Source organism: Cydia fagiglandana, chromosome 17 (assembly GCF_963556715.1).
Source record: "Cydia fagiglandana chromosome 17, ilCydFagi1.1, whole genome shotgun sequence".
NCBI classification, from domain to species: Eukaryota; Metazoa; Arthropoda; class Insecta; order Lepidoptera; family Tortricidae; genus Cydia; species Cydia fagiglandana.
In genome coordinates, this window is record NC_085948.1 from 7,628,614 (window position 1) to 7,682,305 (window position 53,692).

Sequence of the window (53,692 nt, forward strand, 5' to 3'; positions counted from 1 at the left end):
TCGACCAGAATATCGCGTTAATTGGTTAACCTGAAGTTGTGGCTCTGATATCTAAAAGTAATAATATCATTTGACATCTTAGAAAACAAAGTCACATTGTAATACTTACCAAATAAATCAAAATAACTAACACCAAAAACCTTTCATCAAAGTAGGTACTACAAGTTTCACGTGTAGCACAAAAACGAAAATGCAACCGGCTGCCAACAAATCGGCGGCCAGTTAGTTCTAACAGTTTCCAATAGGGACAAGCAGTACAAGTTCATGAATGTCCTGAGATTCCCGAAGTTTGGGCATACTACGCGTAAATGTGTCAGCCGGCGACACGCAGGCGGACAACGGCGGACGGTCTCAGTCTTGCCCAACGTTCGCGAGAGTTCAAACGTACACAGTAACCCGTGCTCACAGTCTCGAAAATGGCAAGAAGTGGTGTCACCGCGTTGAGTCTGGTCTGCATGCTGGCCCTTCTGGAATTCGGTATGTTGTATTGTGTTCTTTTTTCGAATTTATATTTTTCGTTTTGAATCGTAGCCCGAGTTTTAAAGCTAACGGACTTTAACTATGTTGGTATCAAAGGTAGGTACGAGAACAACTCTCAGATAGGTATTTTGTAAATAATCTCTATTCTAAATACCTAAATAATTTAAATATGTTATTAAATTTCATTGTAATATAATTTTTGACCGTAGGTAAATATTACATCTTTTGGAATAGAAAACAGAAAAGTACCTAGATTAAATGAAAACTACTTAATTTTTTGTAACTTTAAATAAACATTATAAAGTAAAAGATAACAATAGGTACATAAGACTATGAAACTGCAATATTTATCTATAATTTAAATACTAAAATTAAAATAAATAAAAACACTTATTCAAGCGTAAGATGTTTTCGGCCGTAGCTGTGCCATATTCAAGTTAACATTTTTCTTGTCTGTATTCGCCGCGCGTACATTTATTTCCTTACTTAACCCTTTATAAGGCATAAGGGTGTCAGGAATTATGCAAAATTGAATCCTATCACTACGAAATAAACTTCAAAACCAGGCGGGAAATATATTCCCTCTGCCTTATAAAGGCTTAAAGCAGGCCACTGACGAGCCTTTTAAATGAATGCCGTTGCAATGGATTCATCCAAATGGACCTCCTAATATTAAACATTGTACGTTTTTGACATTCGCGGACCTTGGATTTTGGATTGCAGCCACGCTATGGACTGTTGGAAGGCTCTTCAGTGGCCACCTTTATACCGTGGCTAGACTGGCTGGTCGCGAAAGTGACAAAGTTAGCAGCACTAGAGATAATCCAGGTTGTGAGCGGCAAAATTATTTAAGCTCCAATTTTCTCGAATAAGTTCGAGATCCTTATAGATTAGTTTTGAAATAAATATTGCATAACTATAAGTACATACAATGATTCAAGTGCCTACACTCGTTTTTATTTACAAAAATAGAGAAAGTTATATACCTACAATTAAAAAGCTATCAGTTTTTGATATGTATATCTGTGCCAATGGTCGGTCAATTTAGGTCCGACAACAAAATACCCTTAGTCAGAATAAGTGGCACGTACCGATGCTATACAATAAAAGCCATTTAATTTTAATTCGATCACGTTTAATACGATTTCCTACATAAGTACTATGCTATTTTACACCGCTCCCTACAACTTGTTTTCAAACAACAAACATTATATACGCTTGTTGTGCTTTACCGTTTAAAACGCGTTTTAAGCGCGGTTCTTTCTCGCTCAAGAAAATTCTGGAATTTTCTTGAGCGAGTTTTACTATAATTTATTTTTATTTCCATCTTTTGTACTTGTATAAACTACACGACGTATCCTGACTTTCATGGTTTCTATGGTATGAGACCATGCTTTTAAAAATCGTGCTATACAAATATGAGAATATATAAAAAAAGGCTACACCGCTTCCAAACTACATATTTGCGTCGTTATACAATGGAATATAATGTATAAGAAGCGCTGGTGGCCTAGCGGAGAAGCGCTGGTGGCCTAGCGGTGAGAGCGTGCGACTTGCAATCTGGAGGTCGCGGGTTCAAACCCCGGCTCGTACCAATGAGTTTTTCGGAACTTACGTACGAAATATCATTTGATATTTGCCAGTCGCTTTGCGGTGAAGGAAAACATCGTGAGGAAACCGGACTAATCCCAATAAGGCCTAGTTTACCCTCTGGGTTGGAAGGTCAGATGGCAGTCGCTTTCGTAAAAACTAGTGCCTACGTCAAATCATGGGATTAGTTGTCAAGCGGACCCCAGGCTGTCATGAGCCGTGGCGAAATGCCGGGATAACGCGAGGAAGAAGAAGATACAATGGAATATAAATAACACTATCACCTTTCTATTATTATCTGGGAACTACTTTTTATCTGGGCCAATCCCATCTGCATCAGAATGGACGGAATAATGGAGGAAACTTTACCGCGTCTGAGATGGGATGCCATCTTATTTGTAGAAGTGCTTTGAGAAAATATGAATATTTCACCATCATAGCGTGTAGTTTTATTATTATTTTAAATGCAGTTTAAAATTTTTATTCGTTTACACCTACAAACATGCTCGAGAAAAATTCACCTACTTTTTCAGTGGTAGGGTAAAAACGATTCAGCTTTTTCAATGCAAAAACGGCGCGAAGCACAGATATGTATTGAAAAAACTACGAACTGGCTCGCGAAAATATGTAGCATGGAATACTCTGAGAGACGCGTCCATATTTCTAAATCTCCACTCCCCGGACCCGGGTATGTCCTTAAACCACGTCCAAGACCACCGGTGGACGGGCAGCAGCGTCCCTCAAATTCGGTGTACTTGACTGCGATCGCCAACCCGCCTGCCAAGCGTGGCGATTATGGCATTCACCCCCCAAGGGGGAGGCCTATGTTCAGCAGTGGACGTCTTATGACTGAGATGATGATGATGATGATGATTAATCTCCACTCATAAATATACTGCGGGAGGAGAAGACTGACATTAAAACAAATACATAATATCAAAACAATATTATATTTTGAAAACCTGAATATGCCTCCAAGGCGTTAAGTCATGCGTTTTGGCATAAAATAATCATGTTTACTACCTACTTGTACCGTCTACCCTATAAACCCATATATCACCCATATAGCGTATAGAAATACGACTTTCATCTGACATGACCCAGGACACTTAAGAGCGATATATAATATAATTATTATTTTTTCTACAATATTGAATTTCTTAAGTTGTTTCATAAGATGTCCGGAGTTTTAAAATTAGCAGTGACTAAACCGAATAAAAACAAACAAGGCCAAATAGTTCACGCGTATTCAATTCTACATAGTTAATTAATGGAAATGACATAAAGATGCCAACTTGTTAAACAGGACTCTTCGAATCAAATTGACATCAAAATGATGTCATTCAGTTATCGTGCATTTCCTTCGTACTTTGCCGTACATGTATTGGTGCAAGCGAGACATTCGGATATCATGCTGATGTCAGTGCAGTGTACGTTCGAATCGGCCTGTAAGGTAATATTATTGTTTTCAATAGTTACTATGACTCATGAAATAAAATTAACTATGTAAACGAACGCTAGCTGTAAAGAGTTCGAAACGTTGGTATGTACTTTAAATTTAATAATTCGAAATATAATCCGATTATACCGGGTGTGGCCTGTAACGCGAGCAAATAATTAAAACATAGTTTGTACTCCCCAAACGGTGACACTTTTGTTCAACGACTTTTTAAAATTATGAAGTATTTAGACTTCGCATTTTTCATACAAAATAAATATTATCTTCAATGGACGCCATCGCCATGCCATATCATTGTGATTGACGTTGCTTGTCACGCATTTAAACATAACATAATTCGCAATACATTGCCTCTTAGAATAAACTTTAAAGTGTATTTAAAATGAAACCACAAGTTATTTTTGAATGTCGCTGAACAAATGTTGGTCAGTATGAGGAGTACAGCCTACAGTTCAATTTTTTGCTCATATTACAGGCCACACCCGGTTTAGTTTTTTTTGTTAAATGTAAAGTTAAACTTAATACGTTAACGGTGAGTTACAACCTATAATTTTCATAATTATTAAATATTCCATTTTCTAAGACTTTGTCAGATCGTCTTTAAGCACTGACGCCTAAACATTACTTGCAGATCAGACTTGGTCTGATTCAATAACAATATAAAGTTAGCGTAGCCTGGAGGGTATATAAAAAATGTGTTTATCTACACACATATCATAAACTGTCTATGATGCCTTCAAAATTCGTAAATAATGGCCCACATTACGATAAACTGTTTTGTTACAGCAAATTTCTTATCTGTGAAAATGTGGTAATAGCTTCATTACTATATCAAAATCGATTTGGTAATGCATTTCAAATTTCGAACATCTCTGAAAAAAAAGCAATTTGATTTGACTCCTATTCTAATATCAGTTGAGATGACGTTTTATTCGAAATCAAATGACAATTGCATACAATATAGACAAATCTCGCATGTAAGTTGGTATCGGACGATATGGTAATCGACCCCGACTCTAGTTTGTCTCTGAATTAAAAAAAAAACTACGGATTCGTGACGTGCGTGAAAAAAAATTTCATTTGCCGCCATTTGACGTACAGTTTATCTTTTAATTAGTTTATAAGTAAAATATAATTTGTTTTGTTGTTTTTAAAGGAACTATAACAAAAGTTTCGTGTAAAATGTGCGGTAAAGATATTTCGGAAACGCCATCTCATATCCGCGAGTTCCGCCAGAGAGCAAAGTCGGCTGTAATATGAAGTTAGTGAATATATCATAGAAAGTTTATAATATGTGTGTAGATAAAGCAGTGTATGTAACTGTACATAATTAGGCATTAAAACACTCGTGTGATACTATTATGAAACTCATTTCATTCGTTTCATAAACCCACACTCGTATTTTAATGCCTTTCATTATGTAGCAGTCACATAAACTACTATTCCCGGTATTACTTAGAACCATGTTCGTACAAATTGCCAGAATCTGGAAGACATCCAGACTTTTTACGACTTGGCGCAATAGAGCGCGATGTGGACGCTCTAATATCCAAACAAGGTTATTACCGTCTTCGAGTAGCACATCGCCTCACAAAAACCATACCAAATTAAGGCTTCTACTAATTACAAAACTTGGCTTCCGATTTGCTTTCGATTATCGTTGGCCACGCACTTACAACATGACATAAATTGAAAGTTAACGGTTCACGACGTTTCCAACCGGTAACCATGTTTTTATTAGTACCTGATTAAGTGGAAAATGATTTTTAAAGGATGCCTTAATTTCTAGAATAAGATTTGCAAATAAAAATAATATTTTATATCTAAACATCCGTCAAAAATATTGTAATCGGTTGAAAACCGCGTGAATCGAAAAGTCCAAATCATGTTAAAGATAAAGATAAAGATAAAAAATAGTTTATTCAAGTAGGCATATTACAATGCGCTTATGAACGTCAAATAAACCTTTACCGGCTCCAACCGTACACCTCTGCCCCGAGAAGATTTAAATCCCCCCTCAATTGGAGGAGGGTATCCCAATATGGGACCGGCAACAAACTCGGCCTGCAAACTGCAAACTGCAAACTGCGGCAAACTGGTCACGTTTGCTCAACAACAACTCTTCCAATTCTTCCATATGTCGGCTCGAGACGCTGTCGATCCGTTGTCTCGTTCTAACTATCACTCTATCTCACTCTGTTGGACCGATACAACCCAAACATTTGTAGATGTAAATAGAGGCCTTTCAATCTCGATAGTGACCTATGCGTAAACTGATATCAGAATTATTATTGGTACGCTTAAGCTGAGAATCTTACTGGATAGGCGATGGGAGTAACATAGTACCTTCTCGAAGTAAAATAGTACTAAGTATGACGAGTTTTAAACATTATTGTTGTCTTTTGTTATGCTTGTACATGCAACTGTGTTTTGCTAGTATTATTGGGCGTGAATAAATTAACTGACTGTCTGAGAAATATAGTGTAAAGGTCTTTGCAAAAGGATAAACACTTAAACTTAATGTACTTATTACTTTATAAATACCTAAATACGTAATAAGTTAGCTGACTATTTAGTCAACTAACTTAACTAACCGGGTCGATAGTAGATCGCGGGTTTTATTCAACCAGGTCGTCAAGGTCTGCAAAAAACCTATGGTTGCTATTGTCAAGGTCAGTTTCTATCTCATTCACATTCAATCAGAGTAAACAACAGTGCACAGGGCTATAACCGCGAAATTCGAAGTTCGCAAATTGCGGGGATTTTTCTCTGTCACTCTAATTACGCCTTCATTGGAGTAAAAGAGAAAGATCCCCGCAATTTGCGAATTTCGGTTTTCGCGGTAGTCGCTCTGTTGTCGGCATCAATAGTAGCGGATGATACAACGCGATAAAAGTATCTGCCACCTTGGAAAACTTTTCTAAATAAAATTGATATATCTATCTACAGTTGGTGTCCGACTTTCGATCCGGTTGTCGCGGGTTCAAATCCTGGCCGCGTAGCCAAGATGCCGATCGCTTACGCTCCGTAGCGATCGAAACGCAACTGTCACTGTCGCACTAATATGGAAGTGTGATAGAGAGACATAATGGTTTTCGTTGTCGAAGCGATAGCGATTGTAACCTTGGCTAGGCCGGCAGACTCGTAATATACCAATGAGTTTTTCGGAACGAATATACGATATTTGATATTTACCACAACCTTTTCGGTTGACGTTCAAAATTATTATTAACCTAATCTACTTAATTGTGCTACATACAGTATTTTTTTGATATTACTGAACGGTACCTAGATATTTTTGACGCATAGTCTGATCCGCTACTTTTGATTCTGACTGTACATAATATTTGTTTACTTTTTATATTCACGCTATGATGTAAATATGATCGCAAATACGAAGTCGTCGATGACATCACTGACTGACTAGGAATGGACCGGTATTGTAATAAAGTGAAGGTTAGAACTAAAGTCACCTCAGTAAGGGGTCATCCATTAATTACGTCACACGTTTAGGGGGAGGGAGGGGGTCAAGAAAATGTGACATATTGTGACATGGGGGAGGGGGGAGACACAAACTTTGTGACGTCACTTTAACTTCATCAGTAACCGAAAATTTATTTAAATGATTTAGTTCGCTGTACATTTAAATAACAAGTTTTTAAAACGAAAATAGTTTTTAATCGTTTAATTTTCTTTCCTAAGCAGTTTTGGGTTATAAAATTACTAATATTTATATCGTCAAAAATATTTTGATAAAATATTAATAATACTTAGGTACTTACTTAATTCGATTTGGCGATTTCGTAGAAAAAATGTGACGTCACACTAGGGGGGGAGGGGTTTGCCAAATGTGACCAAGTGTGACAAGGGGGGGGCAGGGGTCAAAAAACCTAGAAATTGGTGTGACGTAATTAATGGATGACCCCTAAGTGAACTTCCACCTACGTGCCATGCACGTTGGTGCAAACTAACTTTAAATGGATGTTTATTAATTCATTATAGATAATTTGATTAAGCAGGAGTCTTAATTTGTAAACTGTATAACGGAAATCTAGCTACCTTATGTAGCATTATATACTGTATCTTTAGGTATTTAAATAAAAGTTTTCGGGTAGTACCAACCAAACTTACTTACTTAGGGCCCCCCCACATCTGGCGTCTTTCGAGCGTCGGCGTCTATCGGCGTCGGTCCAGCGCTATGGAAAATGACGTCGCTGCGCAGTTGCGTCTACGCTGCGTCGACGTTGCGTCGACGTCGGCCATAGAATTGTAGACGCCGACGCTCGAAAGACGCCAGATGTGGGGGGGCCCTTAGTTAACCAATCAAATACAAAACCGCCTAAATCTGTCACTAAACGACCTGACTCTAACCTACAATATTTGATCATGTAATGTTTTCATTTAGGTATAGATTCTAAAGTGTCATTCTATGGAACTTGCTAACTATGTAAACAAACCACCATATTAAAATTGTCTCTGAATGATGAATTTATTAGTAACGTTTGTTTACAGAGCTAGCAAGTTCCATAGAATGACCCTTTACCCTCCATTTGAGGCATTTGAGGGTAGGGAGGAGATTTTGTTTACTTTTATTTAAATACCTAAGAATACAGAATATACAGACTATAGATGTAAACTCACGTTAAATGTCATGTATCATCGATTCAACGAAATATCTTTAGTACCTAAACAGATATTCATAGTTTTAGATACCAATAGGAGCAGCAGACGCATTAAAAGGTTATTTTCTGATTTTATTGTTCGACTCATTAATAGTTATTTTACTGCCATGGAAATAACCGACGGAAGTTATTTTACGACGTTTGAGTTTTCCACGTACACTTAACAGTTGATTTATTTTTTGATTAGATTGACAAAGATATTAAAATTTATGATAACTGAGTACATCACAAATTATCCTAGGTATCAATCAAAGCACCTAATATATACTATATCCACGATGTTTAATAAAGGAACTATGCAACCTATCAGTTATTTTTTGTGACGTACGACTTTTAATATGTTTGTAAATGTATAGTAATTGTTTTTAATGAAATAAAAGTTTGTACCTATCAGTTTAATGTTTTAATGAACTATAAAAAACCCAGAATATTGAGCTAGTTATGAATGACTCACGTTAGACCGGGCCGGGGCCGGGCCGGAGCTTCCGGAGCTTCGTTTTCTATAGAAAGCAGCACGTGATCACCGATCAGTCGTCATAGAAAATGACATGTCGGAGGCCTCGGCCCGGTCTAGCGTGAGTCATCCTTTATTCTACGGTAGGGGAACCTACCTAAATAGTAAGAATGATGACGACATATTGATTCATATTCTCAGATATGATACATACACTAACATAGTTAATTGATTTAGGTACAGACATGTGTACACATATTTTACTATCGAAATTCAGTTGACTATTTGCGATGTAGCAAAAACTGGATTTTATGTTTACGTCTGAATAGCAATGAACTATTTTTAGTGTGTGTGTCATGTATGAGATTTGCACGGTTTCTTACTATTTTTACATACATTTTATTCATATAATATAGGTTTAGGTTAGGTACTATACAGTAAGTCACTAAATGTCGTAAGTAAAACGTTTTCTGGCTTTAGCCTAGCCTAGCCTTAAGTGCATCGCCCTAGTAACTGTTGATGTGATGCTAAAGTATATAAGTATTTAAATCATATACCCTTGTCTAAGTACTGTAGGTACTTAAGTAGGTACCTACAGTACCTACATCAACATACATAGCCTACTGTTCATCAAACGTCATCAAACGCCATACACATGATGCATATGATCATATGACCTTGTTTTATTGTTATCATTGGAAACATATTTTTATTGTTTAGCATTATTTCACTGAACCTAAGGTTATTTAGACAAGGTCATAGATGTATGATTTAAATACTTATACACCTAGCGCAGCGTAACTGCACGTAGTGACGAATGCATATACCTATTATGCATATCCTCCTAAGGCCCAGCCATACAAATGAATAATCCAAAATTTGCCATTAAAATTTGAACCTATAGTGTAGGAAATAGAGTTGATTTTGCGTTGTTGGAAAATTGAACGAAACAGAGCAAAAGCGACTCTCTTCCAATTGAATAGAATTTAAATTTCATCGAACTGAAGAAGTCCTATATGTAGGACCTTGGGCTTTAGGAGGATATAATATTATGATGCTTTAATTAATAGTTTTCCAGTGATCCGTTGAAGGAAATTTCCTATATTTCCTTCAACTATTATTACCCTTTGTTAGTTTGTTACCTATTACTAGTAGTCATTCATGGTGTATGATGATTTGATGTCAGTCAAGGTTCTCATAAGGAATGATATCATCATAGAGAAAAAAATCTTATAAGTAGAGGATACATTAGTAAGTAGTAATGTTGTCATTACGTCACGAAACCATAATACATTGTATATTGCCCATTATGTACGAGTACGTATGCAATGTAATTCAATGAGAATCAATGAGAATAGCGCTATAACTCCAAATTCTAGCAGTAAATCAATGGATTATACTAAAAATATCCAGAAAAACGTTGAATTGACCCCCAATATTTTAAAGCTATATGTACATGAATGCAATGATTAAATTATTAAATTTACAGACCACTTCTGTTCATCAGCTGAAAAAAATTGTGATTACCATCGAATGGAAACAGAACTGATCAGTGATCACACTCGTACCTACTTATTTTTAATTCAATCAAAGTAGGTACATCATCAAGTAGGCGATCTAAAAGGACTTGTAAATGGTCACCATGTATAGGCATTTAGTATTCAAGTCAAGATCAGGTCAAGACTAGACATTTGAATTGTCAGTAAAGTTGGTTCATGAATGCACAGTGCGTTAAGTAGGTACAACAAAATATATGATATCTGTTATGAGGTTCGTTGCCCTTAAGTATATTTCTAACCAAAGTTATGATGAATTCATTTTGATGGTCCATTTGTCCTTTTATTATATCTGCTAAGAGGAAAAGTTGAGATCGCTCAAGAAGAGAATAAACATTAATATTCGCTGCAGACTTGAGTTCTTTATAAGACGCGGGGTGCGATCAATCGACTAATCCCCTTACAGTGGCGTGCAGTGGAGATAAGACTTAAATCGGGCTCTAGAAGAGTCATTCTTGAAGGAATGTAACGCAAACTATAAAAATCGGCAACTTTTTTTTTGGTCATTTTGTATGGACTGCCTACCCTAGTGCCTACCTTTTTTTGTATGCACTGCACGCCACTGTCCCCTTATTCATAAACGTTTACTAAAATTGACAAGCCGATTACTTATAATCGTTTGTCCCTTTCCATCATACCGATACGTCGGAAAGGGATAAACGATTATTATCGGCTTGTCAACTTTAGTAAACGTACCATGGTTTGTATATTTTACTAAACAGTATTGGCGACAATTAAGGCCCCGTAGGTTCGTGTTCTTTTCTCACTCTCACTGAGCGTAAACGTGAGCGAGATGGATGTGCATGCTCGGGACCGCGGTTATCATCATGTTTTTGAATTTTAATTTGTTGTAGGGTTAAAAAAAAAGTAATCGATGAGTTCCCTCAAACTAAAACTGCGCATTTTAAGAAGCAATTTTCATATTTTTAGCATAAATTCAATACATGGTTACAAATTTTTAAAGGAGGTTTTAGACATAATTGTTCGTTATTTTATGCTATCGAGCGAAGGTCTTATCAGGATTCGAATCGATTATGTCACTAGAGAAAGTCCCCAAGAAAGCTAATTAAATTTTTGCCAACTGTGATCTATAAAAGTGGTACGATTTTTTTTAAACTCCGCTCTGAACCTACTGCATCTTAAGAACATTTTGACGCATGCGTCAGACGTGTTTAGCCGGTTGCGAAGTTTCTTTAAATAAATACCTGAGCCATGAATGTGATGATGTCATATGCGGTTTGTGATAATAGTTTGTATAATAGTAATAAATAGTTATATTAAGATTTATACTACAATGATATCATTATAGTAGAGACTGAAGGCGTAGGTAGATTACGTTATGATAATCCTGGAGTTAGAGAACCTTCTGTTTTATCCACAGAAGCACAGTTGAGGCAATCACATAATTGCAGCAAAACAAAAGACTTATTGTTTGATACAATATTTACGCAACGCTTTTGGAAGAAGGCCAAAAAGTTTTGTAAAAAAACAAAACATCGTAATGGCTGTCATTATGAGTTAAGCCAAATGCAGCGGGAGGGTATTAAGCAGGACATTACCAAGAGATTTCACTCAAAAACAAAACATTAACGTTAGGAAAACAAATTGCTTGGAACCATATTTTTTTCTATTCCACGAAAATCATCATTGAGAGATTTACTAGACTACAATAAAATTTGCATGCAATATAAAATAAACATTTAAATGTTCGTTTTATTTACGCAGCCACTGTATCTAAGGTATAGTTAAATATATTAGTCGCTAAAATACTTTATAAGTTCGTAATGGTGGATGACAGATTTTTCTTATTGCCAATATTTTTGTAATGAAAACCAGTGATTGACCACTAAGAACATCGTACACTTCTGTGTTTTAAAATATAGTGGTATGATAATAATTTATTTCAAGTGTCAAAAGGCGTCAAGTGACTTTACCTAAAGTATCATTGTATGGAACTTGCTAACTAAGTATGTAAACTAACCGCCATATTGAAATTGTCTCTGAATGATGAATTTACCAGTGACTTTTGTTTACATAGTTAGCAAGTTCCATACCCTCGTGCCGCCCACCATACAAAATTATAGCCAAGGAAGTTAGAATCTTATTGTATTTTCCATTAGGTCGGATTTCATTTGTACGAAAAATCGTCGAGACAAATGAAATGCTACCTACTTTGTTTTTAATTAAGGTTGACATTCCATCGAAACTAAGTGTACATCCTAATGTACATTGGGCGGCACGAGGATAGAATGACACTTTAAATGTTGCATGTCTTTTTTGCATATTATGGAATCAAATTTAAACAGCACAAGGATTCGTTTTCAATAAAGCAAGTGCATGAATGAGATTGGAGGTTAAAGGAGTAAAACCGTGAGAATCTATTAAAAAACTTTTTTATGGGCAGACTTGCGCAGTTTCTTATCGAGGTAACGACCTCCGAAGTTGATCCAAAGTTGGTTCCATTTGATTTAATGTTGTTTTTATGTTTGAAGTGGAAATCGGTACCGAGATGAATGTAATAAACACGTATAAGTATTATACGTATGTATAAGTAGATAGTTTAAATTATTAGTAACTGGAAAGGAAACGCTACGTTATATGGTAAAACGACAAACCTTTTATAATAGTATAAAAAATAATATGTACTAAGCTGATTGTTTATAGCCTATAAATTATAGGCAGGTAATACAATAAAGTTGTATTAATGTTCCAACATACGTATATTTCCCAAACCATATCTAACTACATGATTAAAATATGAGTAACGCGAAACAATAAATAACTACGCTTTGGTATTTTAATTTTTTTTTTATTCAATGAAATATAATATTATTATGGTTAGAAATTGAAAACAATGTCCGTAGCTTGTGTTGCAATGCCAAGTTGAGCAATATCAAGGCAAGGTCTACATTGCGTTTATCAGGACCGCGGTACCTTTAAGGTAAACTAAGGCTTATGTCATCCACAGTCGCGGCCGAGATCTGCGAGAGGCCGTCAAAGGGAACCAAGTTAAAGTACTAAATGTACAAACGCGAGGCGTGGGTACAGTTAGCTATTGTTCGTGTCCGTAACTGATGTATACAAGAGTAAGCCTTGTGTGATGTTGTGTACAAGTTTGCTCTGTGATAACGGTTAAAGCTGCATACAATTGGTGGAACTGTAGCTTTTCATTTCAAGCCAAGTTTTGTGAGGTTATTCATTCAGACTGCTTACCTATACATGCAGACATTGGAGACGAAGACATGAAACTTATTTTAAATATTAAAGTGTCATTCTATGGAACTTGCGAATTATGTAAACAAACCGCCATATTGAAATTGTCTCTGAATGATGAATTTACTAGTGACTCTTGTTTACATCAGTTAGCAAGTTCTATAGAATGGCACTTTACTTAGAAATACTGAGTAATATTTATTCAACTTGCACCATTCCACATGCACCATTCACTAACCCGGGGTTAACCGCTTAAATCTGGAGTTACCATGGTTACCAGTACAATTGGACACTAGGTTAACGGTTTAACCGGTTAACCCCGGGTTAGTGGGATGGTGCAACTGGCCCTTGTAGGTTAGCCAGATTCTTTTAGTAAAGGCTCCTCTACACGATGGGCCAGCGCCGGCCACTCCATTAGATTAGACATTATACGTCGCTCTTAAAATACAAACCTTCAAAGTGCCTTGGTATAAAGCAGCTATTCGTTCGCCATTGAACATAGATACCGATACATTAACAAATCATTTAGAATTCATCACGTATCGAGCATCTCTGTAGTCCGCAAACGAAAGAGTTATGACGCAAACAACTGTGGCCGGGTACCATAACCAGTAGGTACCTTGTAACTAAACTATAACTCGACCGCCGAACGATACTACTATTAGGCAAGTATAGTATCGCTAAGGTCACATACGTATTATGATGGTTACTAATGTACTCGTAAACCATTAGTAGGCAAGTATGACATCATTATACCATGAGGCCAAGCTCTAAGGCGGACTTCACATTGGATGCGAATTCGCACGTCGGGACGGACAGGACATATATCGCTGTATACTTACATATCGTCACGCTCATACACTAGGCCGACGTGGGAATACGCTTCTGATCAGTGTGATGTCATATCATAGAGTTTTATTGGTTAGTATACCTACATAAAGTTAAAATTGTTTAATCAATAATCACTTGAGACCGATCGTTCAATCAATTGTTTTAAATTAATTTCTAGAAGCAAGCGTTACATTGCATTGCACGGCTAAGGTTTGAGTAGTGTTTGCAATTGCATGTTAAACCCACGCAGACGCGTCCAATATAGTTATCGAGGTAAATTTTACCACGTTCCCTAGAAATTGAATTTAATGTACCTACTTAATTAATTTACAGTGAATGTAACATTGTAAAGATTTTCTATGAGTCTATTGTCTTATCTTAAGTAGATATGATTTTTGAGTATTAGGTATTCATAATGTGACATACATAGGTTAAGTAGTGGAAAAGTTTAATAATTGTACATACATATACAAATATTAGCATTATATTTTTTATTTTACATGAACATTTGATTTTAATAGCTTCATGCCTGCCATTCTTTGACAGTTGGTAGGTATGTTTTTAAATTAACCGGTTACTTACTTCGACGCTAGAATAAATATCAGATCACGTTTGAGGAGGAGGCTATAAATATATGTGAACACTATTATTAGCCGTTTGTGTCAATGAGACTTAGTAACTCAATAGGTACGCCTTCATGTGAATTAAAAGATACCTGCCTTGTGAGTAATATCCAGCAGTTGATTACTCACTGCACCAACGCACACTTGATATTGGCAGTTAGTTCACAAAATAGTCAAAGATAACAATCACAAAGGAATGAACGAATAAGACAATACAGGGTAGCCAAAAAATAAGTGCATTCCCGTTGCCAAGGAGGTTTTGGGATTACACAGAGCAACTTTTACTATGGGATCAACCCCGAAATTGCGAAAAAACAATTAACTCTCCTTTTTTTGGACCAGCCAAAATGTATGAAACAGCCAAATTTCTTTTTTCGTAATATTTGCGGTTGGTCCCTTAGTAAAAGTTGCTCAGTATAATCCCAAAACCTCCCTGGCAACGGGAATGCACTTATTTTTGGCCACCCTGTATACGATAAAATGCTCATGTAATTAATGGTCTTAGTTATTGGCGCTCTATTGATCTGAAACCCTTTAATTAGCCTTCGATGTTTTCCAAACTTCTCGGATAAGCCGCCATCTTTCTTATCTACTTAGATAGCTTTAACTCAAGTTTGGCTGCCGTATTCGAACTTCAAGATATTCATAAGTGACGACACGTACTAGATCCCTTCTAGATACGTTGTAGTTTAGATATCAACTAGTTCTCTTTTGCAGCGCAATTCGGGCAACCAATGTCACTTTTACGTTAGATAGAGTAAGATATCTATTAGATGTGAATTGGATCTCTATCCTGTGGAAATCGTTCAAGAGTATCTCCAGAATCGCGCAAATGTCAAATTTGACAGGTTAGGTCTTAAACATATCGTTATCCTATCTTGGTGATGTCTAAAAGATGTCTATTTCAAAATCCGAATCGGGCCCTGGGTCGATGTTTGCCCAGGAGCTCGGAACCACAAAAACATTGCAATAAATTGTGACTAGCAATGACATTGTTTACTTGACTCTGCTTTTCTGAGGGCCGTGTGAGAAATAAGTGGAGATTTTATTGTCGGCCTTCACCAAAATCACGGGTAGTAAGTAAATAAAAGAAAAACAAGAGTTTTTCGGTTTATAGCCTTATGATCTCAATGATTTGAATGGTATGTTACCTCGGCGTAAAAGAACAGTGTTTCTGGTATTTTAATGGATTTAGTAATAAACTACGTCCAATTTAAATGCCTATCCATAAATCAGATTATAATTCGATTTCATTAACTACTATTCTAAGATTAAAATCTAAGAGTTCAATTCGTTCAATAATATTGTTACGTACGTACCTACCTACTTAAAATTGTCTCAAACTCATAAAATGTTTACTCCTTACAATCTATAGGTACCTAATTTAAATTAAACTTGAATTACTAAAGAACTCATTCTCTTAAGTCGTAATAATACGCATTGGTCATAGTTTACTAACCTCCCAATCAGTTAAAAGGCACATTCATTTCATGTTTTTTTTTAAATCAATGTTAATACCCGGCAACCTTCAAATCAAGAGTGAACAGGCACCTTCTGGGCGAGCTCGCTCCATCGTAGGCCACGTCTACGCCTCGGCTAGTCTGTGGCCATGAGTAAACCCATGCATAATAAAAAAAAAAAAAATAATAATTTATTTGTGTGTCGTTGGCGTAATACGTGTCGCCATTCAATTTTAGATTTAGTCAGGTCCCCACAGAAAACCAGCGCCACGGTCTGCCGCGGCATCATGCTGAGTGGGGATCCTATTTTAGCGTCCTAATCTGTTTTATGTCTGCATACTTTTCTTTTTTTTTCATGTACTATGTTGTGACGTTAAAATAAATGTAAATAAATGTATGTATTTCTTCTACATTGTTATTTTCATCCCCGCAATTAGTTTCACTTAAGAAGATCAATTGGCATTGTTTGGTTTCAGATAAATATTGAACTTATCACGTTCAATTTCTACATTCTTGTTTTTTTGGCCCTGGTAGGCAAAAAAACTATTAGAGAAAGTTGTTATCTCTTCGTAAAGATCTACTTTGTGATGAAAATAGAAGGTACAATTACAGTTTGTAGAGGTTATCACTGACCCACATTTTGCGGAATTTATGTTTCTTTATTAGCTGCGTTTGCGCAGGCACTAGGTAGCATTGGGGCTTATCGCCATTTTCTTGATACCGTAATGGGGTAATGGATTCAACTGTAACATAAGGTTGCAAGGTAATAAATTTTCATTTTACATATGTATAATATACCTACGTAAGGTGTATTCGGGTAATACCAAATGTCGGATAATTCCGAAATTCAGATGAAAATCACCCTTAATTCCATCATAATAAAAGTCTCATTTCGGAATTATCCGACAGTTTTCGACATTCGGAATTACCCGAGTAAACCTTATACGGTGTTGTTGAAACGAACCTATAGCAAAACATATACCGCTAATATGTTATTACAGGTGTAAAACCTACTTTCAACGACATAACAAAAACTTATCAAACCACACTATTTTTCATGACATCAGTTATTTTAACATCCTAAAATACACTCCAGGGTCAAGTTCAAAAAACATCATTCGACTTTAATTCTTATTCACCAGGCATAAGCGTCATGATGAATACAGTCATTATATGACAGTACATTCAATTAGAATATGGGATCTGCTTAAATAGGAAATTGCGTAATTCGACCTGACTGTACCGAGCAATGACCACTAATCAGGCAATCAGTGGGATAAGTTTGACCCCCCGAACTAGTGACTCATTGCGAGGTAGCGAGTGTAGCGACTATAATATCCCTACTCTTTGTCAACTATTATTTAGCGAAAGATGACTAACGTCTCTTAATGCTGCTAGAGGAAGAAAAGGGACGAAAACTAAAATAACATAGTTATAATTGTGTAACAATAATCAAAATTTCAAAACGATGAGATAATGGGCCAGAATAGCCTCATCTATCCATCCTACAGACAATTATGTCACTAATTATGGTTTATAGTTTTAATTAATTGTGAACCTACGACATCCTCATAACTCATACATCTGAAAAGGCAACACAAAAACGTATTCGAACACATTTACGCAACCGCAATTCGTGATAAAGCAAAAAAAAACATAGCTTGTTTACAATTAGTACGAACCTTTAATCCCTTTGATATCGAAAAAAGCGCTCTAGCGCTTATGGAATAGTGAGCACAAGAGACAGAGCTAAAATAGCGAGGAGTCATCCAGTTAAATGGAGCAGTTATTTATACACTGAAATGCAGTTGACGTGTGGAACAGGCTGGGTTGCGGATGCATGAATCGATTATTGAATTCGCTGTTTCCTAAAATTATCTGGGGTTGGATTCCCTGGAAGGAATGCTATTATAATTGATGTACGTGATTGATCGTATCTAATTTAGGTTATGTAGACGTGAGGATTTAGAACAGTGGTTCTTAACCGGTGTTCCGCGTACATTGGTGGTCCATGGAAGCATCTGAAGTGTTCCCAAATTTATAAACAAAACAACTCTTTATTAGTCAACAACAACTGTTTGGAAGTTATCTATACGTCATAGATAACTTTCAAACAGTCGGTGGTTCTTGGCAATAGATACATTTTGTAGAGTGGTCCCTTTTTACTGAAAGGTCAAGAATCACACTGATTTAAATTCTAAAACACCCTTATCACTGTTGTGGATGCCACTTTTAACTTGAACCTGATGACTTATGTTTATAATTTGAGTGTTACTCGTAGTTATTTCGTCACGGTAACAATGTTAACGTGACGATAACCTATGCAATGGACTAGGATATAAATACTTGTATGATTTTGGCAAGACTGGAGAAGATATATTATAGACATATAGAAGACCCGGTTATCTACTTTAATTGGCGAAGCCCGAAGTTCCATTTCACAGAGGTCGAGGGTTCACATTTAGTTGACTTACGTTGGATGACAATACAATTATTATTATGTCATGATCTCACTGGTCTGTTAAACGGGATTAATTTCGGCTGCCGACCAACCAACCAATAAAAAACATTAACTGCGTTTATTTATACTCCTAATTTAATGACTGAGTGTGCAAGGAAAAGTAATTACGTTTTCCAATTAATTCTAGGCACGAAAATACATTGTTTTTACGCTAAACATGTTATGGCCTGACATCTAACAGGATATTTTGTTTAATCCAGGGTCATGCTTGAGGTGCTACCAGTGTGTCTCGGAGAACACAAGGGACTGCGCGGCAGCTACGCCCCCGAAAAATTTAATAGTGGTAAGCTATTTTGCTAAATTGCTTTAAATATTGCCTATTTTTGAAGTGAAAACTTCTTTAGCGGCGCTGTGCACTTTTTGTGATAGGGAAAAAATGTTAAACTCGACAGCGTAAGACGTAATACGGACACGTGACCTGATCGAAAAACTGTTACAATGTCATTGAGTTATTATCTATCATCAAGACAATTGTTGAATTTTCATTTTCAACCACGGCACAGTATCTATACTGCGTGTATAAATGGAGTGTTGCTGCTCCATTCTTTGGCACGCTTTTAGATGGCCTACATATATCCGCTTAATTAATTATTTTTACATTCTCGCATATATATATATATATATATATATATATATATATATATATATATATATGTCGGAGAATGGCTGAAATGTGCCATACTGAAACATAATTACAAAACTTTTTATTTGAGTACCTATCTGGGATCGCTTCGGTCATGCAAATTGATTAAATACGATTTTTCGCCGAGCACATCTATTTCAAAATCTTATGTTTACTTAATTTTTATTTAAATCGGAATAGAAGCATATTTTGGTATCTGTGTGCACAATCGAATGCTAATTTCAAATCAGTTTACTCTAAATGAATTGGGATACCCAACTGGGATAGGTATAACGATTGTTCTAGATACATATGATGGTGAAATTAGTGATCGAAAGGTCTTATGTTATCTACATAGTTATATTTCATAGTTGTAAGAGGCTGTCATGTGTCTTGACCAAAAATAATAGATAGTATAGAGGGGTCCTGTCATAGTAAATTTTGTAGTCACAGTAAATTTACTGCCATCTCTCGACACACGACCAAAACTCAAAACGAAAACGTATAAAATTATCAAAAAAATTTATGTATAAATGATTTTATTATTTTTATATCATTTTGATCCATGTTCATTCACTGATATCCATGTGTTAAAATTGTTAAATATGAAACGGTGTCGTCACGCCATCTAGCCGAGCATAGGCTAAAGGTGTGTGCGGCATTTATCCGAGAATGACATTTTCTTGATTTCCGAGGCACGTTTTTTCCTTAGACTTTATTCATCTTATACGAAGTTACATGTCTTTGGTCTTGACTCAACTATTACTTTTCATTGCAGGACTGCGCCACGCAAGACTCCGTGAACTTCAACAGACTGTACTTAGGCGGTATTCTGCCACGTGACATCGACGATGGCGTGCTCGGAGCATCCCGATTCTGCCACAAGATTGTCATGAGTAAGTATTTGCATATGTGTGTGTATAGAGGTAGTGCATAATTGTTTTCCATCGTATTTTCTGGGAAACGTTCGTATTTGTCGTGCTACTTCAGTCTGAGTCAACCTCATTACTTTTTGTAGGTACCGAGATTGACTGAGATAGCAAGACACGTTCTTACGTTTTCGTGAAAATACGATGGAAAAGAATTATGCACTACATAATATGCATGTTGTTGAAGTTGTTTAAGATAGGTTGTTTATTTACTGTCCTAATACTCAATACTGACATCCACTTAATAGACATGTAGATCATTTTAAAATGGCTACAAATATAATGACCACCAAAAAATACTTTGGTACCCTAAATAAAAAAATCATGCTTACCAAAAAAAATTACTGAACACCAAAAAAATAAGGCCTAAAATTACAAATGTACCACCATTTTAATTACGACTGCACTTCAAATTGTATTCGAATACCAAATATATTGAATGATTACCAAAAATCATTAATGATCACCAAATCTTGAAGACCAAATAAATGCGATATTTTCACCTAAATAAACCACTATGATACCAAAAAATTTATACATATTACCAAATAAAGTAAAATGATGCCAAAATTACTAGCCCCTCCCGCTCAACCCCCGTACCCCGCACCACATAACTTAGGTAGGCATACTGAAATGCTACTAGAAAAGTATGTTAGGTTAGGTTTGTACTGCTATCAGTTAAGTGGGCTAGGTTAACACTGCGACCCTTACAGAAACGAATTGCTACTAGAAAAGTGGGTTACTTAGGTTAGGTTTGAACTGCGACCCTTACAGAAAAGAAATGCTACTAGAAAAGTGGGTTAGATTAGGTTTGAACTGCGACCCTTACAGAAACGAAATGCTACTAGAAAAGTGGGTTAGGTTAGGTTTGAACTGTGACCCTTACAGAAACGAAATGCTACTAGAAAAGTGGGATAGGTTAGGTTTGAACTCCGACCCACACAGAAACGAAATTCTACTAGAAAAGTGGGTTAGGTTAGGTTTGAACTGCGACCCTTCCAGATAAGAAATGCTACTAGAAAAGTGGGTTAGGTTAGGTTTGAACTGCGAACCTTACAGAAACGAAATGTTACTAGAAAAGTGGGTTAGGTTAGGTTTGAACTGCGAACCTTACCGAAACGAAATGTTACTAGAAAAGTAGGTTAGGTTAGGTTTGAACTGCAACCCATACAGAAACGAAATGCTACTAGAAAATTTTGCTTTGCTTTAATAGGATAAGTAGCAAGATTTAAAAATTTGGTTATAATATTACATTAAAATGGAGTTCTAATTTTGGTGGTCATTTACTATTTTTGGGTTTACAATGATTATTTTGGTGTCATTTTATTTAATAGGATAGCACGATGTAAAAATTTGGTTATCAATTGACATTAAATTGGGGTTTGAAATTTGGTAATTATTTACAATTTTTGGGTTAATAATGATTAATTTGGTGTCATTTCCTTTAATAGGATAGTAAAATGTATTAAAATTGGTAATAATTTCACATTAAAATGGTGTTATAATTTTGGTGATCATTCATTATTTTAGGGTGGTAAAGTAGATTTTTTTGGTATTAAATTTTATTAAATCTGGTGATCAGTTAAATAGCAGCCTTTTAAAATATTGACCTTTTTAAACGCCGTAGGTACATTCAAAGGCATGTTATCTGAATGGATTATGCGATGTTTATGCCATTATTGTTTCCACCTAGTCGCGATTCTACACAATATGAATTCCACGCAGCTGAAGTTTATCACGAGCGTTATTCTTCACAGTCATTATTTCAGCACAATCTTGACTCTACCTGGTAGCGATTCTACACAATATTTATTCCACACATCTGAAGTTTATCACATGCGTTATTCTTCACACAAATATATTAAGTACTATACAATCGTCGCAACTCTTATTAATGTGGTTCTACACAACTCCATTTATTTTTTGCATTTGCTGGGTGAGAAGTATTAGATGGAGGCAATACGGACAATATTACCTATCCACGGATATCAGTAAAAAGCAGATCAGCTCTACTAAGTTGAACGTTTTTATACTTTCGATCTATTCTCACTAACGTACTTATAAGTAAGTAAGAAAGAGATAGACACTATGCTGTCGCACAGGTCTTCACTTGTAATCGTCCCAGTTATTCACGAAAACGTAGCGAATTTTTTTTTGGAAAGGTTACCCTGGGGATCGTGGCGAAAGTTATACACGGTGTATCAGGAGGAAACCGAAAAATATAAACAGCGTGTTCCTGACCATATTTAAAAAATAAAATCGGACAAAGTTACGGACGGATAAAGGTCGGATAAAGTTGGCTGGATTCATCTTAGTTTTTGAGATATTAATATTTTAAATTTAAATAATTATGGGTGATTACTCCATGCCTAATGTACTTTTGCTAACGACGTTGCCGCATTGTTATACAGTCTAGGAGTTACTATTACAGAATCTCGAAAAGACAGATATCACTCATGAAACTCATCTGCTTTAGAAAATAAAATCTTTGATTTCGCGTTTTAAGTCTTTGTTTCTTACGATACGCCACTGTATTGGTTTTACAAAGAAATATGCAAAAATGACAGTTTTGTTTTTATTTTTTACAAAAATGTATATAACAGTTTTTGCTTCTAATAACCTCAGGAATGTGCTGTTAAAATTATTCGGTCTCCTCCTGATACACCGTGTATAACCTTCGCCACGATCCCCCAGGGTAACCTTTCTTAAAAAAAATTCGCTACGTTTTCGTGAATAACTGGGACGATTACAGGTGAAGACCTGTGCGACAGCATAGTGTCTATCTCTTTCTTACTTACTTATAAGTACGTTAGTGAGAATAGATCGAAAGTATAAAAACGTTCAACTTAGTAGAGCTGATCTGCTTTTTACTGATATCCGTGGATAGGTAATGTTGTCCGTATTGCCTCCATCTAATACTTCTCACCCAGCAAATGCAAAAAATAAATGGAGTTGTGTAGAACCACATTAATAAGAGTTGCGACGATTGTATAGTAATATATTTGTGTGAAGAATAACGCATGTGATAAACTTCAGATGTGTGGAATAAATATTGTGTAGAATCGCTACTAGGTAGAGTCAAGATTGTGCTGAAATAATGACTGTGAAGAATAACGCTCGTGATAAACTTCAGCTGCGTGGAATTCATATTGTGTAGAATCGCGACTAGGTGGAAACAATAATGGCATAAACATCGCATAATCCATCTGAATGGATTGGTTTGTTTTTTGCAAATTTGCCTCTCTACTCTACTATCGAAGAAATGGTATATTTTTAGTTAAATTTATTTAAGGATTACTAACGAATAATGCATCTAAGTACACAATTACATAAGTAGGAACAAGGATATTTTAAAACACATTGATAGGTGACATAAATATAAAATAGAAAACATGTAGACATGCAGACATAGACACAGACATATGGATGGCATACAGACAAGTTTATAGTCACCACTATCTTTTCTTTTCCCCATTGCAGAGAACGGCGCCGTCGCTAGGACGTGCCTCGTAGGAGACGCTCACAACCTGAACCTCAGCTGCACCCTCATAGAGGGCGCTGCCCGCATCTTCACCGACCCCGCCAAGCAGATCCAGCACTGCAGCGCGTGCGACAAGGACGAGTGCAACTCCGCCGGCGCCGTCGCCGTCTCCCTCCCACTCGCTTTCCTCGGCCTAGTGCTGTCGTACTTTGTGTCCCAGCAATAATAAACAAAATAGCAAACAATGATGGCTTCAGGTCCTAGCACCCTACGCTCACGCGCTCCTGCTGCATTTGAGGGTGCCAAAATTTCTGTGTGTCAGACTTAAAGACATATTAAAAGATTACTATTTGATCTTAGAGTTACACCAAGAAAAGTCTCCAGCGATTTTGATAGCCCACGCAGTGTAAGTGTTATTTATACGTCATAATTTCATAGAAGTTTGAGGTTTAAAATGACACTTGCACTGCGAGGGCTATTAAAATCGCTGCAGAATTTTCTCGGGCTGACTCTAGTACCTATAGATAGAAATTTAAAAATGAGATGACCCTCTTAAAGAACGAATGACAATTTATACGTATTGTAGTTATTACGTTTATGTTCATCTCATCGTTGATTCCTAAACAAGTGTCTTATAAAAGTTATAAAGTAGTAAGAAATGCTCTAGTTGGCTTCACATTTATTTTTTTATTTAATTACACAACACAACACAAGTAAGAGCTTAAGATATAAAGTCTGATACTACAGTAAATAAAACAACATTTACATACAAGACTTAAAGTGAAAACATAAGGCCTTTAGTAAAGGACTGTTCAATATCATTGTTGTTTATTTTGCAATGTTATACGTAGTTTTAAAATCATTTGTAGTTATAGGATATAAGCATTCATAAGAATTACTTATGTAAAGCTTTAGATATAGGGAAAATATATAAATATATTACTTACGTGACATCGTTACTGAAAGATATCGATTGTTTGCTTAGTGTCTATGTACCTGGTATCTGTAACAATAACAACCAATTGAATCTCATACGTATCACCACACCCACAATAACTACGTGTATCATACCGGGTGTGGCCTGTAATATGAGCAAAAAATTAAACCGTAAGCTGTACTCCTCATACCGGCCAACATTTGTTCAGCGGTTTTTAAAAATAACTTGTGCTTTGATTTTTAATACACTTTAAAGTTTATTCTAAGACGTAATGTATTGCAAATTTTGTTATGTTTAAGACATGACAAGTAACGTCAGTCACAATGATAATGGCGTGGCGATGGCGTCCATTGAAGATAATATTTATTTTGTATGAAAAATACGGAGTCTAAATACTTAATAGTTTTTAAAAGTTGTTGAACAAATGTGTCACCGTTTGAGGAGTGCAATCTATGTTTTAATTATTTGCTCGTGTTACAGGCCACACCCGGTATAAGTACCTATTTTAAAATTAAATATTACCTGTTAAAAGAGGTTTTATTAATTCAATTTTAAATAATATTGAGTAGAATCCAAAACCATTTTTGTATCAGTATTTATTTCAAGTTTTAACATGTAATTACACATTTTTGAAGCATTTCTTATGTTTTAGGCATGGCCGTCCTTGTAAGTTTATTTTAATAAAAGTTAAAAATTAATTGCGCTTTTTATTTACTTATAAGGCACACAGTCATCTTCTTAGTAGTTTGTGAGGCACACAAAGTACAGCTCGACAACTCTTATGATCAATTAAGCTATATCACAGTCATTTTCTTGTATGACGAGTTATCGGAACTAACTTATCCTACAAATCCTGCAATAAAAGTGGACATAATGCGATTAAGCGATTAAGATATCAGTAAAAGTGTTCCGGTTAATACAATTGATGATGATATATCATCAGATCAGATATATCAGTTACAAGTGATAACATTTCCCGAAATGCCTGGGAAATCACGATAGTTAATCCCCCGGGTGTAATGAGTAACCAAGAGTGAAAATACGCGATTGCCTCATAGTTTAGCGGGGAAAGTGGAAGCACTTGACATCGGTTCTCGATAATCTTTCAAGAGGTTTCATACAATAAAGAGATAATTCACTTATGTGTTTTAAATGAATATACATGGTGAATAAATTAAATATAGTTTTTTTTTAATTAAAGAAAAAACAAAAAATTACAGTGTTCATAGTCCCTACAACAATCTGACTCGTGAACTTTTTGGAGCACCGGGTGGCATCGGTCCAGTCGCGCTATTAACCAAATAACTTACCGAAGCTGACGCGATCCCGGTAATTTCATCTATGTTTACATGTCTTAGCGACACATGCGACATCTTTATTAATATCGAATAATCAGAAATAAGATACTTATTAAAAAAATAATGTTGTACATCTGTAAATCCTTAGCGCCTGCAAAAGAAAAATACTGCAACAATGAACTGTCATTTTGCTAATACACTGTACATGAGTGTGCTTATACGTGTTTATATCTAATACATTCTACTAGGAATAGATACCTATTTTACAGCAGGAGTGGAAGAAGCATTTAAATATTTATAAAAAAAAGTTAAATTATGCCATTTAGTTTCCTTAAATTTAAGCACCCTCCGCGTATGGCTAGGTAAATTGAAATAAAAAGTTAAATGATTTAAAAAAAAGTGTAGGTATTTTATTTCATCAACAACGACCTCGAACCGTAACATAATAATAAGAATAGGAAGGTGAGAAACGCCACGCAATCTTAGACATCAAAATGCCAAGATGATTTTCCTCATTTTCCTGAAAACCTTCAGTAATTAATGAAACGGGTGGATATTTCTCGCAACTTTGCAACATTGAAGAATAAGTTAGTAAAGCTGACTCTGTCTCGATTCCGGTGATTTCATCTTTGTTTGACGACTGCCCAAACAAAAAGAGTGTATTGTTTTTTGCCGTATCCATAATATATCTCAATTCATATTGAGAAATCAATAACAAGATGCCACACAATAAAAAAATGTTGCACTATGTACTTACAGTCGTCGGTTAAGTACATATAAACATTATAAACCCTTGGCACTTAAATAATGAAATTAATGGATGTTTTTCAAGTTTCTTCTTATGTCCTGCAACGTGCAAAAATATTAATAGATAATTAAAATAAAATCATTCTGTATCTATACTTTCCGTATATAATTATAAAGCTGTGCAGTTTAACAAACATTCTGATATCGATCTTGATAAAGGAAACAAGCACACCACAAGCCACCATGTTTAAAACAGGAGTTTTTCTTTCGGTAATATTCGCCGTTATATTTAGAGGTAAATTGAATTTAAGTTTATAATTTTACAAAAATGAGTATTTATTATGAATTAATATTATATGTGCAATAATAAAACTCGTTACATTAGTCTTTTAAATTTTCTTTGTATCGTCGATATTAGAGCGGGAAATGATAATTTTTTACTTAAAAAATAATAAGTTAATTAAATATTGGTTTGTTTTTCATATTTTAACCTAGACTTAATTAAATATCCGTTGTTTAATAGTATTAGTGTCATAGTATTTCTTATTTTTACAAAATAAGTTTGCAGCAGTAATACTTTGCAAGTTTGCAAGGGGTAATAAAAATCTTAATTGGTATTATTAATACCTTGTACTTTATCTCTTTATCTTCGTTTTATATTAGTTATTAACTTATTATGGTGTCATTATGGTGTGGTTATTGATTACTTTTTCAGCCAATAGTTTACAATGTTACGTTTGTTACGACTGTGAACAGTTGAGTGATGATTACCTAACATCCTGCGATTCGTTGCTGTCTACAACTACTACTAGTACTAGTACTACTAGTACCACGCAACCTACATCTACTAGTACCTCAACGAGTACCTCAACAAGTACAACGTCTTCGTCTACCGCCAATAGGTAATATACAACTGCATTAAATTTATGGACAAATTTAGAGCAACGCAAAGAAACAAGTTTAATTACTACATAATTTTGAAATTACCTACTTTAGGTGCTGTCATCCAGTAGGTAATCAAACCTTTTTTTCCTTCCTCTAAATTTGTCCATGAATATATATAACATACATATATCTAAGTGTAGTGCTCGAATTCAAAAGTATTGTGTATACTTATAAAAGTTATGAAAAAAATGTAATGTAATTTTAAATATAAAACAATATTGTCATAGCCTTTGTTTGTACTTTAACCGCATAAAATCTTCACAATATCCGTAAATTAAAATTAAAAAAGCATTTCTCTGTTACGTTCTTGTGTGTTGTTGGCATCTAATGTCATGCGTTATTATAAATATTCTACTATCAACTAAGATCTTAACTTACATTGATGCTAACTTAAATTGTATCTATTATTGAAATATTACAAACGATTTTAAATATATTTTCGTAGTACCGAATCAACTACTTCAAATTCTACTACTACTACCGAAGCAACTAATTCAAGTTCCGAATCTACTACAACACCTACTACGAATACAACGACGACAACTGGAGCTCCTCAACTGGAAGTCTCAAATTTTGCAGAAACAGCAAATACAACGTGGGAGTGTGTCAAGGGAACTATTTCAGGTGGGCCATTTTGCCATCTAATTAACGAAACATTCATAGCGAAAGATATTGTTTAGTTGACTTTCAACCTTTAATATGAACAGATGTAGGAAATAGTTAAAATACCGAGCGCAAATGTTACAATGTCTATATAGTCTGTCAAAAAGAGTAGAAATCAAAAGTGGCAATACTGTAGTCTCGTCCAGTTTTCTTAGATTGATTTGAAAGGGACGACACTACAGTATTGCCATTTTTTAATGCCTACTCATTTTTGTCAGACTTTTCACTTTACTCTCCAAGTGGTAACTAGCGACCATACTTCAACAGCTTGACTACCACAGAAGCACCCTCTAATTAAGTATTTAAGATCTCTTAGTACCTAAAACGAGATAATTTTTAAGAAAAAAAAACCGACTTCTATGGGGCCCGGTGAAAAATGATGGTAGATGGTGCACTATGTAGAAAAGGAGGTAAAACCAGTACTTTCTAGTAGCATTTCGTTTCCGTAAGGGTCGTAGTTCTAGCCTAACCTAACCCACTTCTCTGATTGCAGTTCGGTTCTGTGAGGATCGTAGTTCGAACCTAATCAAACCCACTTTTCTAGTAGCATTTCGTTTCTGTAAAGCCCGCAGTGCTAACCAAACCTAACCCACTTTTGTTTGGTCTGTGAGGATCGCAGTTCAAACCTAACCTAACCTACTTAACGGCGCATGCCGTGCGGTGTACGGGGGTATGAGCGGGAGGGGTTTGGCATCATCATACTATATACCTACATTTTATGGTAGGTAATCATAGCGGTTTATTTAGTTTAGGTATCATAGTGATTTTCCGGGTCAAGGTCCAGGTCTCTGAGTCCGAGTCCGGGTCTGAGTCTGGGTCCGAGTCCGGGTCCGAGTCCGGGTCCGAGTCCGGGTCCGAGTCCGGGTCCGAGTCCGGGTCAGAGTCCGGGTCCGAGTCCGGGTCCGAGTCCGGGTCCAAGTCCGAGTCCGAGTCCAGGTCCGGTTCCGATCCGGGTACGAGTCCGGGTCCCAGTCCAAGTCAAAATCGAAATTCGAAATCACCAAACGTGTACTATGCGTCGTTGAAGAGTTCTGTTCTGATCATCATCAGCAGTTCCACTTCATCAAATGCGACAGTTTTTAATGTAAATGCTTGATTTTATGATGAAAATACAGAAAATTCTATACGTATGCCTTTAAGATTTGAGGAGTTCCCTCGATTCCTTATGGATCCCATCATCAGAACTCGAGCTTGACAGAAATGTGGCTTAAAAACTAAACTTGCTTAGCAAACATAACGAAGAGGACAAATCGCCAAACGTGAACTATGCGTCGTTGAAGAGTTCCGTTCTGATAATCATCAGCAGTTCCACTCCATCAAATGCGACAGTTTTGAATGAAAATGCTTGATTTTCTGATGAAAATACAAAAACCTCTATACGCATGCCTTTAAAATTTGAGGAGTTCCCTCGATTTCTCATGGATCCCATCATCAGAACTCAAGCTTGACAAAAATGTTGTTTAAAAACTTAACTTGCTTAACAAACATAAGGAAGAGGACAAATCGCCAAAGGTGAACTATGCGTCGTTGAAGAGTTCCGTTCTGATCATCATCAGCAGTTCCACTTCATCAAATGTCACGTTTTTGAATGTATATGCTTGATTTGTTGATAAAAACACAAAAATCACTATATGTATGCCTTTAAGATTTGAGGAGTTCCGTCGATTCCTTATGGATCCCATCATCAGAACTGGATTTTGACAAAAACGGGACCAATCTGTATGCATATACATGCAATCAAAAAAAGAATTTTTAAAATCGGTCCAGTAATGACGGAGATATGGAGTAACAAACATAAAAAAAAATAAAAAAAAAAACATACAACCGAATTGATAACCTCCTCCTTTGGGATTTGGAAGTCGGTTAAAAATAAGCACATACATTATACAAAGGACGTGATTTAAGGAATCCGTGTATCATCATTATCATATTATTTTATTCAAGAAATTCTCATCTTGGGGTTTATCCTGGTTGCATTGTAAGGTATCCCGAGGATTCAAAATCTGATCTGATACTCGAACTATGGGCGAAATTCGGCCACTACTGGTAAACCCTGAGGTATAACTAGGCTTCTGTCGTATGTTGAATCTAGACGGCCGAATATGGACTTTACCAAAACTCGGTCATATTAGCCGTAGAACCGATAACTGTCGGGGTAGACGAGTTCTCGAGTGGAGACCGCGCATCGGCAAACGTAGCTTAGGACGCCCTCAGACTAGATGGGCCGATGACCTTCGCAAGGCGGCTGGCAAGAGCTAGATCAGATGATGATGATGATGATGCATTCCTGTTATCCCTCATTAGGGACATAGGGCTCGCAGAAGAATTCTCCATTTGTCATGATCTTGAGCGGCTTCTTCCAGCTCTTTCCAGCCGAGTCCAGTTGAGCCAGCCTCTTTCTCAACTGATCGCCTCCATGTAGTACAAGGCCTCCCCGACCGCCTACTGCCGGCCGCATGCCAGCGGAGACCCTGCTTGGCCAGATGGCTGTCCGGCCTACGGAGTACGTGTCCGATCCAGCGCCATTTCCTTTCGAGGATTTCCCTTCCTATGGGCTTCTGTTCCGTCATCTGCCATAGTCTGACGTTTGAGATGGTTCGTGGCCAGTAGATCCCTAGAATGCGTCGCAGGCATTTGTTTACGAACACCTAGAGCTAGATCAGAGTTGCCGCAAATCGTGCTCAATGGCGTGCAATAGGAGAGGCCTATGTCCAGCAGTGGACGAGAGTAGGCTGATGATGATGAAAACTCGGCTGAATTGTTCTCTTCATTTATAACAAATTATCAATCAATCATGTTTTTCCGCAGTCAACGGCTCCGACGTGATCGTCCGCGGCTGCGCAGCGGGCCGTACCAACGAAACATGCGACTTGTTCGGGCTGACCTCCTGCTCCTTCTGTTCTTCGGACAAATGCAACGCGGCTGGCTCTATACATGCGTCGGCTGCTGTTTTAGCTGTAGCAATTTCCGCGTATATAGTTAAGGGCTTTTAAAGTCGCCACGTAACGTGCTGATGAGACTCGAACAAGTCTTTTTTATGAGCCGCATGACGGCTCGGCCACGACAATGAGCGACTTGCGAAGGCGGCAACGACAACCATAAGTGGGAACGAAAGGTCCGATCGCTGTGTCTCACTACGACCTATGGTTATCGCTGCCGCCGTCGCAAGTCACTCAATGTGTGGCCCAGCCATGAGGCATACTTGAGGCTTCACGTAAAATTCGGATGGCGACTGCAGCAACGATACGGCTGCTTGAAATGGGCGAGTGTACTGTCCATATCCTTGATAAATTGAGTGACAGATTGAACATATACATATACACGTACACCGATCGAGTTGCAAAATTGCATGGAAACATTATTAATGGAATTCATTCATGAAATGGCAATGCACTTTTGCTAAATGGCAAGGACATATTATGAATGTAACTCATTCATAAAGAACATTTACGGTGATGTCTCATTGCAAGGGAAACTGGAATAGTAACGTTGCTGCGGTCGCAATCCTAATATGCCTTGATGTGAACTTACAAATTTAAATAATGTCTACTTCGTGTCTTTTTGACACTGTTCGGTACAACTCGCTCGCTTTTGTATATCGATGAGAGCAAGTTCCGTTGCGAGTTATTAACATAACATCAGCAGATTTTAAATTCTTTCGTATGCTACTCCTATTACCATACATGCAATAGGGGCCCACTGATTAACTGTAAGCCGGACGGTATCAGCCTGTCAGTTGTTCGTAACTGTAAAAATTTTGTCCTAGCTGAGAGGCCGATCCGTCCGGCGAATTGTTAATCAGTGGGCCAATGCATAACTGCCATAAGTGATATTAAAACTTATTAAATTGTTTAAAGTACTTATGAAAATGTAATATTACGAGTAACTATCTAAAGGATGACTCACGTTAGACCGGGCCGTGTCCGGGACGGAGCTTCCGGAGCATTGTTTTCTATGGAACACATCACGTGATCACCTGTCATGTCATAGAAAAGTAAGCGCCGGAAGCTCCGGCCCGGACACGGCCCGGTCTAACGTGAGTCACCCTTAATGCCACTTACGGTTGTTATGTGCGGTAGGGCAGAATATCTAATAATTGTGTACTAAAGCACAAAATAACTAATAGTACTACCGAGTTTGATTTGAGCCACCTGCCATTGCCATAGCTCTTAATATCATTAACATATAAGAAGTCCTGTGACATAATTAAATACTTAGATAGATAAAATACTCTTTAAATTTGCACACCTTAGTCAAATACATAAATATAACTTAAGTAACAACAATATAGTAAAGATAGAGGCAGACAAGACGCGGTCTTACCGGTAAAGAGAGATCTCTTCCAGACAACCTAAATAAATAAATAGTAGAATAGATTTTAAGTGAAGTTTTCAGGCAACGCGATAGCTTATCGCTAAGAAATAAAATTTTACCAACATTGAGTTGCGTTTTTTCCACCATTTTCCCTGTAGCCCATATCAACAAAATAATAAATAAACTGTAATAGGTTATTGTTAATAGTGATGTATTATTATGATTCACCCGTTCAAAAACCCTTTGACGCTGGTCATCTCATAATTGTCAATTATATACAATACAATCTGACCAGTTAACATATATATCAACTGGACGATAATTACTCTCCATTAGTCGAGCCAAATAGTCCAACGTATAACGTCAACATGGAGAAATCCTTGTGTTTGTTTCTTTTTTTGTGTAGTGCTTTATTGGAAGGTCAGTAAGTATTATAAATATTACAGAAAAATAATGTAACAGTATTTTTAATCCATGTTCAAGTACGACATAAGGATAAAGAATGTCCCAAACCACTCGACCTAGGTACTTGAATGTGTTAGGAGTAAATAATGTTAAAATACCAAATAGCAAAATCAAATTTGTAAGTACCTTGTATGTAAATGGCGCCTCAGCATGGAGTAGATTTTTGTGACTATGAAAGTATAATCATTTAATAAAATAATTGGTCGCCTACATGATATACCTACACGGTGGCTAAAAAATAACTGCTTGTCCGTATTGCTCGTTGTCAGGGAGGTTTTAGGATTTCGGGGTTGGTCCCATAGTAAAAGTTGCTCAGTATAATACCAAAACTTCCCTGGCAACGGCATTTTTAAGCTCCTAGTTGGAGCTTCGGGAACAATCGGGATGTTGTACCTATTATACTTAATGGTAATCACACTAGTGAAAAGTTGAAAACGCGTTTGCTTACAATGCTTACACTAATAATACATACATAACCGTGAGTAAGAAAAGCGCGACGCACTGACAAAAAACCGGGCAAGTGCGATCGTACTCGCGCACGAAGGGTTCCGTACTATAAAGCAAAAAAAAAAACGGAAAAAAATGCAAAAAGAAAACGGTCACCCATCCAAGTACTGACCACGCCCGACGTTGCTTAACTTTGGTCAAAAATCACGTTTGCTGTATGGGAGCCCCACTTAAATCTTTATTTTATTCTGTTTTTAGTATTTGTTGTTAAGTATAGCGGCAACAGAAATACATCATCTGTGAAAATTTCAACTGTCTAGCTATCACGGTTCGTGAGATAGGTACAGCCTGGTGACAGACAGACGGACGGACGGACAGCGAAGTCTTAGTAATAGGGTCCCGTTTTACCCTTTGGGTACGGAACCCTAAAAATAGGGTTTCGCCAGGCTTGGCTCACTCCGCGATTTCGTCGCTTTGCTACAGGTAGCTAAAAGTCCATCCGTTCGACCCCAATTTTGTGGTTTGCCATAAGCCACGCGTGGCGCTGTCACCACCTAGCGGCCATATCTGTGCTGATCGTGACAGACGCGTTTTGTTAGAGAGTGAGTCTTCTGTAACTAGTACTATTATTTATTCTGTGGTTTCGCTCAATGCAGTCCTTGTTAATCGGAAATACCTTTCACGTATATTGTATCAAAAACTTATTTTTTCAGTGCAATGTTTAGAATGCTACATCTGCGATAACTGCCCGAAAGCCAAACTAGATGAAATACAGACTTGTGGGCCTACTACAATTACTAAGCCATCGACTACGACAACGGAATCTCCAGCCACCACAACAGTTACGACAAAACTTTCAACCACTTCTGCATCAACCACACTTAAATTTACAACAGAAGCTATATCGGAATTTACAACTATTTCCTCAAAAATTCCTACAGAAGCTATAACTACGTCCACGACGACGACAGAAGCTGCTACTACGACAGAAATAAGACCTACTTCCACAGAATCCACTACTTCAACAGTAGAATTATCAACAGCTGCGTTGATACCTACGAATACTCCAATGATAATCCCCGCAGATGATATAACCTCTTCTACAGTCACAACAATAACCATTTCTGATTTTCCAAGCACCGCCACAGAATTTCAACAAATCACAACACCCACAGAGGCTTCAATCTCGTCAGCGTTACTGACTAAACCAAACATAACAGACGCTACGACACGTTCTACAACGACTATGGAACCTACAATACTTAAAGAATCAATATCGGAGCCCGTAATCAGTACCATAACAACGAAAGAAGATTCTGATCCAACAGACAGCACAGTTTCATTTATTTCTACGTTACCTACCACAACGGCAGTGCCTTTTGCAACTTTTCCTGTGACAAAACCTACAATACAGACGTTTTCAAAATTACCTATGTTAACCGAACAGAACATGGAATCTACAATACAAAATATTCCAGCACTGTCATTGGCACAACCTATAAGCACATTCACCAAATCTGCACCAAATATATCTACTATAGATGCTGCAATTTCTCAGGAGTCTACAGTAAATAATATAAAACCTGACAAAGAAGCAAACGTGCCATACAGTTCTAGGAGAATGAGGTCCTCATCCGAAGCTTGTGCTTGCAAAAGCGTAAGTAAATATTATGGTTATTCTTTGTTGCTACACACATACAAAAATTATTGAATTTTATTTTATTTTATTTATTACGTATGTTTCTGACTTTTTTTTATTGTTTTTGTTGAATGCTGAATTCACGTCAAAAAGTAAAACAGCTTAAATGGAAAAGGTAATGAATTACCGACTACTTAACTAAATATAAGGCCATCACTTTAAAGCCTTCATTAGCAGTCACAAAAGGCCCTATCCTATAGGATCCTATCTTCACCTAAAGATTTTTAAGTCTGTCAAGCAGTTTTAGAAATCATAACATAATTTTTGGAAAATTTAAAAAAAAAATTAATTCCTTTATGAAGTTGGTTAGGTAATCAAATTAGTATAATGAGAGTTCAATATTATATTAATTGCAACGATTTTTAAACGATACTGCAATAACTTGTCTAGCCAACCGTCTAGATCAAGCACAACTTGTGTAATTTACATACAAATGTTGTCTGCGTGAATCAGATAATCGATATTAGAATTTGTGACGATAGAGTTCGCCGCGCTTGATATCTTACGAACGTCATCGCTATACTCATCAATAACGACGAAACTCATTTATTTTGTATTAAAACCAACTCCATAAACGAACAAAAACTTACCTAACTTAACCTCAAACATTTCCATTTAGTGGAGAGATGATAAGAAAAACCTAACATATATGTAGTTTAAACATTTTACCTACTATGGATTTCAAGGGACCGAGCCTTACTTCCGTTTTATAGTCGCACCAATAAAAGTCTGCAGCGGATTTGATAGCCCACGCAGTGTAAGTGTTATTTATACGTCATAATTTCATAGAAGTTTGACGTTTAAAATGACACTTGCACTGCGTGGGCTATCAAAATCGCTGCAGACTTTTTACGGTCTAACTATAGCGTATTTGTTATATCAAGGAGCAAACTAGAAAAAGAATTACGCGTCATGTTATAAATCTTACACATTCTATTATGTTACAGTTGCCTTTATTATAATGTCCATGCCTGCTCAATAGTAGGTATTTTCACATAAGTAATTATGCTTGAACCAAACCTTACTTTTCTATCAATTCTAATCACCATCGTCAATATAATGACAAATGCAGCGAACCGATATATGCGTTCACTGGACAAATGTAATTATTGCAGGGAGAAAAATGTGACTGTTTGACCCATCAAAGAACGAAAAGATACACTTTGAGAGGACTGGGCCTGTCGAAGGAAGCTGTCAAGTACGTTTGCTTCGTGGATAAATATAAAGGTAAGTACGAACTTCTGTATTTATGTTAAAGCCGTACCCTCAGATCATATAAATTAACTTTTTCTATGATCTGAAGCCCTACCTTACGCCCTAAGTAAACGTGTGTGAATGACGTAAGAATCGCTTTTTGTTTTTTTTTGTATGTCCTACTTGTATCGTGATTAGCGCTGAATGTAACCCATTCAGCGATAATCACGATACTTTGTCGTTTTGCCTCTACGAAGCATTTTCGCTACATACCGGGAAATCCATGTTATCGGCTACGACCGTAGCTCAGCGGTGAATGTGTTAATAGCGGAAGCAGTTATAAAGTTGACCCAAAAATTTTTTATTAAGCTATGAGCTTCATCACATATGTTCCTTGAGTAATTCTAAGCATTTCAAGCCTGGGAGCCAATAAGAAATGTGTGTCTACTCGGATTTGTAATGGATTCAAACTTTCAACCCCTTTTTAACCCTGTTAGGGGATGAATTTTACAAAACGCTGAAATTACTTTTCCTGTCTTTTAATAATATCCCCAAATACAAAGATTCAAGTCCCGCGTTCGAAAATTTTTTTGATATCCATACAAACTTTCAACTCCTTTTTCACCACCTTAGGGGATGAATTTTCAAAAACGCTGAAATTAGTTTTCTTGTATTTTAATAATATATCGTTTTACGAAGTTTCAAATTCCTAGCTTAAAATAAAACTTGAACCCCATACAAACTTTCATCCCCTTTTTAACCCCCTTAGGGGTTGAATTTCTCAAAATCGCTTCTTATCTCTTGTACACTTTATAAATGTAATCTAGTGTGCAAATTTCAACTTTCTATCTTTTGTAGTTTCAGCTCCGCGTAGCAAAAATCTCCAACCAAATTTTTCACCTTTTTACGTTTTTCTTGTAAAATTACTATGAAATTGAAAAAACAAATATCAGCAATGAATTCTACGTCTTTGGTTTATACGAAAATGATACCAAACTTGCCCTAGTACCCACCAGGATCAGAGTAGATTTTTTTTAAAGATGACGGATGGCGGCCGTCTTTGTACCCCACCCTCCCCCCCACTTCACGCTAGAAATGCTTAGAATTACTCAAATATCAGATGTGATGAAGCTCATAGCTTAATAAAATTTTTTTGGGTCATGTATGGCAGCGTTACATAACTGACTCCAGTATAATGTATTGCCTGCTGTTTGTGTTAATCGCCGAAGTTTTGAAAATTAAACACACGAGAGGAATGAACTTTGTTTGGAAATTTCTAATGAATTTTTGGCTACTCAACACTTTAGCGTACCTATTCCAAACAATATCACTGAGACCGTTATTTGGCTTTCAAAATTTTATCACTTCAGTAATCATTCAGTTCTAAATTCAAAAAAATTCTTCAGTAAAAATAATTGCCATTTCAGTAAATGAGACGGAGATCGTGAAAAGAGGATGTGCCATCAAGGAAGCAGACGAAAAAACTTTGTGCACGAAGTTGGGCTTCGGAGGTGACTGTAAGATCTGCGACACCCATCAGTGCAACGGTGCTACCGTCATACAAGCTTCTATATTGTTAATGTTTAGTCTAATCTTCATTTGATAAGATTTTTTTTTATGTTCTGCTGCTACAATAAATGCTATTTATTTATTTTATCCGCATAAAATGATAACATCCGTTCGTTCTTCAAAATGCAACGATCTCATATTAGTTAAAATTTCCTAAAAGGACATTTTTCAAAGGTCTTCTTCTTGTTCGGGACACTCTTGAGTCAAGAGTCTTGACAGAGCGGTCGTGGTCATCATTGGAAGTCTCCCTTTGTGACACGTTTCACGGCTCGCCTCCACTCCTCCCTAGGGAATGCAAATCGGTTATTTTTTGTATGGTAATAACCGCGGTTTCGGTTAATAACCGATTATTTCCATACAAAAAGTAACCGAAAATAACCGATTTGCATTCCCTACTCCTCCCTGACGGCTGCGCGTTTAGCGCATTTGTGCAAGGGACCGCCCATTGCTGCCTTTACTTGGTCCGTCCACCTCATGGGCGACCTTCCTCGCGCTCGGGTACCTTCTACTCTGCCCTGCACCACCAGTCGCTCTATGGATACATCTCTTTTTCAAAGGTAGCCTCGTATTATATTGGAATACAATAATTTTTTTAAGGGCTTTCAAACTTCGTATAGACAAATGTCATGCGTTGTAAAATTACTCACAAATTATGAAATTCTTGATGATCATGTAGAATATATGACAACCAACATACAAATCAACGCGTACGAAGTCGCGGGCAACAGCTAGTTAGTCCTAACTAATTGCATTATACTCCAATCCGTTGCAGGCTTGATGATTAATAATAAAAGTCGGTTAAGTACCTAGAGCACAGATTATATAATTAGAGTATCGCCGTCTAATAAGAAAAAACACTAGTACAATTATTCCTAATAATCTATTGCTGGAATATTTATTACTTAAGTATAACGATATGCAGGAAAATGTGGCAATGCATTGTATTATTTATATAGCCTTTGCGTACTTTTACGAAATGACGGAAATAGGTAAGTAGGTATTGCAAACCTAAGGACGTTTTTTCAGTCTGTCTATTCATCCGTGTCAGTAAAGAACTTGAAAATACTATATTTTAAGTACCTGGTTCTTCTTTCCATAACTTTAACTGAGTAATTTTTTCGGTGAAGCAAATCGTGAAAATCGAAACCTAATATTTATTTATTAATATCTAAGATCTATTGCCTATTATGCATTTTGGGTTGGAATGTTAAACGACAGTTGTTTTTTTTTGTAAGAACTAGGGCCTGCGCAAATTATTTAGATTAGGTTGCCAAGCGGGCCCCAGTTTTCATAGTGAGACGTAACATAAAGCCAAGATAACGCTAGGAAGGTGTTAGACATGATATTATCCTTATAGTTTATTAGAGGTCGAGGTCCATTAATTATAATAATATTACACACAAAATTTAGATTTTTCACACATGTATTTTTAATGTTGCGTCATATTTTTTTTATTAAACGTTAATAATTTATAGAAAAATTGGCAAAAAATAAGCTTATTATTTCTGTAGCAGATCATTATATAAATTAATTACACAGTCACGCTAGTCGTCCCGCTTTAATGATTTTCAATACTGAAGAACTTACATCACGGTTAACAGATATTGTATCATTGATAAAAGAGGAAACTGCTTTTTTAACATCATAGTCGAAGAAACAACAAAGTCAAGGGCAAAAAACCCCGAAACAGAGGGGCGGTCAGGCGAAACAGTGCATCTTTTGCTATCGCAGAAATTGTGCGGCTTCGCAAGTAGTGACACGTCTAGACTTAAGTAATCTGTGGATTCTCGATATCAAAAATTGTCAGAGATAAGCCAAGTATGAGTTTATAATAGGAGTTCCCTGTACGTTTTTAATAGGCTCATCAGTATTCTCTTTCGCATTGTACTTTTAGTCACGCGTGAAAATGGAAGGCGCGAATATTTTAATCTGTGGTTTTCTTCTGGTATTTATGGCCGATGGAAATTGTAAGTACCGCTTTTAAATATACTAATATATAATATTTTTGTGTGTGCAACGAATGAATGAATTACATATTTTATGACTACTTCTTTAATTAAGTAGATATTGATAATCATTTATGGTTAGTTTGTAAAAACCGAATACATTCATTTTATAATTTATATCATGATAGTAAAACGAATGACTACGTAATTAAAATCAATATATGTATTTTTTTTATTACAAAAAATATTACAATATGCTATATTTTCCAGCCGGCCGGATAGTAAAACGAATGACTACGGAATTGAAATCAATATAAGTATTTTTTTTATAATAAAACAAATATTTTTACCTTATGTTATATCTTTCAGCCGGCCTACAATGCTTCGTTTGCCAAAATTGTAAAGAGGTAACACGGGACAACGTCCAAACATGTGAACCACTAAGTCCATCCACTACGGTGCCTACAGTTACGGAACCTTATCAGACTACCACTGAAGCTACAACCACAACCCCCGTGGCCACAACTTCCACTACGCAACCTACAACCACATCTGAAGCTTCGATTACAACTGAAGCCACAACTATAACTACAGATCCTACCACAACGACTACAGCTGAAACCACAACTACAACTACGGAACCTACTACAACGACGACAACCGAAGGAACAACTACAACCACTGTGACCACGACTACTACTACGGAACCAACCACAACTACTACTGAACCTACAACTACAACTACGGAACCTACTACAACCACTACGGAACCTACTACAACAACTACGGAACCTACTACAACTACAGAACCAACGACGACTACTTCTGAAGCTACAACTACGGCACCTGTTATTACTACAACTACCGAAGCCACAACTACGACAACAGAACCCACGACTACAACCACGACCACTGAAGCCACAACTACAACTATAGAACCAACTACTACGACTACGACAACAGAAGCAACATCCACTACTACAGAACCTACAACTACTGAAGCCACTACTACAACAACTATAGCTGCCACAACAACAGCTGAACCCACAACTACGACAACCGAAGCTAGTACTGCAACAACTACTGCTGCAGAACTTACAACAACAACCGAAGCTACAACTATAACAACTGAACCTACAATTGTGACAACCGAAGCTACTACAACAACTGAGGTTACAAGTACAACAGTAGAACCTACTACTACTTCAACTACGATTTTAACAACCGAAGCTACGACTACAACATCTGAACCTACAACTAGTACATCTGAAGCCACAACTACTATAACGACCGAAGCTACGCCTACAACAACTGAACTTACAACTACAACAGCTGAGGCTACAGCTACTACAACTGAACTTACAACTACGGCAGCTGAACCTATGACTACTACATCTGAACTCACTACTATGACAACTGAAGCTACCGCTACTATCAGACAGGTAATCTTAAAACAGATTTTTGATATTGGTAGTCCTTTGTCACTTTATATAAAAGACTTACAAGTCTTACATATTACATTACACATTTAAGAGCCCTTCAACGTGCACACTAGCGCCACAGCTAAATAATCGTGTTTATTTAAATTTGACGAAAGATATTGAAAAAAGGGGGCCGCTACGTACTGTATTGTGTATTTAAGTACCTTTTGAATACATCAGACTAGTTTTTATGTTGCTGGTTTCGTCGATCTAGGAACTCAAAACGAAAATGGCCGTTTTAACTTTGGACGCATAGATTGACGAATCCAGCAACATAAAAACTAGTCTGATGTATTCAAAAGGTACTTAAATACACAATACAGTACGTAGCGGCCCCCTTTTTTCAATATCTTTCGTCAAATTTAAATAAACACGATTATTTAGCTGTGGCGCTAGTGTGCACGTTGAAGGGCTCTTAAATACAGGGTACTGTAATCGCCTTTGTCTCTTTTTCTACCGTAATATATTATATAGAATCAGCAATGGGCCAATTCATTGCCATGACTCAAGTTGAATTTGTCACAAATATCATTAACAAGAATAACAAGTCGTTTTGAATTTTCTTGGAAAGTAACTAATTGATCTGATTATTGGGTAGAATTACATGTGTGACATGTGTCATGGTTCTTAGGCCGTCCTCGCCTTATCGCGAAACTCATGCACTTACGAAAATAATTATATTCTTAGATTTACTACTAACTAGGCAAAGCTTATCACCAAAATTAGCACTTTGTGCGTCATCTTAGTTCAATCGATTATTATTTTTATCTTTATAACGTATAACATAACAATTGAGCTATCAACAAATTATTTACAGTCGTCTACTATCTAGTAATTACCGTAAATATTTATTATATTAATAAATTCTTTATATTTATTGATAATACCAAACACATCGAATTGCATAATTCGGTAGGTACTACGATGATGTCAGAGTTATTGTATTTGAAGATCCACGTGTCAAGCTAAACTTACTTGAACCTATATTATTAATAATAAAACTATAAAAACCGGCCAAGTGCAAGAGTTCCGTACCATTATGCAGAAACGGCAAAAAAAAACACGTTTGTTGTATGGCAGGGGAGCCCTATTAAATATTTATTTTATTTTGTTTTTAGTATTTTTTTATTATAGCGGCAACAGAAATATATTATTACCAGTGACAATTTCAACTGTCTAGCTACCACGGTTCATGAGATATAGCCTGCTGACAGACAGACGGACGGACAAACGGACGGTGGAGTCTTAGTATTTAATAGGGTCCCGTTTTTACGGTACGGAACCCTAAAAATTACATTATTTCAAGAAAGTACTTTTTAAAGTAGCAGCAAAAATTCGTCATCCACCACTGACAAGGGCAATTAAAATGACAATAGGTAATAGGTAAAGGTACCTATATATTTTTAAATAGTAATTAATTATGTTGAATATTTTAGCAGACTTCTGACCTCACCGGCAGTTTAAGTGTAAAGAACCGATTCTACAGGAGTGTCAAGCAAGATAGAGAAGATGACGTGCAAGTGAGATGCGTTGTCACCAGTTACATGGAAGGTAAGAGAAAATAAGTTTTTGGCAAAAATTCCATTTTTGGTACAAGCTTTTATCGCTGACTGTACTTTTCTTACGACAGGCAACTAATACTCATCGAGACAATTCTAAAAACCCCTAACACATTTAGGTTGCGTTGTTTCATCACCGAGTTCCTATGGCCAACTCCTGTCTCCGTCATCAGATCAGCTCGATGGTACCATAATATTGCATTGTCATGCGATTTATACATGCATGCAAAATTTCAGCTCAATCGGAAACCGGGAAGTGGATCAAATTTAACTTGCAAGATTTGATTACACACAGACAGACAGACAGACAACGGTCAGGTGAAAGTAAATAAAAGCTTGTAAAAAACATTAAATTTCAACTTATATATAAAGAAAGTCTGGCAAAGTCTTTATGTTTACGTGCAGTGCGAGCTGCAAAAGTACATGGACACTTTATTAAGAAATTGAACATTTGATTTTTTTTATCCTCTTACATAGTTCGTAAAGTCTTGTAATAAAACAAACGGTACAGGCGTGTATTAAATGAAATTTCCGCGTAGTATAATAAATGAATTACTTTTTATGACTGAAAGTTGTTATTAATTTCGCAGTTCTACACCTTCTATAAGTTATTTATATTTTTGTGTAAAAATAGTGGCTGCTGTCAGATCACTCTGTCTAATTCTGAATGCCTAGCACTTTTACTTTAAGTTTTACAGTTCAAAGTATAGGTGTATGGAGCCGTTACTTTTCATTTTATTTGTTTCTTCTTCAGAATCATCATGTTACGCAAATGTATCTATCTTATGATAACGTTTTAATTCTTCTTCTCCTACCTAATAACGTTATTATCCCGGCCTTTGCCAGGGTCCGCTTTTCTACTTGCTTTCCTCCACTTTGCGCGATCCTGGGCATCGTCTCGTGTGAGGCCGTTCACGCTCATATCTGCTTTCACATTTATCTGCTTTATCTGCTTGCTCATATTTGTTTTAATTATTTACAGAAAATGGTGAAGAAAATGTAGTCCGCGGCTGTTCATATGAACCTACTAACACAACAGCTAGTTGCCACGAAGCCATCGGGCGGGATGATGTGGACCTGGTCCGTTGTTCCGTTTGCGACGGCGATCTTTGCAACTCCGCGGCGGTAGCGGCCGTCACTTTTGTACCATTAATCTTAGGATTATTGATTAATTTATAAATAACTAGCGACCCGTCCCGGCTTCGCATGGGTTAACAAATTATACACCGGAACCTTCCTCAAGAATCACTCTATTGATAGATGAAAACCGCATGAAAATTCGTTCAGTAGTTTTTGAGTTTGTCGCGAACATACAAACACACAGAGAGACGCGGCGGGGGAGTTTGTTTTATTAGGTGTAGTGATGATACAGTATGTAGACTCTGACCACGCTAACTTTACTTAGGCAGCCAGATACTTACTCGTCGTACTATGAAAACTTAGCACTTGCTATGAAAACTTAGCACTTGCTATGAAAACTTAGCACTTGCTATGAAAACTTAGCACTTGCTATGAAAACTTAGCACTTGCTATGAAAACTTAGCACTTGCTATGAAAACTTAGCACTTGCTATGAAAACTTAGCACTTGCTATGAAAACTTAGCACTTGCTATGAAAACTTAGCACTTGCTATGAAAACTTAGCACTTGCTATGAAAACTTAGCACTTGCTATGAAAACTTAGCGTGATCTGACTCTAACTGCTCGATTCGGAAAATGAATTAGAGACTCACTAGATATGAAATAGTGAAGATATGTGACTTTCCGTCGCAAAAGGTACCTTATGGCGGCTGGCGCCGCGATTCGGGATATGAATTAGAGATTCACTAGATATGAAATAGTGAAGATATGTGACATTCCACGGAAAAAGGTACCTTATGGCGGCCGGTGCTTACGTCGCATAGCGCCGCAATAATATTGGAGCGGCGTTAATAATAGCGTAAGCGTTAACCTTTTTAAGGTACCTTTACCTGTGGGACGTCACATATCTTTACTATATCGTATCTAGTTAATCTCTAATTCATTTCCTGAATCGCGCCATAAGTCATGAATTAGGTACCGATACCGGTGCGATAGTATTAAGGTGTGTATGTATTTATTGGTACAAATGATACCTAATACCTAATGATTATATGTAATAATTTAATTTTATTTACCTATTAAGCTACAGGACGTTAAGAACGAAATCATATCTTAGACATTTCAGTTCCTTTTATTTTGTCTCTAGTAATTTAATTTCATGTGAATGTGATTTATGTAAAATGATGTCCATAAAGTGGTCATGCAATTTAGCCGCTGGGTGTACAGGTACACAGTCGCCATCAGATATATCGGAGCGGCCAAGGTGCTCACAAATATCTGAATACGCCCCTATTGTTAAGGCGTTAGATTGCGCGTTAAGATATTGTGAACACCTTGGCCGCTCCGATATATCTGATGGCGACTGTTCACGTGCAGGTAGCAAAGCTATTTACTTAGCACATCTGCATCTTTATACTATCTTAAGCTAATCGTATGGTTTGAGTTTGTATGAATTCCATTCATAAGTGAGCAGGCACTTTTGCACCCCGCTGTATATATGTTGATAGTTTCGATGATTTGAATATGTTTTAGGTAGATAAAATGGAAAATAATGCAGGCATGTACTACATGTAATAAAATTGTAAATACGAAGATATGTCTATGAAATATGTACGTACCTAAGTAATAAATATTTTTTTATACAAAATGATAACGTTTGCCTCTTTTTCACGACATCATATTGCTTTTAAACAACAATGTTCAAGTAAGTATTTATCTTTTACATTGTGTTTAGTTCTGCACAAAAGATCACCGCCCTTTCAGGGCATGTATGTACACTTGCAGAGCACTCGAATGATATCGTAAATACTTGAAGAAAATGTATTTTTGTATGAGTGACAACACAATTATCAGATAATGGTGCACTAATTGAGTAACGAGATCGTAGTAAGTAAATACTTCAGTCAATTAAGTAGGATACGGGCAGTATAAGTATGTACCTATGTACGTACATGTTTCTAGTCATGTAGCTCAATGGGAAAATAACAAAAGAAAATGCACCTGTTAGTTAAGTAGAATGCAATAAAAAGATACCTACAAAGGGCTTAGATATTTCCCTAGTTAAGAATATATGTATAAGCACTTTATATCGACCCACCCGTAATCATAAATTTAGTCGATGGCATTATTTTAAAAACGGCATCTTTAATAAACAGCTTGGTAACTCCTGCAAAATTTATCGCGTGGCCGGACCCAGATTTCAATGAGAAAGGAGTAGAAAGAAAACTAAATGCATCAAAAACCAACGACGGAATTAGGGCGATTGTGCACTACAATGAATTTTACTGTCAGCCAGTCCGAGTTTTCATGGTCCGATATGGCATGAAGAAAACGGATGATTGGCTTGTGCACTTGTCTGTCTTTTTACTCGCAGGTGCGGTGCAGTGGCATGAAAAAAACGGAAGATTGGCTTGTGCACTTGTCCGTCTTTTTACTAAAAGAGATGTAACCCCTATCCCGCCTCCGTCCGGCCAAGTCATGAATAATACTAATTCCAGACGCAGTGCACAAGCATAAACACGTTTTTCATAGCTGTCATCTCGGACCGGAAAAACTGTCCGGAATGGGGTAAAGTAAAATGTCGGACGGTAAAATTACGTCTAGTGCACAAGCTACTATATACATTTAATGGCGTGCCATACCGAACCGTAAAAACTCGGAACGAACGAACTCTTCATTGTAGTGCACAATCGCCCTTACTCCCGAGATTGCAATATCTCTTAAGAAGGGAAAATGTAGGGCATTCCTTCTTGTTATATTACATTTTATGCGCAGCCATTCCAAAGGTTGAGTATTTGCAGGCCGTTATTACAGATTTATGAAATACTTACCTGCAAAATGGATTAGACCGAGGTTAGCCAATATAAAATAGCCTATAAATTACTCTAATCGAATGATATTGATCACGGAATTTATGGCGAAGTGATCTCAAAACTCGAAAATCATTTACAACTAGACTTGGTCACTTACCGTTCGTTCGTACATTGCAAATAAATTCATGGACATGCCCGTATGTACTCGGCCATTCTGACTAACAGCCGTACCACGGTTGATTTGTCCAAATTATTGTTTCCAAGCAAAGCGTACCGTTGCACCCCAGCGCCGGCTTTAGGGGCTCTCAAGCATGGAGAATCCGATAAGCAGGCCTATATAGCTGTATGGAACCACCATGGCACCACATCTGGGAGAAACGGAGCAACATGGCCAGACTAGCATTGTTCAGCGTCCTCGCCGTCACATTGGCTGTATTACTGTGTGACGTTACGGGTAAGAGTTTATTGATTTTTTTTTATTCCACATCGGTGGCAAACAAGCATACGGCCCGCCTGGTGGTAAACAGTCACCGTAGCCTATGAACGCCTGCAACTCCAGAGGTGTTACATGCGCGTTGCCGACCTTTTAAAAACCAGTACACTCCTTTTTTGAAGAACCCCATACTGATTTGAAAATAAGCGAAACAAAAATATCTTCTGGATTCACATTTATATAGCATACAATAGATAGAACATATAGAATATAGCAACGTAGGTACTAAAGTCTCAAAACTACCTAGCCGAATGGTGAAGACGCTTGTTTTCGAGGTTCAGTTCAAAGAGACATCATAAAATATTTAAGTTTCTATGTAATGGTTTATCGCGTTCATTATTCGAATAAAAAAGTTATATTACTTTATTATATTGTAAACATGTCAAAAAAGTAGGTTCCCCGATATAATAATGTATTAGGTTTGCGAGATAGTTGGGATTCTCTCGATTCTTCCGATATTTCGTACGACTCCCGCCGACTACCTACTTAGATATCAAATTCATCTCTAAACAATAAGTTTTCGAAGGGTGAGTAAAAAACCTAGAAATTTACATCCACGATATTTTGAAAATGTATCCAGTTATCTAACAGTGACTGTAGATTCCGGCCGCAACCAGGTGGACCGATCAATTAAGTCTCTACTTTCTCTATTTTGCTCGGTTGTCAGTGATGTGATGTTCAGAAGCCAATGGAAAACTTTATCCAGTGATGATCACGATGCTCAGTCATGAGGAAACAACCAGAGAGATCCAGATATCATGTCCATAGATCTTGCAACGAAGTAACACCCTTAATAATATTTTTTGCAGCGGATTCTTCCGACGCGGACGAAGATCGCTATGCTTCCGAAGATGATCCTTCCGAACGCGCCGCCTCCGCCTCCGCTCACGCTTCAGCCCAAGGACAAGGAAACATGTACCCTCGCTACCCACCAAGGCCCGTAGTAAACCCACTCCCTCAGAAGATGGTGCGATGCATCACGTGCTCGGGATGCTCGCAGGCGAAGAATGTGACCACTTCGAAGTTGTGTCCGTATTCGCAGGACCCGTTCAAGAATGGGAAATGCGTTGTGTTTTCTGAGAAGTACTACCGTAAGTCATCATTCGTTTAAAGTATCATTATACACCTACGTACATATTGTAGTGAGTGACGCAGTGAGTTTTTTTTACAGAACTTAGCCAGGCATACTACATGACTAGATCTTAATCGGTAAAGTACCATTTTCAATGAGACAGTATATATAGTTACAAAAGTTTTATTAAAAACCGGGCAAGTGCGAGTCGGACTCGCGCACGAAGGGTTCCGTACCATAATGCAAAAAAAAAAACAAAAAAAAGCAAAAATAAAAACGGTCACCCATCCAAGTACTGACCCCTCCCGACGTTGCTTAACTTTGGTCAAAAATCACGTTTGTTGTATGGGAGCCCCATTTAAATCTTTATTTTATTCTGTTTTTAGTATTTGTTGTTATAGCGGCAACAGAAATACATCATCTGTGAAAATTTCAACTGTCTAGCTATTACGGTTCGTGAGATACAGCCTGGTGACAGACGGACGGACGGACGGACGGACGGACGGACGGACGGACGGACGGACGGACGGACGGACGGACAGACGGACGGACGGACGGACAGCGAAGTCTTAGTAATAGGGTCCCGTTTTACCCTTTGAGTACGGAACCCTAAAAAATACCAACCCGTAGCTAATTATGTTAGCATGCACGACGTGTTCAATTTCTGTAGGTACGTACCTATATGATTCCTTGTGAGGAAGATATTAGCTACATATTAATCGTGTTTGATTCGCTTTTATAGTAGCCAAACAATAGCTACATTTAGGGAAATCCCACTCTCATTTTGATTTCTTTGTGGAGGATTAAATGATGGGTATTCACCTATTGAAGTGGTAGTACGATGCGTCATAGAATGCCCATTCATTCACGTCTAGGTATAATTAGTAAGTAGGTACTTAAGTTTGACTTTATCACACAATGAATATTACGGCAAACAGTATGAAACGTACCTAACCTACCAACAAGTAGATATTATCATGTGACTCGTTAATATGAGAAGAAGATTACATTTTAATCTCTAAATATTTTTTCTCATTATAAATAAATTATGCATTTAACGAATCAAACGCGTTATCTCATCTATTATATCTAAAATTGATATGACTGCGTTGTTGAACTTCAAATACTTAGTACACTTGTGGTCCTTCACATCACATACGAGTTTCTATTACAAAATATACGTAAATCCATAAAGAGTGTCAAAGTCTAAACATCACTGCGGACACTATGTGCCTGATCCTGTTATAGATGGCGCTTAATTTGATGTCTGTATAAGACACTTTTTGCGTATGATTCTCGTTTATCACAGCACAGCTAAAAATATGACATTGGAAATTTCTGCGCCAAACCAAAGTTTAAACAAAAAACGGAATAGAGTTAGACCAAGAAAAGTCTGCAGCGACTTTGCTAGCCCACACAGTGCAAATGTTATTTTAAACGTCAAACTTCTATGACATTAGGCATACCTATTTATTATTCCGAATAATGTCATAACGTGTTATTGTACTTGCACTGCGTGGGCTATCAAAATCGCTGCAGACTTTTCTTGGTCTAACTTGACTAAGTAGAAACGGCTATTCAGCGCCATTTTTACCCCCTCTCAACGTGTTACTAAAGGAATCTATTTGCAGACATGAAGGAACCATTCGTCGTGCGTGGCTGCATGGCCGAGCGGGGCTCCTGCTCCGAAATAAGAGCCGCCGTGGAGCCCCAGAAGGAACTGGTTAGCCTACTATCCTGTCGAGAGTGTGAGGGCGATCTATGCAACGGGGCAGGACACTTCACTCCAAACCTGGTGACGGCACTCGTTGCTATGTTTGTAACACCTTTGCTCATGAAATATACACTCTCTTAGGGCAGAAAAAGTTTGAAACTACTTAGATACGCACTGACAAGCTTGGTTTTGCGACTGGCTTATTAAAAATGTTCAAAAATGTAGGCTATTAAAAATGTTTAGGATATTGTCAGTGCATAGGCGGCGTAAAATACATTAATAGCTTTAGGGAAAGGTGTTACTTAATAAGTATCCTAGCTCCCTTAGCTCTCCGCCTCCGCCTGTCGAAGAACAAAATTAAAATCTAAGTGCCTATCTGTTTTTTTTTATTTGATATAAAAGTAAGTAGTCCTGATCTCCTTTTTAGATAGAGACAATTGTCTAATAATATAATTGTCTATCATCCCGAAAAACGGAATTACGAAAACCGTATAGTAATTTTATGCTACCTACTTATATAGAATATCAAATTACTACGTTGTGACTAATTATACTCGTATGACAATGATTGCAGTATTTATTACAGTATTGTTGTAATAAATACCTAATATGAAAAACTACATTATTTTGTTGTACCTAATACCAATACTAAATACCTACCCAGTAATAATTCCATGTCTCTCAATGCTTAGTTTTTCAAACGAAGATGAATAGAGACCTGATTATCAATCTAAAAAGCTCTTTCACACGTGTATGTTTTGTAGTAGTAGTAGTAGTAGTAAACTCTTTATTGTACAAAAAGACATATTAAAAATAACATACAATTAGCAAGAAGTACAAAGGCGAACTTATCCCTTTGAGGGATCTCTTCCAGTTAACCTTTGAGTAGATGAGAGGAGAGAGTGAAAAGAGGGTGACAAATGCAGCAAAATGTACAACAAGGTACCAGAAAGATAAAGGATTTTGTTTGAAGTATTTTTCCCATTCGATGCACAGTACCTTTACCACTCGACATAGGTATTAGACATATGGCATATGGTGAAACCAAGCGGAATAGGTGCTTTCAGCGCCTAACGCGACATCTACATTTTTTAACCCGTACTTCATACAAGGTAACGTGTTTGTGATATAACCTCCTAACTATGTACGTTACACCGATAAGAGGATCGGTCTTCATTCATACAGCTTGAATATAATAGATGTCACTGGTATCAGCGATAAACGAAAATTGAAATTTCGTTATCTACCCCTCTATCGCTCGAATTTGGAAGAGCGATAGAGAGGCAGATACCACAATTTCGATTTTCGTTTTTCACAGTAGGCTCTCAGTAGGTACATATTTTCTCAGTATTTTATATGCAAGTAATATAAAATTGACAACACTTACTTATAATATAAAGCGTTATATATTTTATTTATGGGCATTGCCTGTTTTTTCCTAACTAAAAAAGTTTTATTTTTACGATTCGTAGTAAATAACTAACTTAATTTTTTATATATTATTGTCCTTTATCCCAGCGGTGTTTTAAAGTTAATAACGACCCTAAAAATAAAATTGATTACTTGACTATTTATAGTCTGATGTGAGTTCCGCATAATAAATGCCTTGTAGGGGATTCCGAAATCCACAGAGATAACCAGGAATGTCCGCGGGTAACACATTTACGTGAACACCATAAATTGACAGATAATTTGATGTTAAATATAGAACTCGAGTCACAAGAATCAAAGCGTACTTATTTATAAAAGATGGCCAATAACAAAAATGTATCTGCTAATCTTAGTACCTACCTATGTATGTATACCTATACCGTTCCAAAATTGGTGTATAATCAGGCGTGGCTCACTCCGCGATTTCGTCGCTTTGCTACAGGTAGCTAAAAGTACATCCGTTCGGCCCCAATTTTGGGGTTTGCCATAAGCCGCGCGTGGCGCTGTCGCCACCAAGCGGCCATATCTGTGCTGATCGTGACAGACGCGTTTTGTTAGAGAGTGAGTCGTCTTCTGTACCTAGTACTATTATTTATTCTGTGGTATAATTGACAGGAGATACGTCAGGAGACTTGGAGAGTGTCAGGGTTTTTTAGAAACGTCAACTAACCACTAGAAACTAGTTAAAAGTATGGCGTTGGGCAGAGGAACAAATGACGATCCAGGAAATGTGAGGATTTTTATTGCGATGTCCAAACTTTTTTCAGGATGTTGTTGTCCTATGGCACCCCAGAGGCGCAAAGGGCCTTCACAATCTCGCGCCACGCCTTCCCACTCCCATCTTCAGCGACCGCTCTGGCCTCGCTCCAGAGGGCCTACCGCGAACCACGTTCGACGTATTGCCTCTTTGTCGCACTTGTAAATTCGTACATAAGTGTGACAGGGAGGCAAGACGTCAAACGTGGTTCGCGGTAGGCCCTCTGCTCAACCCGACCGCTCGTAGTCCATTTGTGACGGACCGCTGCCAGGATACCTATTCCAAATTTTTATAGGGTTTGTCAGGATACCTATTCCTATTTTTTATAGGGTAAACCATGTACAATGGGACATTATTTACAAAATTTACACAATCACTGACAATGTTCTTATGTTAACTCGGATAACTGTTTTTACCACATTCAATTGGGTTTGGGAACAAAATAAATTAAAGTTAGCAGAAAGGAGTTTTTGGGGGCAAAAATGTAAGATGTTTATTGAATTATTGATGATGTTATAAATAGGCACCTATCATAAGGCGTGACAAAAGGCACCAATGTAGGCCAAGGAGGATATATCAAAACTCACTAATTACTAAAAAACAATTAAATAAAAAGCAACCTTATTATGGTACTAATACGGTTCACTATGGCTATGAATTTGTAGTGGTAATTAGTGAGTTTTGGTTGTCACCTGACGATAAGCAATAGCTATCTAAATATTATTGCAAAAGCGTACCCCGGACTAAAGGATGATTAAATAATAGATTAACTAAATATTTATATACAAAATAAACTATGTAGTGTAATGCAACATCAAGCGTATATAACTATAAATGTACCAATAAAACATGTCTTAAAAAATACAGTAAAAGTTTATTGTAAAATTCTGCTGGATCCGTTCGCGGTCTTTCGTAACCGAGACGCCGCGATATAGCTCAAAGAGTAGATACCCTACAGTATCTTGCCATAAATATGAGAGTCTCTTGTTAATACCTAGGTACGTTCGACCCTCTGAGAGAAAAAAAACTTTCAAATATCTTCTATCGCACTGCAATGCTAATTGATAACTTAGGTTTTAGATTAGATTAGGTTAGATTTGTTTATTACTCATTAGTAAAAAATATCAATAAAGAAATGCATCCATCTAAAAATCATTTGTACCTAGCT

The 53,692-nt window shown here is 36.9% G+C and overlaps 4 protein-coding genes and 1 long non-coding RNA gene across 5 annotated transcripts; all 5 read left to right on the forward strand.

Moving 5' to 3' along the window:
* Positions 1–320: 320 nt before the first annotated feature.
* Positions 321–25,536, forward strand: LOC134672396 (uncharacterized). Its single transcript, XM_063530274.1, has 4 exons — positions 321–477; positions 19,070–19,152; positions 20,270–20,387; positions 23,901–25,536. Exons 1-4 carry the CDS (start codon positions 417–419, stop codon positions 24,125–24,127), a joined length of 489 nt encoding a protein of 162 aa, XP_063386344.1. The 5' UTR covers positions 321–416; the 3' UTR covers positions 24,128–25,536.
* LOC134672407 (uncharacterized) lies at positions 23,007–23,625 on the forward strand. The gene is made up of 2 exons (XR_010099339.1): positions 23,007–23,492; positions 23,590–23,625. It is a non-coding gene; the product is annotated as an uncharacterized LOC134672407 (long non-coding RNA).
* Positions 25,537–27,091: 1,555 nt separating the features above from the next.
* Positions 27,092–38,264, forward strand: LOC134672875 (mucin-2-like). The gene is made up of 8 exons (XM_063530822.1): positions 27,092–27,178; positions 27,599–27,785; positions 28,274–28,452; positions 31,300–31,481; positions 33,142–33,229; positions 34,431–35,374; positions 36,532–36,643; positions 38,038–38,264. Exons 1-8 carry the CDS (start codon positions 27,127–27,129, stop codon positions 38,211–38,213), a joined length of 1,920 nt encoding a protein of 639 aa, XP_063386892.1. The 5' UTR covers positions 27,092–27,126; the 3' UTR covers positions 38,214–38,264.
* A 1,406-nt stretch (positions 38,265–39,670) lies between these two features.
* On the forward strand, positions 39,671–44,488 carry LOC134672406 (integumentary mucin C.1-like). The gene is made up of 6 exons (XM_063530289.1): positions 39,671–40,146; positions 40,495–40,623; positions 41,023–41,112; positions 41,260–41,567; positions 43,043–43,157; positions 44,148–44,488. Exons 1-6 carry the CDS (start codon positions 40,131–40,133, stop codon positions 44,342–44,344), a joined length of 855 nt encoding a protein of 284 aa, XP_063386359.1. The 5' UTR covers positions 39,671–40,130; the 3' UTR covers positions 44,345–44,488.
* Positions 44,489–47,353: 2,865 nt separating this feature from the next.
* Positions 47,354–50,498, forward strand: LOC134672394 (uncharacterized). Its single transcript, XM_063530272.1, has 3 exons — positions 47,354–47,511; positions 48,360–48,641; positions 50,254–50,498. The coding sequence occupies exons 1-3, from the start codon at positions 47,403–47,405 to the stop codon at positions 50,475–50,477; spliced, it is 615 nt and encodes a 204-aa protein (XP_063386342.1). The 5' UTR covers positions 47,354–47,402; the 3' UTR covers positions 50,478–50,498.
* Positions 50,499–53,692: the final 3,194 nt, after the last annotated feature.

Excerpts from the sequence above, each read along its gene's own strand:
- LOC134672875 (XM_063530822.1), top strand. The coding sequence starts at position 27,127 with ATGTTTAAAACAGGAGTTTTTCTTTCGGTAATATTCGCCGTTATATTT. Across the intron at positions 27,786-28,273 it reads TCTTCGTCTACCGCCAATAG|TACCGAATCAACTACTTCAA; the intron begins GTAATATACAAC and ends ATATTTTCGTAG. Across the intron at positions 33,230-34,430 it reads AGTGCTTTATTGGAAGGTCA|TGCAATGTTTAGAATGCTAC; the intron begins GTAAGTATTATA and ends TTATTTTTTCAG.
- LOC134672406 (XM_063530289.1), top strand. Across the intron at positions 40,624-41,022 it reads TTATCAGACTACCACTGAAG|CTACAACCACGACCACTGAA; the intron begins CTACAACCACAA and ends CAGAACCCACGA. Across the intron at positions 41,113-41,259 it reads AACATCCACTACTACAGAAC|CTACAATTGTGACAACCGAA; the intron begins CTACAACTACTG and ends TAACAACTGAAC.
- LOC134672394 (XM_063530272.1), top strand. The coding sequence starts at position 47,403 with ATGGAACCACCATGGCACCACATCTGGGAGAAACGGAGCAACATGGCC. Across the intron at positions 47,512-48,359 it reads ATTACTGTGTGACGTTACGG|CGGATTCTTCCGACGCGGAC; the intron begins GTAAGAGTTTAT and ends TATTTTTTGCAG. Across the intron at positions 48,642-50,253 it reads GTTTTCTGAGAAGTACTACC|ACATGAAGGAACCATTCGTC; the intron begins GTAAGTCATCAT and ends ATCTATTTGCAG.
- LOC134672396 (XM_063530274.1), top strand. The coding sequence starts at position 417 with ATGGCAAGAAGTGGTGTCACCGCGTTGAGTCTGGTCTGCATGCTGGCC. Across the intron at positions 478-19,069 it reads GCTGGCCCTTCTGGAATTCG|GGTCATGCTTGAGGTGCTAC; the intron begins GTATGTTGTATT and ends TGTTTAATCCAG. Across the intron at positions 19,153-20,269 it reads CCCCGAAAAATTTAATAGTG|GACTGCGCCACGCAAGACTC; the intron begins GTAAGCTATTTT and ends TTTTCATTGCAG.